This window comes from Myotis yumanensis, unplaced genomic scaffold (genome assembly GCF_028538775.1).
Source record: "Myotis yumanensis isolate MYYU_CA2020_CCGP unplaced genomic scaffold, mMyoYum1.0.hap1 SCAF_5, whole genome shotgun sequence".
NCBI classification, from domain to species: Eukaryota; Metazoa; Chordata; class Mammalia; order Chiroptera; family Vespertilionidae; genus Myotis; species Myotis yumanensis.
This window is the reverse complement of record NW_027223756.1, coordinates 14,584,353-14,645,571: the sequence shown is the minus strand read 5'-3', so window position 1 is coordinate 14,645,571 and position 61,219 is coordinate 14,584,353. Positions and strand designations below refer to the sequence as shown.

Genomic DNA, 61,219 nt, shown 5'->3' with positions numbered 1-61,219 from the left:
TTGTTTAAATGGAGGAAAGGCCTACCTCAGCTCCAGAGGGGGTTGCGGGGGGGGGGGGGGGGGGGGGGCAGTAAGAGATTAACCAAAGAATGTACTGTATATGCATGTATGCATAACCCATGGACACAGACAATATTTCAGTGAAGGCCTGGGGGGAAGGCAGGAGAAAGGTGGAGGGGGTCAATGGGGGAAATAAGGGAGGGACATCTGTAATACTTTCAACAATAAAGATAAATTTAAAATAAAATAAAATGGTAATAAATCTGGGGAAAAAAGAGGAATAAAATGGCTTCAAAGCCCTATAACCCTGACTGTAACTACTCTGGACTTCTAAAAGCAGAAAAAAGCCACATGTCTTTTTTCGCCTTTGAATTTTATAGCAGCTGCCAATAAATGCTGAAGTTCAAAACAAGTGAAGAAAATTACTGTGGTAATGAAAGGGTTACTGTTATTACATTGCTGCAGATCCAGTTTTGGGAAAGCTCCATATTGCCAGAAGCAGGTAACCAAATCAAAAGAAAAAGAAACCTATAGAAAAAAGAACAGGCAAGGAGCAGTAGAGCAATCACAGTGTAAAGTACTTTCTAGAGGCACCCAAACCCACCCAAATCAGGAAAGGTCAGGAGCAAAATTTAGGGTAAGTGCCTGGTACCAAGTTTGAGGAAATACCCAAATGCCACAGCTTGGTCATAAAAGGAATTAGCTTCGGTTGCTAGAAAGGAGTAGAGGGTTTATGACTGGAATGGCAAGTCATTCAGGATTATAAAGGTTATTTTCCTGTTCACTAAATGTATTTAACATTGAGGATGAAGGCAGCACAAAGTTTGGAAGAGTGCATATTTAGTTACAGCTCTAGCCATTCTAAAAGGCTGGTCTCTGAATTCCTTATAAAACCAATTATTGCTAGTAATCACATAGAAATAGTCCTTTGTTGAATATCTTCAGATAACTGATGGTCAGTTTGTTATGCTTTCCCTTCTAGATCCAGAGAGAAGATCTCATATAATAGGTTTCACAAAACGGGGCGCAAATCCAAAGAACTTGGCTAGTCAACCTTGAAAATATAGAGAAAGGAGAATGTTCATGTACTCATTTATTCACTCATTTTCTTAATAAGTTCCTAATATTTTCTGGGTACTTTGAGGTTTTCTCTATCCAATTCAAAAGTAGTTAATTTTATTGAATAGAAAAGTTTAAGTGATATGTTAAATCTAGCTACCCCCATGGTTTGATTTTGAAAGCCAATTCCAAGAGGAAAACTATATAGTCATGCCAGACTTTTCCAAAGTGGCTGCTCCATTTTACATTCCCATAAGCAGTGTATGAGGGGAGATTTACCCTTAGATTCAGATGGCCCCTTGTTAGATGTGGGACCCTGTATCAAGTGGACGTAATTTATAAACACCTCCATTTGTCATCTGTGAAACAGGAGTAATGGTAATATGTACTTCACAGATTATAATGAAAATTAAAGGAAACGTATGTTAATATTCCTAGTACAAAGTACGACCTCAATACATGTTACTAGTTCCCTTCCTTCTGTCTTTGATATTTGGTTGGCAACATTTATTCTGTAGTAAAGTCAGATAGAGATACAATTATAACTCCCTATTAACAATAAGAGCTGCTACCTGACCTGTGTGGCTCAGTTGTTGAGTATCAATACAAAATAAATTCATCTTTTTCTACCTTCTGTGGAATGAATACTCAAGTCTATAGGAGGAAAAAAACATAGAAACAAATCAGTTTTTATTTGGTTTGGATTTTTCAAATCCCGCCCCCCCGCAAAAGTTTTTATTTCCCCAACTTTTCATTTGGAAGAGTTTAAAATATACAGAAGATTTAAAAGAATATTACAGTCATCACTCATATACTCACCATCTAGACTCAACAATAGTTAAGGTTTTGAATATTTGCTTTATGTATGTGTATGGTTTGTTAAGCTATTTGAGAGTAAGCCACAGACAACACCATGTACCCCTAAATATTTTAGTCTTCCTCTTCTAAAAATAAGAGATTTCTTCAGTCTTGCCAAATAACATTACCACACCTAAGAAAATGAATTATAATTCTCTAAATCTTTTACTGTCCAACCAATGTTCAAATTTTCGCAATTCTCCCTGAATTATCTTTTACTGATAAAATTTTTTTCCAACCAAGATTGAATCAAGTGGTTACATCTTACAAGCCAGCTTTGCTTTTAAGCAACCTGAATGCTTCTGACTGTTTTGAGTCTCTAACATCAGCAGGTAGAAGAAAAAAAAAAAGTATTGTTGTTGTTTTCAAATTTAAGATCAACTGGTGTACCTCCATTCTACCCAGCCATTTTCTTTGTCTTGATTCTGATTAAGCCTGAAATGGGCAGTAACACAAAATTATGTATTGCTTTTTAAGCATGATATTCAATGTGATAGAATGGATATTGATTATCATAGACATGTGTTAAGTTGCCTCCCCAATATCACCTTGAATGTTCTAGCTAAGTAGTCTATTGGTAATTCATCATGGATGGATCAGTGACTTTTTCCTGTTTCTCACAACGATGAGTCCAGGGAAAATCCCATGACCCAGGTCAAGCCTTAACAATCAGAGCAAGGCTCAACACCAGGGCTTTTGGCTGAACTATGAGGGACAGCAAAGTTTCTCTTTCCTGCTAGACCTGAATAAGGAATCCTGTAAATTCGGGGACTATAGGCTGCCATCTTAGATCCAAAAGGGAAGAGCCAACTTAAAAATATGCCAAAACATGTAAAAGAACCCAACATATAAAAAGAACCACAGTGTATGAGCCCTAATCTAAGCCCCATCTGAAGCCAGCATGTCCACCCCCTATTCTGTAATTATATCAGCTAAGAAATTACTTTTTTTTTTAGCATTATTTATTTATCTTACTTACTTATTATTTTTTTTAGAAATTACTTTTTTTGCTTAAACCAGTTTGGATTACGTTTTCTATTATTTGCAATTAAAAGAGTTCCTAGGCATCAATTCTTTTAATTTGATAGTCAGTGTAATATGCTGCTATGAAGATAAGGAAGTAACTAAAAAAATGATGGTAGGTGCATAGAAACAAAATTGTACAACTTAACAAATTGTTATTTTAAAAACCCATTTAACCACTATCTAGAAATAGAAGCTTGCTAACACCCCAGAAGTCCCCCCACACACATACATACACACTCTTCTCACAAATGTCTAACCTAACTTTAATATAGTAACTTCCTTTTCTCTGCGTGACCACCTGAGTCCCTACATATGGTAGTTTAGTTTTGCCTGTTCTTGAACTGTATATAAATGGAATCATATAGTATGCATTTTTTGGTGACTAGCTTAACATTGTGTTTGAGATTCAATTATGTTCTTGTGTAGACCTGCAGTTTCATTCATTTTCATTAAAATTCCAAATTTAATGACCTCATCTGAATATAACATTATTTTTTGTATTCATTCTGCTGTTAATGAACATTTGGGTTAATGAACACCTAAATTTCAGCCTGAGACTACTACAAATTATGCTGCTCTCAGCATTTTGGAACTTGTCTCCTGGTGCTCAAGTGCAAACATTTCTCTTGAAGATAAATGCTGGGCCACAGGGTCTGTTGGTATTCAACTTCCTTAGAGAACTCCAACTGTCTTCCAAGGTGTATGCACCAATGTGCACCCTCAACAGCAATTGGTCAGAGTTTCTATTGCTCTATATTCTAGCCTACCATTAGTATTGCCATCTTTTTCATTGTAGCCATTCTATTGGGGGTTGTTTTGTTTTGTTAACCTTACTTGAGGATATTTTCCCATTGATTTTTAGAGAGAGGGAGAGACACAGAGAGAGAAACATCAATGTGAGAAAAACACATCAATTGGCTGCCTCCCCGATGGGTCCCAACCAGGGCCAGGGATGGAGCCTGCAACAGAGGTATTTGACCTTGACCTGAATCAAACCTGGGACCCTTCAGTCAGCGGGCCAATGCTCTATCCACTGAGCCAAACCAGCTAGGGCTCTAGTGGGGTTTTTAATTTGCAGTTTTGTAATTGCTAAGGAGGCTGAGTACCTTTTCGTGTTTATTGGACTTTTGGACTTCCTCTTTTGTGAATTGTCTAAGTCTCTGCCCCAATTTTCTCCTGGGTTGTTTGTCTTTTGCTTTTTGTTTTCTAATCCTTTGTATATTCTGAATGCAAGTCCCTTGTCCATCGTATATACTGCAAACATCTTCTGTTGCTCTGTAGCTTCCCTTTTCATTCTCTAAATAATAAACATAAATTTAAGTTTAATGTTTTTATATGTAATGATTCTTTTAAGCCTGTTTCTCCTGTGCTTTACAAAGCCATTGTGTCTTGAATCCAGTGTGCATATCTGTGTAGATCTGTTTCTTGAACTCACTATAACATTACACAGGCTTGACTGTCTATCCTGTGCCGATACCAGACTGTTTCAATTACTCTAGCTAAATAAGAAGTCTCCATATGTGGTAGAGCAAGTTCTCCCAATTCTTTGTCTTTGTTTTATTTTCTTCAAAAGGATCTTGGCTCATTGCATTTCCTTATCAATTTTGGAATTAAATTTGGAATTTTAGCTTGTCGAGTTCCTCAAGGTCTTATTGAGATATTTCGTTTTTGACATAGAGGTCTTGCATGTATTTTATTACATTAATTCCTAGATATTTTATGTTTTTATGCTGTTGCTAGTGTTAATTTAAATTTTCTGTTAGTCTTTGAATATGTTAACAGTAAATTCCAAGAGTTCCTGTCCCCAAGAACTTCCAATCCCATAGGATTGGGGATAGACACATAAATGGTTTTGATACAAAGTGGAATGGATTAGTTATGATTAAGGTGGGCCAAGTTTGCCGTAGAAATACAAATGGGAGGAATTAACCCATTCTATGGGGTCATAAGATGGACGGAAGGCAGAAGCATTCTAAGTGTTGAAACATTGATAGGAGTCAGCTAGGTGAGTCCAGGATGAGGCAAAGAGGGGCAGAACGAGCACACATTTTATATACACATTTCAGGGGAAGTTGATGTGGGACATTTTCTGCCTCAGTGTCAAGTGAGGTACCAAAACAGTAAATTCAGATGCCAGCATGAAGGTGACACAGACTCTCCCATGGGCATAATTGACGAAAGGAATGTGAACACACTAGTTCTAAGACTCCTGGAGCCCTGTGGGCAGATGAGGTCACCAAATGGTGCAAAACGGGAGCAGAGAAAGGATTTGGGAAAGGTTTCTTTCGAGGGAGGTGTTGCTGTCAGTATTGCTGAGCAAAGAAGTCATCATGGGAGGTGCTGACCCCTTCTGCTCTAGTCTGGTGGCTGTGAGACCTTCCAAGAGATAGGATGGGTCAATCCATTCTGCTGCCCTGCACCATGCTGAGCTATGGAAAACTCCCTGGGGCCTTCTGACACCCAATGTGTGCTACCATATATATACTAGAGGCCCGGTGCACAAAAATTTGTGCACTCAGGGGGGAGAGGGGGTCCCTCAGCCCATCCTGTGCCCTCTCGCAGTCTGGGACCCCTCAGGAGATAATGACCTGCTGGCTTAGGCCTGCTCCCGGGTGGCAGAGGGCAGGCCCAATCCCTAGGTGCAGCCCCTGGTCGGGCTCAGAGCAAGGCCGATTGGGGAGTTGGGGCGCTGCCCCGTCATGCACAGAGCAGGGAGGATCGGGAGATTGCAATGCCATCCCTAGTCACACTCAGGGTACGGCCGATTGGGGGGTTGGGGCACCGCCCCGTCACACTCAAGGCAGGGTCGATAGGGAAGTTGCGGCGCCACCCCCTGTCATGCACAGAGCAAGGGCCAATCAGGGGGTTGGGGCGTTGCCCCCTGTCATGCACAGAGCAGGGCCCATCCGGGGGGTTGGGGCTCCGTACCCTGTCACACACAGAGCAGGGCCGATCAGGGGGTTGAGAAGCTCCCCCCTGTCACTCACAGAGTAGGGCCAATAGGGGAGTTGGGGCACCACCCCTGTCACACACAGAGCAGGGCTGATCAGGGGGTTAAGGAGCTCCCCCCTGTCACTCACAGAGTAGGGCTGATAGGGGAGTTGGGGTGCCGCCACTGTCACACTCAGGGCAGGGCCGATGGGGAGGTTATGGCTCTACCCCGTCAAACACAGAGCAGGGCCCCTGGGGGAGGGGGGGTTGGGGCGCCGCCCTTTATCACCCACAGAGCAGGGCCGATCAGGGGGTTGGGGCGCCTCACCCCGTCACACACAGAGCCGCAGTGCGATCAGGGGGTTGGGGAGCTCCCCCCTATCAGGCACAGAGCAGGGCTGATCAGGGGGTTGGGGCACCTTCCCCTGTCATGAACAGAGCAGGGCGGATAGGGAGGTTGTGGCCCCGCCCCGGTCACACACAGAGCCGCAGGGCGATCAGGGGGTTTGGGTGCTGCCCCCTGTCACGCTGATCCCGGTGTCGGGAGGCATATTACCCTTTTACTATATAGAATAGAGGCCTGGTGCATGGGTGGGGGCCGGCTGGTTTGCCCTGAAGGGTGTCCTGGATCAGGGTGGGGGTCCCCACTGGGGGGCCTGGCCAGTCTGGGTGAGGGACTGAGGGCCGTTTTCAGGCTGGCGGGTGACTGAAGCTCCCAACCGCTCCTTATTTTCTTTTTCTTTTTTTATTCTGGGCCAGCTTTAGCTCTGAGGCTTCGGCTGCTGAAAGCAGGTTTCTGGCCTTTGTTTACCTTCTGTATTTGATACAATGTTGCGGTCCGGCTGGCTGAAGCCCAGCTGACTAAAACTGGTTTCTGGGGTTTTGTTTAGCTTCTATATTTGCAACATAGTTGCTTAGAGTTGCAGCTGAGAGGCCGGCAAGTCAGGCAGGGAACGTTGGAGTCTGCAGTCACTGGAGCAAGCAAGCCTCCCTGTTTGCTTCAGTGCATGGCTGCCGGCTGCCATCTTGGCTGGCAGTTAATTTGCATATCGCCCTGATTAGCCAATGGGAAGGGTAGCGGATGTATGGCTAATTACCATGTTTCTCTTTTATTAGATAGGATAGGGTGTCCTCCCCAAAAAGTATACCATGCATTATTGATAGCTCAATTCTTTTCAGATTTAACACTTTGGAATTAATAATTATTAATTATTAATAATTTATACATTTTTGGGGACAACATACATTTGGTCTTTGTTCCTGATTTCCAGTACAGAGCTTTTAAAACCCTAGGATTTTCCTGATAGGATTAACAAGCCCCTTTTCACCTTACTTGAATTTATGCTGATAAGCCAATAGATAGCTTCAGGATGGGGTCAGTCATCATAGTGTATTACTTTGTAACCTCTTTGAAAGCAACTTAACTATATTGTGAACGTCTTTCTCTTCCTACTATACAAACATCATATTTTTAAAGCTACATGACATTCCACTATTTGGATATACCATAATTTATGAATTTTATCTCCCACTGTAAAACACTTAATGTTGTTTCTCTTATCTATATATATAAAAGCCTAAGCAACTGTTACAGGGGAACGACTGGAGCAACTAAAACAACCGCTTGCTATGATGCACACTGAGCAGGCAGGCAGGTGAGCGGTTAGGGGCAAGCAGGCAGGCAGGCAGATTGCAAGAGGGATATCTGACTGCCAGATGTCCAACTGCAGGGATCGGGCCTAAACTGCCAGTCAGACACCCCCTGAGGAGTCCTGGATTGCGAGAGGGTGCAGGCCGGGCTGAGGGATCCCCTCCCCATGCACCAATTTTGTGCACCGGGTCTCTAGTATAATTATAAACGCCAGTGTTGTCAACATCCCTATATGAACTCTTTTGTTCACTTGTACAATTATTTCTGTAGGATTAATGACTAGGTGTGAAAAAAAATTCTGGTTAAAGAGTACATATATTTGTTTTCTAGGGCTGCTAAAACAAAGTGGCTGGCTTATGCAACAGAAACTTACTGTCTTACAGTTCTGGAGGCCAGAAACCCAAGGTCAAGCTGTTGGCAGGTCGACTTCTTCTGGGGGCTCTGAGGGAGAATCTGGTCAGTTCCTCTCTCCTAGCTTCTGGTAGTTTGCTGGCAATCTTTAGCATTCCTTGGTGTCTGCTGTGTCACTCCTATGTCTTAATCTTCACATGGCTTTCTCCTGTGTTCCTATGCCCAAATTGCCCCTTTTTATAAGGACACTGGTCATAATGGATTAGGGGTCCACCCTACTCCAGTATGACCTCAGTTATAATGACTCTATTTCCAAATAAGGTGACATTCTGACATACTAGGCATTAGGACTCCCGCATGTGAATTTGGGGGGACACAATTCAACCTACAACATATCTGTAAGACTTTTAACATATGCTGCCAAATTTTTAGAGTGCATCTTTTAGAGTTGTAAATGAGGTGGCATCTGACAGGATTCAGGATGACTAATTGGGGAAGGGATCAGAGAGGAAAGGAGAACTGGGTGATTTCTAAGGATTGGCCATGAGCAACTGAGTGAAATACAGGAGAATTATACTGGGAGAGGGAGTGTGGTCGGTGATGAAGTTAGGTTTTAGACAGACTGAGTCTGAGGCATTAAAGAACAGGCAAGTGGAAATGTCTAGTCAGGAACTATATATATTGGTCTGGAGTTTAGGAAAGACACAAATTTGTGAATCATCACTACTTAAGTGGAAGTTGAAAGTCATGGGGATACATAAAATCACCCACTAAAATAGCCAAGTAATACAAGATAAAAAGAGGACGAAGGGCAGCATTCGAGAAACCTCAATATTAAGAGGATGTTTGGGGAGAAATGCTTCAAGGATGAGGACATAAAGTGATATTTGAAGGATGTGTGACTTCAAAGAAGATAAGAAAGCATTCCAAGCTGAGCATAGGGTCTGAACAAAGGGCTAGAGACTGTGAATGCCTATGGCATAGCCTGAAAATATCTGATATGGCTGGAGATAACAGTAGGAGTGGACAGGAAGTGGTGGAAATGAAAAGAGGAAGGTGAATTAGGGCCAGACCTGGGAGATGTCTTGTACCTGTTGTTGGCCTAGTAGCACTCAGATCCACACCCTGTCCTCTCCTGCTTACCTTGGTATCACAGGGTGCTGAGCCCTGTACCCGCATTGCAATCAGGTTTCAGGTTCAGTCTCCAGTTGAGGTGCTGGTGGAGGCAACCGATTGATGTTTCTCTCTGACATGGATGTTTCCCTCTCTCTCTCTTCTCCCCTCTCTCTCTACTCCCTTCCTCTCTCTCTAAAATCAATAAAAACATATTTTAAAAATTAAATTAAATTAATGTTCATCCAAAGAACTGAGATATAGATGGAGAAGAAGAAAATGATTAGCTTACTGATAAAATGTGACTGCCATTAAGGAATAGAATGTATAAATGAGTACTGAATTAACTAAAATGTTAAGGAAAGAAATCAGTAATATCGAAACCTGTCAGGAAGAGAACACCATTAATTATCAGTATAAAACACTTCAGGAGAGGCTGTGTGACCTACAGGGAGGTCTTCTTCCCTGAGAACTGTCCCTAGGAGACAGGGGCAGGCTTAGGCAAAACCTGATGCCCTTGGAAGAGTTGGATGATCCAGAGAGAGACATATGACCTAAGTTAGACAAATTAAGATTTGATTCCAGAATTTTGGGATTTGGAGCTAAGTGACACAGAGACTGGGAGTCAAAGTCATATTAATGGCAGTACTCTAGGGATAAAATTTGTGAATTTATTGTTAAAGGCTTTGGTTTCTGGTTCAAGAACATTCAACTAGTACTCTATGTCAGGTACTGTGCCCTCCAATAATGCCTCTTCCTTTCCACCTTTTTTGGCTCAAGCCAGCCTCATTAAGTTTCTGTTATTTAAAACCAGAAATAATATTTCAACACAAATCACTTGAGGTAATATTTACTCAGCATGAAAGAAAAAATGTACCACTTTAATGTTATCAATGAAATTCTAAATACTAAATGAAAATTATGAGTTTATTTCAGTATGACTAATGAGGCTCTGGAAATTCTAGGTAAGAAGTAATCATAGCTATCAATAAAAAGAAAACACAATCAATTCTTCTATTTGGCTTTATGAACAACATTAGAGGCCCAGAACATGAAATTTGTGCACGGAGGGGGGGGAGGTCCCTCAGCCTGGCCTGCGCCCTCTCACAATCCGGAACCCCTCGGTGGGTGTCCGACTGCTGGTTTAGGCTTGATCCCTGCAGTCAGACATCTGGCAGTCAGACATCCCTCTTGCAATCCAGGACCACTAGCCCCTAACCACTTGCCTGCCAGCCAGCCTGCCTGCTCGCCCTTAACTGCTCGCCTGCCTGCCCTTAACTGCTCGCCTGCCTGCCTGCTCAGTGCGTGTCATAGCGACTGGTCGTTCAGGTCGTTCCAGTCATTCAGCGTTAACAGTCACTTAGGCTTTTATATGTATAGATACTATATGGTCCTTATACTTCCCATTTTGCAAGTGGAAGATTGATGGAAACTATGTCATCATCTAGCACAGGCCCATAGAATGTTGTTGAAGAACTACTGAATTAAACCCTAGACTCTGAAATACAGAATTAAAAAAATCTTTAGTTATTCAATAAATTCATTTTGATTAACAAGGATTGAACTCAGGGGAAATTGATTACCTTAAGGTCAAGAAGACAATTTTCAGCAAGGCTGCTTCCAGAACCCTGACTAATGCTCTATGGACATAAACACATTGCTAAAGAAATGTTTCCTGATGATGTGATGTATAATACATAAAACAATGCTAGCCTATTCCTTACAGATAACCTCTTAGTGATCAAAGCTTGCTTTGTCATGTTGTATTTGTTTAGATTATAACAGTCTAGACATTTCATTAATATTTACGGAAGCATGGGAGATATTAATTTATCCACTTATGAGTCACTGTGGATATAAAAAAACAAATAAATGAAAATTGCCCTCATAATGTGAAATACTGCAACATAATTACAATTTGATGTTCTTGTTTAAGATTTTAAATTGAGTGTTGATTAGGCAGCAATATATTATACTAAAATTTCATCTCAGAAATAGTTCTTTAGTCTAGAATTTGTGGGTAGGGACATTTGTAATTATTTCTCCCATGACTTGAGAAGATATTATCTCCTAAGCACATGACTTTGGATATAAACAAGCAGTACAGGTTTTACCGTTAACACTGTGCATGGGAGACTGCTGCCGGGCCATCTATGGGGGTCTGTTTTAGTTCTATATTACAGGAAATTTCCCCCACTTTTCTTGATATTTCCCCATAAAATGATGGCAAAATTAAATGAATATGGATCTTCTGCCACCTGTAATTTATATTAAGTTTGAAATTTTCACTCCACTTACTACATAAAAAGGTAAAATCAATTTTCTATAATACATATTATTTTTATTATTGGGAGAAATAAACTTTACTATTAGAATAAGTAGTCATTTTTTCCTCTTGCCGGTAATTTTTAGATCCTATGTTTAAATTAAGCTTGCTACTTTCAGGCTTAAAATTAAGTTCCAAAGATCTAGTGTGCAACTTTGTGCCTATACTTAACAATACGGTATTGTACACTTAAAATATTTTTTAACAGATCTCATGTCAAGTGTTCTAATCCAATAAAAATTAATCCTATGTCATATTCATGTTTTGTTTTCAAAATAAAAAAAAATTAAATCACTTTAATCTTAATTGTAAAAATAATACAGACTTCCAATTCTGGGAGAACATGGAATAGTTGCACTTCTCCCCATTTCTTGTGTTAAATATAGCTAAATACCCTGCATAGTATTATAAAACCAATATAAGATGATTCTGAAAGGGGGAGAGAAGGCAGATTGGTTAGTTACTCGGGATTTCTTTTTGCTTCGTATTTCTCAGAGTGGGTACTGGAGATGTAGGCAACCAGAAACATCAGCGGGTAGAGACAGAGAAAGCAGCCCCCCCTTACCTCCCCAAAGCCTGTTCTCTCTAGACAAAGGATCAGGAAAGGTGTAGCCTAGCAAGGGAGAAAACACTCAGTTAATAGCCACATGTGTAGAAGACTTAACATGGGAGTCCTGGGCCTGCTGTCCATACAAAGTCCTGCTTGCAAGGCTGGCATTTGGGAACCTCTCCGATAAACAGTGCCCTACACTGATATATTACACTAGTGGCCTGGTGCATGGATTTGTCCACATTGAAATGAAATTAATTAGAAACATTTTAATATTGCTATTCAACCTTTCTCTATGTGTCAACCAACTTCATGATTGACAATGACAGATCGAAATACACGTGTGTGATTGGCAACAGTGAGAGCTTTATAGGTATTGCACATGCGTGAATCAACTTAGCCTTTTATATACATACTAGAGGCCCAGTGCACAAAAATTTGTGCACTCGGGGGGGAGAGGGGGTCCCCCAGCCCGGCCTGTGCCCTCTCACAGTCTGGGACCCCTTGGGAGATAATGACCTGCTGGCTTAGGCCTGCTCCCGGGTGGCAGAGGGCAGGCCCAATCCCTGGGTGCAGCCCCTGGTCAGGATCAGAGCAGGGCCGATTGGGGAGTTGGGGCGCAGCCCCGTCATGCACAGAGCAGGGAGGATAGGGAGGTTGCAATGCCACCCTCAGTCACGCTCAGGATAGACTGATTGGGGGATTGGGGCACCGCCCCCTGTTACACTAAAGGCAGGGTCAATGGGGAGGTTGCGACGCCACCCCGTCACGCACAGAGCAGGGCCAATCAGGGGGTTGGGGCGCTGCCCCTGTCACTCACAGAGCAGGGCCAATCAGGGGGTTGGGGTGCCGCCCCCTGTCACTAACAGAGCAGGGTCCATCAGGGGGGTTGGGGCGCTGCCCCCTGTCACTCACAGAGCAGGGCCCATCAGGGGGTTGAGGAGCTCCCCGCTGTCACTCACAGAGTAGGGCCGATAGGGGAGCTGGGACACCGCCCCCTGTCACACACAGACCAGGGCGGATCAAGGGGTTGGGACGCTGCACCCTGTCACACTCAGGGCAGGGCCAATGGGGAGGTTATGGCTCTACCCTGTCACACACAGAGCAAGGCCCATGGAGGGGGATTGGGGTGCCACCCTCTATTACCCACAGAACAGGGCCGATCAGGGGGTTGGGGTGCCACCACTGTCACACTCAGGGCAGGGCCGATGGAGAGGTTATGGCTCTACCCTGTCACACACAGAGCAGGACCCGTGGGGGCGGGGTGTTGGGGCGCCTCACCCTGTCACACACAGAGCAGGGCCAATCAGGGAGTTGGTGTGCTGCACCCTGTCACACACAGAGCCGCAGGGCAATCAGGGGATTGGGGAGCTCCCCCCCTATCAGGCACAGAGCAGGGCTGATCAGGAGGTTTGGGCGCTGCCCCCTGTCACGCTGATCCCGGTGCTGGGAGCCTTGCTGCTCTGCTGATCCCGGTGCCGGGAGGCATATTACCCTTTTACTATATAGGATAGAGGCCTGGTGCACGGGTAGGGGCCGGCTGGTTTGCCCTGAAGGGTGTCCTAGATCAGGGTGGGGGTCCCCACTGGGGTGCCTGGCCAGGCTGGCTGAGGGGCTGAGGGCTGTTTTCCCGCTGGCAGGTGACTAAAAGCTCCCAACTGCTCCTTGTTTTCTTTTTTTTTTTTTTAATTCTGGGCCAGCTTTAGCTCTGAGGCCTCACTGCTGAAAACATGGATACAATGTTGCGGTCCGGGGCTGACTGAAAGCCAGTTTTGTTTAGCTTCTTATTTGCAACATAGTAATAGTTGCTTAGAGTTGCAGTTGAGAGTCCGGCAAGTGAGGCGGGGAACGTTGGAGTCTGCAGTCCCTGGAGGAAGCAAGCCTCCCTGCTCCCTTCAGTGCATGGCTGCCGGCCGCCATCTTGGCTGACAGTTAATTTGCATAAGGATACGCTGATTAGCCAATGGGAAGGGTAGCGGTAGTACGCCAATTACCATGTTTCTCTTTTATTAGTGTAGATAGAATAAATTTGCTTAATTAGACCTGCTTTCTGATGTAGCTAAACTTTTTCCAGCCCAGTGAAGCACCCCAACTTCTCTTTCAGGTAATTGTCAGCAACACAGCCGTAAATATCAACACGAAGCAGATTATTATTGTAGATCACGCAGGGAGAATAAAGGGTAAAATATTTAACTGCAGCAGTGTTTGACTATATTCTGCACAGTGAGAAAATGTGAAGTCATTTTCGATGTCCACCATTTCTTACTTCTTTTCAGTTGGGTCAAGTTTCTAAGCTTTCTAAATTTCCATTTTCCAGCTAATGAAAATAGGATTCCACCGAGTCTCCCATCTACCTATTCCAGGACTTTTGTGAGGATCAAATGAGATGAGGCACAGGAAAATGCTTCACCGACATTTGGTTAAAGTGTAAAATGTTTGCACCTGGCTATAAAGCAAGTCGTGTTCCTGGGCTGAAGAAACTCCAAGGAGGCTAGTTGCTAGGGGAGGAAGCTAGGCGTTGCTACATGATGTCATTACCTGGCACCCATAGCGACCATTTCTGGGCTGGGCTGTGGGCCAAATTTTGTGCATGGCTGGCTGCGATTTGGTGGGGTGTCACTCCAGGGTGGTGGTGGGACCTGTGTCCATTTGGGGGAAGCCGAGTGTTGCTTTGTGGGCACCAGGTCCTTGGTGCTATTTCTCTGTAAATGGCCAATGCGCGTCACAGCAGCTCCTGCGTTGAGTGTCTGCCCCCTGGTGGTCAGTGTGCATCATAGTGACTAGTCGGATGGTAAGACACTTAGCATATTAGCCTTTAATATATAGATTTTCCTAAATGATGAGTGTTTTAGTGTGCCTACACTGTTCATGCAAAGGATATGGTTTATGCTGCATACCTGTTTTCCTTCTGGGAGTCTAGAACTGGTGGTAGGCAGTGGGTACCTATCTGACTAGCCCTCCACAAAACAGCAACAAAACCCTTGGGCAGTAAGTCTCCAATGAGCTTCCCTGGAAGATGACACTTCATACCTGTTGTCACAATTCACTGATGGAAAAATTAAGTGTATCCTGGGTGATTCCCCTGGGAGAGAACTCTTAGAATCATGTGCCTGGTTTCCTCTGGACTTCACGCCATGAAGCTTTTCCATTTGGAGATTTTGCTTTGTAACCTTTTGCTGTAAATCTCATTTGTGAATACAACTACATTCTGAGTCCTTTGAGTCCTCCTAGTAAACCTTTGAACATGGGAGTGTTATGACCAACACATTGCCATATACAGAAGTCATAGTCCCACCCTCACCTATGTCAGCCCAGTGGGAAGCCAGAACTTTCACCATCTCCCAGTGGTAATGAGCTGCCTTTGCCACTTCTCATAATGTCAATTGGAGGCCAAGTGGGGAGCAGTGAAGAGGCACCCCTCTACCTCCCAACCAAGGTGGTATCAGTGGAGGCCTGGTGAACCTGACCTCCTGCCCCTGCACAGTACTGGTGTCCTTTCCTGCCCACATGGGGTGTCAAAGGAGGCCTAATGGGAAGCCTGGACTTCTATCCCAACCAGGTGATTACAAGGTGACATCTCCCTTCCCTAACCAATAGTGTCAGAGAAGGTCTGCTGAAACAGATTTATTTATTTTTATTTGATTTTATTTTTTTTTATTTATTTTTAATATATTTTATTGATTTTTTACAGAGAGGAAGGTAGAGAGATAGAGAGTTAGAAACATCGATGAGAGAGAAACATCGACCAGCTGCCTCCTGCACATCTCCCACTGGGGATGTGCCCGCAACCCAGGTACATGCCCTTGACCGGAATCGAACCTGGGACCCTTCAGTCCGCAGGCCGACGCTCTATCCACTGAGCCAAACCGGTTTCGGCTGATTTTATTTTTAAAAATTATTTTTAAAAATCTTTATTATTGAAACTCTTACATATGTCACCTTTTTGCCCCCATTGACCCCCTCCAGCCCGCCCCAGGCCTCCACCACCTACTGTGTCCACGGGTTATGCATATATGCATACAAGGTCTTTGGTTGATTACCTCCCACCCACCCACCCTCCCTCCGAGATTCTGCACTCTTGAAATAGAAGATTTAAATAAGATTTGAGCCTCATAATGTAATAATGCCCCAAATAGTCAGGATACAATAGAAAAGTACTCACCATATGACAACTAGGAAAATCTCAACTGAAATTCGGAAAGTCAACTAACGGATGCCAACACCAAGATAAGACGTGGAATTATCTGACAAGGATTTTCTGTAAGCCAGAGATTTTCAACCTTTTTCATCTTATGACACACATAAACTAATTACTAAAATTCTGTGGTACACCAATAAGTGTATTTTTTGCAGATCTGACACACAAAAAAAGGTATAGTTTTGATTCATTCACACGGAATGGCAATTGTTGTGTTGGCTATTGGCATTTTAAAAATGTTTTTATTGATTTGAGAGAGAGAGGAAGGGAGAGGAATTGAGAGATAGAAACATCAATGAGAAAGAAACATTGATCGGCTGCCTCCTACATGTTCCCTACTGGGAATTAAGCCCACAACCCTGGCATGTGCCCTAACTGGGAATCAAACCTGCAACCTCCTGGTTCATGGATCAATTCTCAACCACTGAGCCACACTGGCTGGGCATGTTGTCGTTTTTTAAATTTGACAATCTAAGGGAAAAGAGGTCGGTGCCCCTGACTGAATAGTGAGGTACTGAATTTTTAAAAAATGCTTGTGGCACACCAGTGTTGAGAATCACTGATGTAAGCTTTGTGAGAAAAAAGACCATGTCTGGTATATTCACCATTATAGTCTCAGAGCCTAGCATGATGTTGGCTGAAGCAGGTACTTAATAATTGCTGAATGGATGAATGGAATGTCAGGTAATGAGAGCATGTAATAATACATGTTATACATATAGTATGTACATATCAGTAAATGATTATAATTTGTGTGTGACTGGATGCACAGAAAAATTTTGAAATACATACCAAAATGCTCATAGTACTATAGGATGCACTCAGTATTTGTGAAATGAATGAATGAAATCAGTGAGAAACTGTCACTAAACAAATTTTCTGAAATAGTTATAGACTGTATCAAGTTTAGACATTTGTTTGAAATGTAAAAGGGAAGTATAGCAAGATACCATATCTATCATTGATGAGAATGAACCAGTAGAAGGAAAAGAGGTTAAAAATACAAAAAGAGAGAGGGATGCTGGATTTATAGAAAGCTTCCTGAAAAGGAGCCAGAGCACGAACATGCGGCTTGACTTCAGGTAGAAGGAAACGGCCACACTGCAACAGAAGCAAAAGAAGTAAGGACAAGTGTAGATACAACTGTAGATTTAGAGGTCTGAAGTTGAGGTAATTCCTCTTCGAGACCTATTTTCTTAGCAAAAACATAAGATAATATTATCTGCCAAGAGCAAGAATGTAAATTGGAAGATCTGAAATTTGAAGAGTTGAGGTTTTTAAAGTAGTCATTCTGGAAAGGAAGTTGAATAGAAAAGGTAGTAAACTTGCCAGGCTGAATAAAGGGCCTGTACAATCTGTCCTGTGAGACAGATTCTGTCCATTTTCAGCTCACTGATTGCAATCAGGGAAAAGGCAAGGTAATAGATATTAGAACAGAGGAACAAAGTGCTCCAGTGAAGTTAAAAAAAAAAAAAAGAGGATTGTTTTTCAACTGAAGGAGAGGAAGACAATGGCCCGAAAAAAGGAAAGGAAGAAAACAGGTCAGGGAAGATGGAGATAAAAGCAGGGTGGTGGTGGATTTATGGCTGGGGTACAGGAATGTCCTTTTGTCTTACAGTTCAAACATGGTCACAGTGAGAGTAGTTTATCAACTGTTTTTTAAAAAAGTATTTTTGTTGATTTCAGAGAGGAAGGGAGAGGGAGAGATAGAAACATCAATGATGAGAATCATTGATCGGCTGCCTCCTGTACACCACCTATTAGGGATTGATCCCACAACTTCGGCATGTGCCCTTGACCAGAATCAAACCCAGGACCCTTCAGTCCCAAGGCCAATGCTCTAACTGCTGAGCCAAACCAGCTAGGGCTATCATCTGATTTTGTGACACTGGTTCCATATTTCTTTTAGTCTCTTAGACCTGACAATCTATCAAAACCCTATGAAGGAATTCCCAGGCATCTTTAGTTGCTTCAGAGAAGTATGAAGGCACAAGGATATCATCCTCCGTGCATTAGAAGAGAGGCTTTAATGAGCAACAGGAGGCAGAAGCTTAATTTTTCTCCTTTTATTGGTCGTTGTGAGTTACTGTAAGCCCTTTCTTAGTCACCTTTGTGTTCTTCCCTAGTTACCAAGAGTCCAGTTCCTATATTCAAGAGATATCTTGCAATCTACTCCAAGTGTTTTGTTAACATTACTTTTGAATTCATGAATGTTCAGCTAAATAGATGTGGACTTGGGAGGAACTGAGATCTGGGCAAAAGATAACTTAAAAATCATCTGTTAAACGGACCATTTGTCCAAAATACTCAGCTGCCATTATTTTCCGAGAAATGCTACTTACTGTTTAACACTTGATAATTATTAAATTATCTACACTCTAGTAATACCAAACTTATCAGACCTTTTGTACAATGGCTATTCCATTATTGAAAAGAATCTCTTTATGAATCGTGTTGCTTAGAATTAGTGAAACTTCAAAGTTTTAGTTGAACTTGATGATTAACAAAAACAAACCTCTTTAATCACAACAGCAAAAAATATAAAGTGGCTAAGCAGCTGGTTAGCACGTGAACAAGGCAAGGAACAGATTGGGTTGAAAGAAAATTATAATTCATTCTAGGGTCCAGTCCCTTGTCTTTTGATCATTTCTTTGGCTGGATTGCTAATGCATGATTTTTGTACAAATTCTTTTAATTTGGGGTTTTCCTTTCCTCTTTTTTTTTTTTTTGGAAAGATGGTATATATTTTCTGAAAATATGCTTTGTTTTTTAAAAGGAGCAGATATTCATGCATTATTAGTGCAATAAAAATTACCAAAAGAGAGCGGGAAAGAGAATATAAAACAGTGTATATCTTAACTAAACCATTGTTAAGAAACAAAACTTGTCTCTTTGCTTCCCTTCCATAACATCGCTGTTAAGTAGAAGGCAAAATATAGGTAATTCTAGGACTGATGCATATTTGGAGGCCAATATTACTTTCGCGTTTTCCCTTCCTTTTCAAAACTAGGTTTTGTTTGGTACTATATGCAACAACCTAGCAGGGTCCCCCCCCGCGCGCCCCCCCCCCCCCCCCCCCCCCATTTACTGGCTAACAGCAGGTAATGCACGTTGGGAGTTCGCTGTATGGACCAGATGGGGACCGCTCTGAATTTCCATTAAAATCTGGATCTCTTTCGTCAGGGTTTGTCATTGGCTTTCCTCGTTTTCAGAGGGAATGGAGGTGGGAATGGGCGGATGGTGATACAATTTGACATAATGTTATAGAAATCTCCAGGGCAGCTCTTCTATTGGGATTTGCTTCCCTGGTTCTGAGTCACTTAGGCCTGCCCCTTCCTTTTCCTAACAATCTTGTCTCCCCCCGCCCCCCCCCCCCCCCCCCCGTCCTGGGCTGCGTAAAATGGGGAGCTTTCTAAGCTGAAATTACTTATGTTGCTGGCTCCTGGTGCCAGGGAAGGATCGCAAGTCTTCAGTCCTCAAAGGTCACCTTTCAGGCCTCATTTCGGAACATGGGCTCTAGTCCCGAGTGCCAGCACACCCGGGAAAGCCGCGCGCCGCCCCCGGCCCACTCAGACTCGGCGAAACCATCCCCGAGACCTCACACCCGCCCGAAAACACCCTCCTAGCTGGGACCCTACTAACTGGCGCATGCGCAGCACAGGCGAAGGCCGTCAGCCATCCAGAGGTCCTAGAATCTGCACAGCGGTCAGTCTCGGAAAGGCCTGGCTCCACCGTCACCAGGAGGAAATCCCGGCAGCAGCCTACCCAGCATTACTACTCGCAGAAAAACAAGGGAAACCGCGGTCCCGTCTCCAGCGCGTTTCCGGTTTAAAGCTAACTTCCGGTGCGTCAGCCGGTTCCTGTCTCTGCCTTTCACTTCCGGTGCCTTCTGTGGCGCTGCGGCAGGTTCCTGCGTCCGCCGCCGACGGCCCCACCGCTCTCCAGGTGAGGGACTCGGGCACCCCGGCGTGCTCCCCGCCGAGATGCCGCGGGGCTGGGCCACCGCAGCTTTGCCGTCCTGGGGACCCCAATGCCGCCGGCCGCGGCGGGCTGGGGGCTGCTGGTGGGCGCCGCGGGCCGTGCTTGCCCTGGTCTGGCGCCCAGGCCTCCGGCCCTGGGCCGCGCGGGTCGCCGGGGCCGCCGCCTTCCCTTCCGGCCTCCTCGCCCTGAGTTAGGGCTTCCCGCGCCCCAGTGTGGACTTTGCGTCCCCAAACGTCATTCCTTCCTCTTCTGGGGTTTGAGCATCCCTCCCCGTCACTGTCCCTATAGACACCCCGGCCCTCTTGGACTTAGGGGTCTCCGCCTGCTTTTCTAGGCGATTCCATACCTGCCCCTTCCCACAGCGCTCGGCACTGCGCTGCCTCTCGGTTGCTGCTGTGGTGCTGCCCTGGCTAGGAGTTTACAGTAGTACTTTCTGTGCCTTTTACTAGGCTTGTTACCATCCCCCAAGTCCCCAAGATGCTAACTGTTGCTGCTGTCACTTTCAAATTCACGCCCTTGCAGAATACTTTTAGTCGGGTGGTCTTAGGCAAGTTGTTTTACTCCTTTGGGTTTTCTAGTCTGTCTAGGAATATTAAAACTACTTCAATTGGATTCATTTGACTTTTTATTGAGGATCATAACATTTATGAGAGCAAGTTCTCGCTAAAATGAAGTCCATTGCTGTAAAGTAACACACTTTTTTTAAAAAAATATATATTTTATTGATTTTTTACAGAGAGGAAGGGAGAGGGATAGAGAGTTAGAAACATCAATGAGAGAGAAACATCGATCAGCTGCCTCCTGCACACCTCCCACTGGGGATGTGCCCGCAACCCAGGTACATGCCCTTGACCGAAATCGAACCTGGGACCCTTGAGTCCGCAGGCCGACGCTCTATCCACTGAGCCAAACCGGTTTCGGCAAAGTAACACACTTTATTTAAATTCTTTAGTAGAGCAGGTTGTAAACATAAGAGTAAATGAATCGAATTTGTGGTATTCTCGTTTACCAGACGTGTTGAAGACACCTGACACCTTAGGTTTTCAAACTGTTTTTGCATATTAAGATTTTGCCTCCTTTCTTGCAGTTGGTTGTAATACATGCAGAGTACATTCACAGGTTTCAAGGAATACATGATAGCTTTTGGAAATAGCAATACTTTGATAGTAGAAAACCCAGCTGTCTGACCCGTGTGGGGAGAACAAGCTCATGAAAACTGGTAGGCAGCTGTATGGGGAAGGAGACCCACATGCTGTCATTGCGCATGGCAGTTGCTACCTCATCCTTGTGTGCTTGTATATGCACTGCTGGGTTTTGTGTTTGTTGATCTTGGATGTCTGTAGGTTCAGTTCAAGAGAGACAGTTGGTGGTGTAGGGAAAAAACATGAAATTTAGTCAGAAGACCCGTTGTTACCAGCTATGTACCCATGAGCAGATTACTTAACCTCTGTGAACTCCCGTTTCCTTTCTTGTAAAAGTGGGACAGTTCTTATCAAACAATCTTGTTAAATGAGATAGTCTCCATAAAAACGTCCAATGTATTAAATATGAAACAAATAATGGCCGTTTACTATTTATTTAGCACAGTGCCTGAAACACTTGAGTTACACTTTTTAAAAAAAATTGCCCAGCCAATACTTACATAATGCTTACTTTGTGCAGGTACTGTATGACATAAATATGAACTAACTAAATCTTCATAAAAATCCTGAGGTGTAGGTAGTATTATCATCTCTATTTTGCAGACGAGGAAGCCTAGGCACTACGATTCAAGTAACCTCTCGTAGTCAGATAGTTAATGAGTGGAAGAGCGGGGACCTGAACCCAGATAATCCGGCTCTAGAGTTTGTGCTCTTAACCACTCTCTCTGCTACCTCTCAAATGTTAAATGAGCAATGGTCCATCATGGAGAAACTTGCCTGTAGCATAAACCTGATCAAGCAGAGGGAGAGATAGGTAGCTCATTATTACAACTTTCCAGGTGAACAGAGAGAATCGGATAGAATATGAGGAAGTAGTAACTCTAAGCCCAAAATTGGGAGGTTGGGGGAATTTTAACTTTGAGTCCTGGTAACCTTTGGCATTCTGGTAAGAAAGTCCTTCTCTACCATCAAGTTGTAAAATAGAACCCAAACTGCACAACTTATAAAACTTAAAGCCTAGCCTGTGTGGTTCTCAGTGGTTGAGTGTCAACCTATGAACCAGGAGGTCTAGTTTTAATTCCCTGTCAGGGCACATTCTGGGTTGTGGGCTCAATTCCCAGTGCGGGCGTGCAGGAGGCAGCCAATCAATGATTCTTTCTCATCATTGATGTTTCTCTCTCTCTCCCTCTCTGAAGTCAAAATATATTTTAAAACAACAAAGAAAACGTAAAGTTACAAGTTTGGATACATCTTTGATATATTTACCTTAACTTGTGTATTTGTATATGCCTTTCTTCTAGGTGTATTTTTCTGAACAAAAGTTGCCTCAACATATGTTTTAAGGATGGCTCTCCCTATCATAGTAAAATGGGGTGGGCAGGAATATTCAGTGACCACACTTTCAGAAGATGATACTGTGCTGGATCTCAAACAGTTTCTCAAGACCCTTACAGGAGTGCTACCAGAACGACAGAAATTACTTGGACTTAAAGTTAAAGGTAATTCTCTCCTCAAGTCAGATTTTTTGCATTGATATGGATTTTTATATTAGTTATTATCTATTCTCTTTAATAAGTCCCCTTGGAAGATTTATTTGATAGGGCTATTCCTAAAATTTTTATATGATATAAGAAAGAATATTAAATGTTACTTGAAAATACCACCAGGATTAAGATCAATGGACACAGATACCAGGGGGTGAGGGCATGAGTGGGGAGGATGGGGGGGAGAATGAGGGGATAAGGATACATATGTAATACCTTAATCAATAAAGAAAAAAATATATATAAATAAAAAGAATTACTTTTGATTCCTTTGATAGTTGGTGTTTGCATATTAAATATTTGTCACAGAAGTCCCCGGTAAAACTAAGTTTTGACATTTGCCCTTTAGCATAACCTTTTCATTATAGCTTGGGCCTTGTACTCTCTCCCAATTATCTTTTCTGATTTGAAAGTAATGATGATTTAAAATGATAATTAGCAATTAAATGCATTGTTCATATCCAGTCTAAAAGGGATGTTCATGTTGTCTGTGTTTGTCATATCATTGAAAGGTGTGTTTTGAGTAGCATTAAATCTATAGTGATCTTAGGTGTGCAATTTTCAAGACTTTCTGGAAAACAGTTATCTTCATTTTTAACAATAAAACCACGAATTTATTTGGTTTAGTGAGTTGAGTAAGGATGTTCCTTAAGACAGAGTTGGGGAAAAATCAAACCTTGTATTAGTTGGTACTTCTTAGAGTATTAGAAATTCTGAATTCAGCAGTAATAGTTTGTTAATTTAAGGGAAAAAAATACTGCTGTGGGATTTGTACTGAACCTTTTATCATTAGAGTTTTGTATAATAGGATAGTGAAACCAGCACCTGAACTTTAGTGAGAAAACAGTCATTTGCTTGTATTGTAGGCAAACCTGCAGAAAATGATGTTAAGCTTGGAGCTCTCAAACTGAAACCAAATACTAAAATCATGATGATGGGAACTCGTGAGGAGAGCTTGGTAAATGTTTACTTTTGTTACCATTTGTCCCTGTGAAGATAATATGATTTATATTACACTTCTGTATCACAGTTTAAATTGTAAAATTGTCAGTTTAGTAGTAAATGAAAAATAAAAGCTGCACGGTGAATGTGGTATTAACTCTGCAGAAAAATACTGGGGAACTTGTTAGTATATGGATAGCTGTAAGTATAGTAGTGCAAGTGGTCATATTTAACATGGCAGATCAGCCCAGTGAATGTCTATAACAAATTATAAAATGTGAAAAATTTCCCACGGTGTGTGCTTGAAAAGCTCTTGAACTCAATTTCTCATTTGCGTTTTATACTATGCATGTATTTATGTGTTAAAGATAACATGGTAAAAGAAAACATTTTCATCTTAATAGGAAGATGTCTTAGGTCCACCTCCTGACAATGATGATGTTGTCAATGACTTTGATATTGAAGATGAAGTAGTTGAAGTAGAAAATAGGTAAGTGCTTTTCACTGTCAAAGAAAATTGGTTGTAATATAAGAAAAAAATGAATGTTTCATCTGATTTTATTTTTCCATTAGGGAAGAAAACCTACTGAAAATTTCTCGTAGAGTGAAAGAGTACAAAGTGGAAATTTTGAATCCACCCAGGGAAGGGAAAAAGCTTTTGGTACTAGACGTTGATTATACGTTATTTGGTAAGTCGGCTAAAATTGTGTTTCATCTTCTGTTATCCACAACGTTTTTTCCTTGCAATATGAAATATTTGAAAGCTTCTCTTATTACAAAAGAAAATCATTCATTGTAGAAAACACATATAAGAATTAAAAATAAGTCATCTATAATCCTGAGACCCAAAGATGACCACTTTTATATTTTTGTGTATCTTCAAGGAGTGTTTATGTATATTTTAATTACTTTTGCTTAATGATATATTGAATATTTTCTCATTTAATATTTATTGTGAATTAAATATATATATTTTTTGTTACATAGAATTCTAGTTTTTGGGTGCATCATAATGTGACCAAGTCATTCCCTACTGATTAACATTTAAATTTTTATGAGGATTTAAAAAAAAGCATTTTTGATATTAACCCTGGTTTTTTGTTTAGTTATGTTTAGGGCCGATTCTTGAGTTTAAAATTTAAATTATGTTCAGGGCTGATTCTTTAAAATTAGAAAGATGTTCATTTCATCCTCTAATATTGTCAAGAAATGACTAGTTAAATCCTGATATTAGAACAAATTTACTTAACCACTATCCTAAACTTTAAGTACATGATGTAAGTTAATGTATACTTATTTTAAAATTTGATTATAAGTTAATTGGACCTATTGTTTGGTGAAATGTGAGTATATCTGGAAGGTGAATGACTCAAAGTAAGAATAAGTAGCCCTAGTTTGTTTTTCATATTCTAAAGTAACATCTACACTTGAGAGACTAGATGAAAAAAAAAATTCTATACTTTACTATATAAGCCTGAGTTCTGGCTGTTGCTCTTCTTCACAAATTGAATAGAATTGACAAATTAAAATTGGATCGCAAAGATATTGTATTGTGTGCTTTGGAGGCATTTCTTTGTCAGCCAATGTATGTCAGTCTGAAGTAGCTTGCGTTTGAGTGTTCATATTACACTAGAGACCCAGTGCATGAATCTGGGTCACTTGGCCTGGCCTGCGGGAATTGGGCTGAAACCGGCTCTCCGACATCCCCTGAGGGGCCCCAGATTGCGAGAGGGTGGTTCTCGGGTGATGCACCCCAGAATCAGGCTCCTGCCTCTCTGGTTCCGGGTGCGTCACCCAAGAACCGCAGCTGCCAAGTCACTGCAGCTTGGCAGCTCCTGTGTTGAGCATCTGCCCCGCGTTGGTTAGTGCGTGTCATAGCTACCGGTTGGAGCGTCTGCCCCATGGTGGTCATTATGCATCATAGCTACCAGTCTGATGGTCACTTAGGCTTTTATATATATAGATTTCCTAAGTTTAATTGATATTATGTACTTATCCACATAATAAACTAATAATCATCTATGACTGATTTTCTTTTAGACCATAGGTCTTGTGCAGAGACTGGGGTAGAATTAATGCGGCCATATCTTCATGAATTCCTAACATCTGCATATGAGGATTATGACATTGTTATTTGGTGTAAGCTATATATATATATATATGTTTTGTTTGTTTGTTTGTCTTTGTTTAGCTTTCCATGGAAATAAGGTTGTTCCTTATATTCTGCTTTATAAAGTGTCACTTAAAATGACCTATGTTTAAATATGATACATTTTTCATTTGATTTAGCAAATTTTTAATAATCATGTTTAACTTTCTTGCATCACATAGTTGCCAAGTACTACTGAAATAGTTAAATATAGGAAGAGAGTGGATTTTGGTGTTAGATACAAATGGCCTTATTTTCATAAGATTCCCCCCACCCCCTTGATTAGGAACTTTTCTTTCTGATCTTTAATGTAGAATCTTTGATGCTTCAGGATATTGTTGCTTTCTTTCTTCATCACTCTAGTTTCAAAATACTTGGAGAAATATATGTATTTTAAAAATCATAGTGATGTGGTTCTTCAGAAATAAAGAAAGGCAATGTGAACTTACTTAAGGAAAATGAATGAATGGACTAAAGCGGTATAACAAATTGTGGTCTATGGACCATTCCAGGAGCTTACAGGTTTGTGATAAGATAAAGGTAATGAGTTTGCTTTAAAAAGTAAATTTAGTACATTACTGAGCACACTGTTTAGTTGAATTGACAATTTTTTTGTGGCGAGACACTCTTGATAAGGGAAGCAGTGTACTGATTTACATCTCACCTTCCCACAAACATGTAAAGTTGCCTCTGGCAATATCATAAGCACAGAGGACCTATCCTGATTGTGAATTAAATAAAATCTAATCAATTAAAGATACTACATTTAATTGTACTAGGGTTTTGATGAGAGGCCACATAATTGTATTTTAGTCTGTAAATTTCCTTTGTACTTCTCCTTGTAATCTGCAACTCTCCATTGTTTAGTGGTAATACATGTTCACAGCCATTAAAATTAAATATTGAAATACATAATTTTCTGGCTTATAAGACAGAAGAAAGCTAAATAGAGTAGGGTTTGAATTCTGGCTCTGTCTTTACTATGTGATACTGGGTAGGTCAGTTCATCTGTCTGAGCCTTAGTTTTCTCATCTGAGAAATGAAGGTAAATAAGCTTATATTACAGAGTAGTTGTAAAAATAAAAATATTGGTATATTACCTAATAATATGGCACTTAGTATATAAAGGTTACCTAGTAATTAGAAACCCTTTTCATTAGCTGTGAGTCTTTGTTTCTCATCTAAAAATTAGAAACCTGAAATGTATACTGAATTAAAAATTATTTTTTCTCTCTCATGATTGTTGTCATTGTAGATACACCAGTTTAGTTCAGCTGGCCAGTTGTGCATGGAAGGTGATTCTTTTGGTTGTGTGTGTGTGCTAAAGATACTTGTTTTGAGAATACCTCTCTGTACCTCTATTGCCCTAAAACAATACACATACACATACTTAAATAATTGAACTTCTTTTTCCCTTTATAAACATTTTGCTTGGTAATACCTATTTGGTTTAGTCCAGTATCTTGAGACCAGGAGGGTACATAAAGGTGAGGGCTTATATTTTAATATCATTGATCTCAAAACTGGTTGGTGTTGGACAATAAGCAGATATGTAACATAGATTGGTTTATGAATGTAGTTGTCTCAGTCTGTTAAAAGTTGTTAGACTCAGTGAGCATTGAGTTTGGTGAGCCTGGTAAAATTCATTGAACCTGGCTAATCTCTGATGTTAACTTTTAAAAAATATATATTTGTTATTGATTTCAGAGAGGAAAGGAAAGGGAGAGAGAGATAGAAACATCAATGATGAGAGAGAATCATTGATCGGCTGCCTGTTGCACTCCCCCCACTGGGGATTGAGCCCACAACCCGGGCGTGAGCCCTGACTGGGAATTGAACCGTGACCTGGTTCATAGGTCAACACTCAACTACTGAGCCACTGAGGCCAGGCTGATGTTAACTTTTGACACATAATATTAATCTGCTTATATTGATGTATATACTTGTGCATTGCCTGGGTAGAAAAAAATGGGCATCTAGACACCCTAAACTTAAGTTTGGAACTGATAGAGAATAGTATTGAGCTATTTTTAAAGAGAATTTAAGTCTTGACTTACACATTTCCTAGGTTCACAGTTCTTTTGAGCATTGGTTACCTGTGTCTTTTAGATCAGGGGTGGGTAACCTTTTTCTGCCAAGGGCCAGTTGGACATTTATAACATCATTCATGAGCCAAACAAAATTATCAACTTAAAAATTAGCCTGCTATATTTGGGTTAAACATTTAATTAACTCACCCTAATGCCTTGGCAGGGCCAGACCAAATGATTTCGTAGGCCTTATATGGCCGTGGGCTGGACATTCCCCACCCTTGTTATGTAAAAGTAGTTGTTTAAATTTTATTCTGTCTTAAAGACACACACTAAGTTTATTTTTATGAATACCTAAAGGGAAATTACCACAATATGTAATTGATTGAACTTTTAGTCTTGCTTAGAAAACTATTTATACAGAAGAAAGGTTTTTAAAAATGAAATTCATGCTATTCATGTGTCTTGTATTATTCCTCATGTTTTAGCTGCAACAAATATGAAGTGGATTGAAGCTAAAATGAAAGTAAGTATCAAAAAACAACCCATTTAAGAATGTCTTGAAACTATATTTGTCTTTTTTAAAGTTTCTAATTGAATTAATTTCATTCTCACTGGAGGACATTTAGTGGATAAACAGTACAGGAGTTAGAAGTGTGTTTAGTCTGATGGTGGATTGTATTAAATACCTATGTCTTTTTCAAGAAAAAGTACAGCAGAGCTCCCCTTTCTCTTCCCTCCCAATTTACTATAATGCTCTCTTTTCCTCTTTTTGTTCTTGTGTGTGATACTTAAAGGAGTGATGCACTTTTAAAATAATGAATTGGGAAGTAATCTGTCTCTAGTTTCTTTCTTTTGGACTGTTATTTATTGACTTAGTTAAGTGAAACTAAAATTCTTGTCAGTTGTTAACCAAGAGGTGGTGGTCAGGAGGGTAGAAAGTTGGCATTATGGGAAGTTGTAGCTGGAATATTCAGAAAACCTTGAATTTCCACATTATTATATTTTAACCACATGAGTATTGTGTATTTCTAGGAGCTGGGAGTGAGCACAAATGCAAATTATAAGATTACCTTCATGTTGGACAGTGCCGCTATGATAACAGTGCATACGCCAAGGAGAGGATTAATAGATGTAAGAAATCATTTTACTTTTATTTAAAGACTTGCTTCTTTTCGAATGTACTTTTATATTTATATTGCTGGAATAAACTACCTAAAGAGTTTAGATACATCTGAGTGGATAGTAAAGTATCAGTTGAGTTTAGACTTAGGAAGATGAATTTAAGGTTAATAGTTTTGAATTTTATTTTTCATATTTGAATTTTAATGATAAAATTCAGGGTTTTGATGCAGGAAAGGTCATGGATAATTGTCCCATGATGATGGCAGCATAGTGTTGGTAAAGACAGAGTGTGAGAAAAAATAGTGACATCAAGGGAGGCACTAGAAACAAACCAAAACAGACTTGCCGTGCCCTATGTGAAACTATTAAATTGGGGTAATGTCTGTGAAGCCCCAGAGAAGAGCAACAAGAGCCATTAGAGAAAAGTCCATGTTTGGGAACCAAGTGGTGGGTTGACATAACTACAAAATGACAACACTAAGAGGATGTAGGATTCCTAACCCTGGTTGTCTTAAAGCTCTTGTCATATTTCTTAAGACTTCTTTAGCCAAGAAAACCAAGAATCTGGCTTATTGTGACAGCTCATGTATATTTGTCTTCAAATATTTGAGGGGTTTATACAAACAAATTGAAGCAAGTAAAGTTTTAATAAAATTAAGGAAAAATATATGTATATATATTATTAATCCTCACCTGAGGATATTTTTCCATTGATTTTGAGAGAGAGAGAGAGGAAGAGAGAGAGAGAGAAACATCGATGTGAGAGAGACACATCAGTTGGTTGTCTCCCACACCATATGAACCCTGATAGGGCCAGGGATCAAAGCTGCAACCCAGGTATGTGTCCTTGACCAGGAATTGAATCGTGACCATTTGGTCTGTAGGCCAGCACTCTAACCACTGAGAAAAACTGGCAGGGCAAAATTAAAATATTTTAATAATATTCTTTGCTGTAGCTAGGGCACAAAGAAGAAAATAGGCTTCTTACATTAAATGATAGAAGAAGAAAAAGAAAACTTAACTTTTTTTAAAATTCTCACCTGAGGATATGTTTATTGATTTGAGAGAGAGTGAGAAAGAAACATTGATGTGAGAGAAACATTGATCTGTTGCCTCTAGTATATGCTCAACCGGGGATCAAACCTGCAACCTAGTTATGTGCCCTGATCTGGAATTGAATCCACAACCTTTTGGTGTACAGGACAACGCTCCAACCAACTAAGCCACTGGCCAGGGCAAAACTTAACATTTTAAAATTTCAACCATCGTCACCATTTACTTACTACTATTTAATGTCAGAATTACTGTTATGATATAATCTCATCTATATGTATAAAAGCCTAAGCGACCAAACGATGGAACAACTGGTCAGCCAGTTGCTATAACGTGCACTGACCACGAGGGGGGCAGACACTCAATGCAGGAGCTGCTCCACGGTGGTCAGTGCGCTGCCACAGCCAACCTTCGGTCCCTCCCCCCTGCCGGCTGGCCCAGATTGGCCCCGATTGGGACTGGGCAAGACAGCCCTGATTGTCTCCGATTGCTGGCCAAGCCAAGGGACCCCACCTGTGCACGAATTCGTGTATTGGGCCTCTGATATTATTATAAATGAGACCCTTGCCTTCATCAAAATGTATTTTTGCCACTAAAAATTAATTTACTTAAAAAATATTTTTCTAAATGTGTAAAATACATTCCATGATTCAAAATATAATGTACATAAGAGAAGTCTTTCTCCCACTTGGGCCCTGCCTCTCTTTAACGCTCTTTACCATGGGAAATCACTTATTTCTTGTGTGGTCTTACAGACCTAATGCAAGTACCAACAGACATGAATGTATAAGGAATTAATCTTTTTGAAGGCTCATTTTAATAATTCAGAAATAAAATTAAGAACTTACAAATTATTGTGCTTTTGAAGTTAAGCAATCAAATGCCCTAGAAATTATGCACCTGTGCCACTGAATTAAAGACAAGTCAGTTTTTTTTCTGTAATATTTAAATTCTGTATGAAAATATTTAAATTCTGTATTAAAAGATTCAGGTACAGCCCTAACCGGTTTGGCTCAGTGGATAGAGCGTCGGCCTGCGGATTGAAGGGTCCCCGGTTCCATTCCGGTCAAGGGCATGTACCTTGATTGTGGGCACATCCCTGGTGGAGGAGGTGCAGGAGGCAGCTGATCGATGTTTCTAACTCTCTATCCCTCTTCCTTCCTCTCTGTAAAAATATCAATAAAAAAATTAAAAAAAAAATATATATATATAAATAAAAAGATCCAGATGCATTGTCCATCACTAAGGTTTTCTAGTTCTGAGGGGTAGTATTAGCCCAGGAAGTCATGTGACTGCTTAGCAGCCATCTAAACCATTACTTTAGACTTTTTTAAAATTAAACTATTATTCTTCCTTTGACCCCAAATCTTCATGTTGAAATTATGGGAAGTCTTATAATGGGGTTTAGTTCAGTTCAGTTTGAACAGATCTTTCAGAAGTTAACATTTCAAGATACAGCGTGCTTTCAGGTGTGTTGTATCTCAGTTCTGGTCTGGTCACACAGCCAGCTGTGCCTGCTTACAGAGGAACACCCCGGGTAGTTGTGCGGGGTATTTTGCGTTGTTGCTGCTTTTTAAGTAAGGGTGAACTATTGGAAAATTTGAGTTAAATCTAAACTTTTATTCTAAGGTAAAGCCTCTTGGCGTTATATGGGGGAAGTTTTCAGAGTTTTACAGCAAAAAGAACACCATTATGTTTGATGACATCGGAAGAAATTTTCTAATGAACCCACAGAATGGACTAAAGGTAAGACAGTTTTACTTGCTATGCTCACATAACCTGGAATATGTGTTAGCACTTTAATACTGTTGAATTTCATACATTTTTGGAAATACTCTCTATCATTATGGTCATGCAAGAAAAGCTTAATTATTTAGAAAATTTTATATAACATTGAACATTGTCTCCTTGGTTAGCCAACTCATTCAGGTGTTTTATTTTTAATTAAATTTGGGGGACAACATGAGCTTATTGACCATTGACTTTTAGCATCAAAAGTGAAAGCATCAACCCTGTCCAGTTTGGCTCAGTGGATAGAGCATCAGCCTGGGGACCAAAAGGTCCCAGGTTCGATTCCAGTCAAGGGCATGTACCTTTGTTGCAGGCTCCTCCCCGTCCTGGGCCCTGGTTGGGGTTCGTGCAGGAGTTGACCAATTGGTGTGTTCTCTCACATTGATGTTTCTCTCTGTCTTTCCCTCTCTCTTCCACTCTCCTTAAAAAAAATCAATGGAAAAGTATCCTTGTGTGAGAATTTAAAAAAAAAAAAAAAGTGAAAGCATCAGACATTTTATTAATAACGGATGCAAATCTTGGAATTTCTTATATTCTAGTTATCTGGAAAGCTGACAGTAAGGGTCTTTTTCAAAATATATTTTTATTGATTTCGGAGAGGAAGGGAGAAGGAGAGAAAGTTAGAAACACCACCCACAACCCTGGTATGTGCCCTGACCTGGAATTGAACTGTGACCTCCTGGTTCATAGGTCAATGCTCAATCTCTGAGCCATGCTTAATGTTGTTGTTGTTTTTTAATTAGAAATGAAACAGGTTGTAAAAATGTATGCTCTCGTAGCTATATAAAAGTTTAATAGAAAAATGTTGAAATGAAAGTCATCAATGTTAAAATTTATCTCCCTTGTTACATAAAACTTATATTTGGGTTAACTTTTTATGAATGAAGTGATATGAATGAAATTATTCAGTTAGTAAGAAGGGGAAAAGTCTAAGCCGGGGGTGGGCAAACTTTTTGACTCGAGGGCCACAATGGGTTCTTAAACTGGACCGGAGGGCCAGAACAAAAGCATGGATGGAGTGTTTGTGTGAACTAATATAAATTCAAAGTAAACTTCATTACATAAAAGGGTACGGTCTTTTTTTTTTTAGTTTTATTCATTTCAAACGGGCCGGATCCGGCCTGTGGGCCGTAGTTTGCCCACGGCTGGTCTAAGCAGTTATGCAAAGAAGAGATGCCATATAGGATTTAAGTGCTATAAGAAAGTGTTTCAGGTTCAGACTGAAAAGATAACAAGGTAAAATTAGGTAGAAGAGCTCTTAACTTGTACTGTAAACATTATACCATGACTATCGGTTTGTTAAACTGAGGTAATATAAAAGTAATTTTTAATATTGACATCCTTGGTGATATTTTAATGTCATTAACTCTAAATGATAGATGAGTGTAAATTTGTACCAGTTTCCATAGTGCAGTGTGAAATATTGGGTAATGTTTGTTTTCTAATAGATAAGGCCTTTTATGAAAGCTCACCTAAATCGAGATAAAGACAAAGAACTTTTAAAATTAACTCAGTACCTCAAGGAAATAGCAAAATTAGATGACTTTTTGGACCTAAATCACAAATATTGGGAAAGGTAAGTGCTAATTGTTTATTAATTTTCTCTTTCCATTAATGAATGAAAAAATTGGCGACTCTGGTTTTACACATAACTCTTAATTTTTATTTTAAAATGCGTGAATCTAAGAATATATTCTAATCCTATGACATCTCCCCTGAGAGTATTTTTCCCTTTTGTCTTAACCTCTAATTAGTCGATAAACCCACGTCTTAAGATCTCTAGTACTTCTAATAGAGAGGAATTGAGAGTCTGGTACATGTTTTTGATGCTATCTGTAAATTATTTTGTGACATGAGGTAGGTCACTATTATGAATCACCTGGGCATGTAATCTCTGTTCTGATATTGTAAAATAATGTCTGCATAAAATAAAATACACTAAAAATTTATCTACAAATTATCTCTCTGTGTAGCAGAAATGTTAGCGAACTTTATTCCACTAGAAAAACAAATTGTAGATGACTTAACTAAGTGGTAGGTATAAATGCCACAATGCCAGGAAGTGAGCAAGTTCTGCATCATCAAAACTTGTCTAGGTGTTATGATTTTAAGAACTCTTTGCTCATTCCCCATTACCATTGAGTATGGTAACTCGTAAATGTGATAGAGATATGAAACTTTTAATTTAGTGGTAGATTCCTATAAAATAATATGAAGGAAAGTTTGTTTGATTAGTAAATTAATGTATTTGCATCTTTACCTTCTTGATCACAGTCCTTTAGCATCTTTGGCCCACTATCTTTGTGCAAGAAAAATAAGATTTTTAAATGGAGTTTGAGGTTTTTTGGGGGAGAAATTATAATATTACTTATAGGCAAGGCAGTATAGAGTGATTGAGGGCCTTATTTTTAATCTGAGCTCTGCCACTTTCTGGCTGTGTGAACTTGGGTGAATTGCTTAACCTCTTTGTTTCTGTAAAATAGGAATAAGTTCTAATAGAAAACTTTTCATAGAGCTGTTGTGAGGACCAAATGAACATAGAGTATGTGTTTAGAATAGTGCTTGGCACATAGTCCAAAACTGTTAAGTGATTATTAACAGTTACTACTCATCTTTAAAAGTTTTGGTACTAAAACAACTATTATCCTTTGGGGAGAGAGTTAGATTGTTATTGTGAGTTTAGCATGGTACAGCTTAGACGTCTTTTATTTCTTGCAGATATCTCTCAAAGAAGCAAGGACAGTAGTTCCAAGTTATGCTGGCAGTTATTGAAGATACTTGAGATCCACGAACTCTTGCTTTTATGCTAGAAATCATTATAGTAGTGCTGGACACTGAAGCAAATACCAGACTGCTTATACTTGGTCTTCCAGTTTTTTGTAAATTTAATTTTATATTTTTTGAAGATCACAGCAATATGCTAAAAATATTCTTTTTTCCCTATGTGAATATATTGTTACTCGTGAAAAAATATTTTCTCCAGGATTGAGTACTGAGGTGTACCCCTCACTCCCCACTCACACAAAAAAAGTGGACAGAAATGTATACTCAACAATATCATTTTGAGATTTTGGAAACAATCTATGTTTTACGTTCCTGCCTTATTTGTGTTGTTGTTGGACTAAATCTAAGACCAATTCCATCTTGAAACTACTGCTTTTCCTTTTAAAACAAACAAAATACATACATATATATGTATATATATGTATTTTCAGTAAGGAACCTAGTTTGGTATGATTAAAAGCACCAATTTTTTAAAAATTCTTTTGTCATAGACACAATTTCTCTTCTTATCCACTATTGATATCTCTAAATTGTGAGCTGTCTGGTTGTATGTGTGTCAGTGTTTGAGTAAAACTGGAAAATGTCAGCTGCAATACCAATATGTCATAGTATGAAAAATAGAAAACATAAGATTGAAAAATAAAACTAAGAAACAAGAATGTTTCTTTTTGGTGGCTAAGTAGAAACATTTCTGCCTAAAACCATTGTCATAAAAGCAGAGGCAATACATTTTAAAATGGGACATATCACTGATTCAGCCCTAAAAAGCATGAACAAAAGTGTTTGTTCTGTTCTAGCTATATCTTGTCTAAGTGCAACACTGTTTCAGTGAAAATATCTAGCCATAAGCTTTAAAAAAAATTGAAATGCTTAAGCCTGCAGATATGTAATGTGACCACTGTTTTGTGTTGACAGTATTGGTTTATACAGTTCTTGTATTTGAAAGGAATTTGATCCTTTCAAATGAACCTGGTGTATATTGTTCTTACGGGACTATTTCAGTGGTGTAAATAATAAATACCTTTTCTTAAAACACTGGTGTGTGCTCTGTTATCCCAAATACTTTTTAATCACAAAACAAACATTAGGTCCAGGCAAGGCTCTCTTAAAAAAAATTAAATGTGTGTGATTTTAAAAGGGTGTATTTCACTTCATGCATTCAGAATTGGTTTTTAACACCAATTCTTAGATATGTTAAATTACTTAATTCTAATAAGCACCATGTTTTCAAAAGATAAGCTATTTTCTTTTTGTGTGCTCAAATAAACTTTACACAAATTATTATTTTTGCTAAATCCAGTCCTCTTTCTCTTCTAGAGGCATTCAGTTGCATCACCATCATAAAGATAGAACAAGATGTAGCCACAGGGTCAAACAGAGAAATACGTATTTCACATGCATGCTCATCCCACCAGGTTTCCCTCAACCCTTAATACTGCTTTAGGTTAAGTGTGTTCTGCTGCCAAGGTTGGGGTGGGAGGGTGAGGATTTGGATCTGAGCAGACCCAGAGTGTGATTAGGAACTCCAGTGATGGACATATTAGAGGTCCTTAGGCACCTCAAGTCCTGAATGGGTCAGCAATTCTCCGTCCCAAAGGGCAAAGGCAGGTACCACTGGACCCTGGGAATCTGTCTCTAACGTGTGGACCACAGCAACCCAGCTCACATCCACCAACCTCAGTTTCTAGGCCTCATACTCCAGCAGCAGCCCCGCCTTCTCTGGATGCCCAATGCCCTCAATAGAGGCTTTCTTGTTGGCCAACGCAGTGTGTCACTTGCACTGGGCATAGGTGAACACCCAAGAACAGTCATCAACACTGATGCAGCCATCGGAGAAATGTCCACACCTGCCACTCCGACCCGGAATTGCTGGGAGCGCTTCACTGTTACCTCCCAATAGTGTCTGCCACTGGTGATTGCTGTGTCCACCAGCACCACTATCCACTCCCAGAAACGCTCCACATTCAGGGAGCGTTTGGTGGGCTCCAATCCATATTTGACACCTGTATCTTCTCTGAAGAGTGCCCGGCTGCTGTGGGCAGTTTTCTCTTCCAGTTTGAAACTGACGCCTCTGTGGGCTTCAGCAGCAGCCTCCAATCCGTTGGCTCCCCAGCGGCACAGGCACTGAGAACATGCGAAGGGCAGCGCCATCTTGTGTCCCATCTTTTCTCTTTTTAAAGCTTTTAAAAAATAAATTTTTATTGATTTCAGAGAGAAAGGGAGAAATAGAAACATCAATGATGAGAGGGAATAATTGATCAGCCACCTCCTGAATGCCCCCAACTGGGGATTGGGCCCGCAACCTGGGCATGTGCCCTGACCGGAAATTGAACCATGACCTCCTGGTTCATAGGTTGATGCTCAACCCCTGAGCCACACCCACCGAGCAAACTATTTTCTTTATGACAGGTGATTATAAGGATATATGGTGCAGAAGACTTTGAGAACCCTTAATTAAAATTATTCAATCAAGATGTGTTTCTTTTTAAAAAAAATTTAAATGTATGGGTTTTAGAGAGAGAAACATGGATTTGTTGTTCTACTTATTGATGCATTCACTGGTCGATTTCTTGTATGTACTCTGATGTGGGATTGAATCCACAACCTTGGCTTTATTGGAATGATGCTTTAACCAACTGAGCTACCTGGCCAGGACCTAAAATGTGTTTCTTAATTCTGAGGCTAAGTTTAAATATTTAAGGATGGAATAGAATGTTCATTTCATTGGTACATTTCTCACTATAAAAGGCAGCTTATTTTAAAGTAGGCATGTAAAAGACAATCTTTGTAAGAGAAGTGAACATTTAAAACTATTCAAATAGCTCAAAAAGAGTAGATATATTTTTAAGCAGACATTTTCTAAATCAATATAAACTAAAATACAAAACTTACCAAGCCCCAGGAAGCAAAGTAGAATTTTTTTTTCTTTTTAAATGTTTTTATTGATTTGATAGAGAGGGATAGGAACATGGATGGGCTGCGTCCTGCACGACCCCCCACTGGGGATCAAGCCTGCAACCCAGGCATGTGCCCTGACAGGGAATCGAACTAATGATTTCTTCGTGCATTGGTTGAGTCTCCACCACTGAGTCACACCAGCTGGGCACAAAGTAGGATTTTTAAAAACACTTTTTCCATTAGGTGGTGCCCAAACCAAACATTGCAAGCCAGTGTGCTAAATGAAACAATTCTGAGAGAACATTGTCATTGTCAGCCGATTGAGATCACATGTGCTTGTTATTAATACATTCATAGAGGATGGAAGTTTGGCTTGTCCTCGCACCTCATGATTTATTGGAGGCATACTGGTCTTATATATAGCTTCCTATGTGTGGTACACACAACAGAGCCAAGAGATGACTTAATTTAGATGCACATTCTGGCGAAATAGCAAGTTATTTTTATGATACAGTAGTTGCCCTTACCCATGGTTTCACTTGCTCTGGTTTCAGTTACCCACTCTCAATTGTGGTCTAGAAATATTACATGGAAAACTCCAGAGGTAGTAAGTTTTAAATTGCGTGGCATTCGGAGTTATGGTGAAATCTCGCGATATCACCCCTCGGTCCCGTGTCTTCGCGCTGTAGCCGTGCCGCTCATTAGAGGCTTAGTCGCCATTTTGGTTGTCAGATCCACGGTCAAGGTATCGCTGTGCTTGTGTTCACGTAACCCTGATTTTTAGTTTATCGTTGCCTCAAAGCTCAAATATAGTGATGTTGGCAACTTAGGTACGCCAGAGAGCAGCCGTAAAGTACTTTCTTTAAGTGAAAAGGTAAAGTTCTCGACTAAAGGAAAGAAAAAAATCCCGTAACCTGAGGTTGCTGATCTACGGTAAGAACGACTCTTATATTCGTGAACCTGAAGAAGGAAAACGAAATTGTGCTAGTTCTGCTGTCGTCCCTCAAACGGCAAACAGTAGGACCGCAGTGCTTAATAAGTGCGTGGTTATGGAAAAGGCATTAAATGTGGGGGTGGGAAACATGACATCATCATGGCTCGAGGATCCTGATTATCGTCAGAAGGTCAGTAGTCGCCTAGCGCTTCGTCCCAACCTCCGTCATTCACCTCGTCCCACGTCACTCATCTCGTGCGGTCGGCCTGGAGTCATCGTCCGTGGAGGGTGAGTACTGTATAATTAGGTATTTTGAGAGGAGAGAGAGCAAGCGCGTTCCCTTAAGTTTTATTATAGTATATATTGTTACAATTGTCCTAACTTATTACGAGTTGTTAATCTCTAACTGTGCCTCATTTATAAGGTAAGCTTTATCATCATCATGTATGTTTAGGGAAAAAACACAGGGTATGGATAGAGGGTTTTGTCCTGTTCGTGGTTTCGGGCCTCCACGGGGTGGGGTCTCGGAACGTGTCCCTCGCAGACAGGGAGGGATGAGTGAAGAATTGTTCCACACCTTCAAACAGCTGTACCTCATCAAGTATGTGCAACCCCAAACCTGCAAAACATTGTTTAATCTTTGATGTAGAGGGCAGTTTGATATCTAGTAGCCTGTCCTGTCCTTTATGAAAATCAGTTATTGGGGTAATAATACCTATAGGAGACGTTTCCTTTTTTTTTAAAAAACAACAACAACAAAACTGGAAGGTTTTACTTATAATTAATAAGAGGACAGTATTAAGAGGAAAGCTTTTCTTGATGAAGTCTATATTTTACAAATACTACCTTGGCTTTTTAAAAGTTTTATAAAGCAAGGAAAATGAATGAGGAAATACTTCTTATGGTCCAGGCGGTCGCCAACCTTTCAGGCCTCAGGGGCCTCTAGACTGGAATACCTGTCACCGCCTCCCCCCGCCCCCCCCCAACTCCCCTTCCAAAGTGCATATGTTTGAAATATAGTGGAATATTAACATTATTTTAATCTTCTAACTTTGGAAATTAGCTGTTCCCAGGTAGAAGTGTGCTAATTTTGCCATGCCATGTAAGAAATAAAAAATCATTCCAAAGCAATGAGTTTTTTAAAACATTTTTTTAAAATTGTTAAGATAAACTAAGTTAAATGTTATTTCTTTTTCTGATGGACTTGGCAGAATAAATTGTCTATGTAGGAAGCAGGCAGTCAGCATGAGATTTGTTAGTACCTATTATATATCTCAAGGCACTGTTCTTCATAGATAAACACAATGAGATTTTTTCTACCCTCACAGAGCTTATACTGTATTCAAGGAAGGGAAACAAGAAAGAAAAAAACCTAATAAGGTAATTTTCAAAGAATGAGAAGAACTATGAAAATATGATAGGAAGTGAATGGGGTGACAGGAGTAGTAGGGTGGTGATTCACAATGGCATGAGATAAGTAGGAGGACCTGAATGATAAGAGACATCATTCAGAATATTATGGAGAAGATTATTGGGAGTAGAGCTAGGAGCAAGTGCAAGACCTGAAGGCAGGAACAAGGTAGGCAGATGCAGGGACTAGTGGGAGGTAATTGGTGCCTGGTGGGAGTTGAGCATGGAGAGGATGGTAGAGCCCAGGGGGTAGGTAGGATTTTGCAGGTCACAGTAAGTAACCTAGTGAATTCTAAATGAAATGGGGGCAACCAGTAGGGGAATAACTAATTTTTTAACAGACTTAGTGAGATATAATTTACATACTATATGATTAACCCACTTGCATTTCAATAGTTTTTAGTATATTTACAGAGTTCAGCAACTATCACTATGATCTAATTTTAGAACCTGATTTTTTTTTTTTTTTTTTTTGAAGATCACTCTGGTTCTTTTGTGGAGAATGGATTTAGAGGGGCAAAAGTAGAAAGGACAGGAACAGTTAGGAGGCTATTGATTTTATCGAGGTGAGAGGTTTTCGAAGTGAAATTTTCATTTTTTCATTGCATCATTTCCCAACTACCTGTTGAGCCCCTGTAATGTGCCAGACACTTTGTGAGGTGCCAGGTGTTGATCCCTGCCCTATAGAGCATGCAGCTGTGGGACTGTGCATGACAAACTCAGCCCTCTGCGCCTCACCACTTGGTAAGAGTTTTAATTTGAAGAATAGAAAATTCAACACGTCAAAGTCAACATATAAAGAGTCTTTCTCACCCCACCTTCACCCAAAGTGAACAAGCCCTCTGATTCCAGCTAACCCTCCTGTCCAGTGGCTGGAGGCAGGATGAAGTGTCCAGTGTGAGCATGCATGGATGACAGCATGGGGAAGAGCTCTAGATTTGTGCACTCAGGAAGACACATCAAATGCCTCTTTCTTTTCTCTTCTGGGGGGCGGCGTGTGCTGCAGTGAGAACATCCCCGTCTAGCTATTTCTTATATGGGCAGCTGAAAACACTTATGGAATGAATATTTTGCATTTGTGTTCTCTCAATATATTGCCACTCCTCCCCCAATATTTAATGGGCCTGCAATGTATGCCCTAGGTTTGTGGAAACATCCTGTCAGATGTTTCTTCAACTCCCAGTCTATTGAACTCATTCCTCCAGCATTCTGGGGGCTCATCTCATGCAAACGGATTTAAAGGTGCTGCGTTATAGTTGGATCTTTCAGAACATGCACTGCTATAATGTTTGTGAAATAGTTGAAGCAAAAACAAAAAATAAGCGGAATTTATACTGAGGGCTAAATAATGAAGGGGCACTCAAGAACTTGTGCAGATACTACTAAATTTTAAGAGGAAATATGTTTACAGTCCATATTCTGTAAACATTCTTTTATCTGATTAGTTGTTAGACTTAATGATTTAAAAGATCTGTAATAGCTATGCTTGATTCTTTTTATTTATATTTTTTAATTTTTTTCTTATTAATACAGTATTTATTTGTCTTCCTTCTGTCAAACCCCGAGCCAACCACTTTCCCCAGGCTTCCTAGGGAGGTATAGGAAAAGGAACATACAGGGCAGACAAGACATGGGAAAAAGAACTATGGGAGGAGGAGACAGTTCCTTCACATGGCGAAGAGGATGAGAAAGGCCACCATCAGGCAAAAGAGCCGCATGGCCTCTGAGAGGGCAAAGCCCAGAATGGCTAGGAGAAGAGCTGTTGCTTCAGAGAAGGATTCCTGGCATAACCTATGATGAGGCTCCCAAGCACAGTCCCAATTCCAGCCCCAGAGCCTGCCACTCCTACTGTGGCAGCCCCAGCCCCAATGAACTTGGCTGCGGTGTCAGTGTCCCTTGAAATGGCACTGGTTTGGAAGCTGCGGCTAGAAATAAGCGAGGTCAGGGAACGTGGGGCTGCCAAGCTGCTGAGGCTCTCATCTGTCAGTGTCTTTGGTCCTTTCAGCATTGACCGGCTCAGCTGAGAGGTGCTCCTGACCAAGGAGAGGGTGGAGACAAAGTTGGTGCAGGCATACATTTTCAGGGGATGAGGGGAACTGCTCCCAGTGCAGAGAAGACAGAGAGGGGCCAATTCTTTTTATTTTTAAAGGCTATTTCTATTAGTTAGGAAAGACAAATAACTTTTAAGAACCACAATCTCACCGCCTAGAGGTTAACATTCTGATGTACTTCCTGTCAGGCATTTGTGCATGTCCATGTGTACTGATGAAATATATGTACAAGAGTGGCTAGATCTCAGTGGCTCTTTGTGCTTGAATTGGCCCATATGGTTATTTTTAGATATAGTTGAAAGCTTCTGGAAGCAGAGACCAAATTTCTATTTTGTATTCCAGGTCCAAAGTAAACTTCTGAACTTGGTATAGATCTGACAGATGTGAATTTAATGAATTTATAAACAAGCCATAAAACATGCACTGATTTAATGTCTTTATTTTTAACACTTGCTTCATTAAACGCTTCCAACTGTAATGAGATTCATGACAGCGGAGTCTGAAGCATATATTTGACTGCACCACTTGGGAGTAGCAGGGCAGGGTGTGGCCTTTATGGACATGGACTTGGGAGTTGGCAGACCTGGGCTAGATATTCAGTTCCACAACTGTGGCTGTAAGGTTAGAAATTTAACCCCTATGTTGGTGTTCTATTCCTGCATAACAGATTCCCACAAATTTAATGGCTTAAAGCAATACATGTTTATTATCACATGGTTTCTATGGTAAGAGTCTGAACATGGCTTAGTTGGAGCCTCTGGTGAGGGTCTCCCAAGGCTGTTGGTCAGACTGGGTTTCATCTGGAAGCTTGATTGGGGAAGAATTTGCTTCTAAACTCATTTAGGTTGTTGGCAGAATTCCTTTCCTTAAGGCTGTATGATTGTATGAAGACCTCCTACTTTTTGGTGGCTGTCAGCTGTCCTCGGATTTTTAGAAGCTTTTCACAATTCCATTCACTGAGCTGCTCTAGTATGGATGCTTACCTCCTCAAACGGGCAGGCGAGTCTCCTACTCCACGTAGCTAAAGCAGACTGTCTTATATAACAGGAAGCAAACGTGGAAGTGACATCCCATCACATTTGCCTTATTCCATTAGAAGCAAGTGACAGGTCCTTCCCACAGTCAGGGGAGGGGATTACACAAAGGTGAGCACCAGGAGGTAGAATTACTGAGATTTCTTTTATGATCTCTCTGCCCCAATTCCTGAGCCTAATCTGTAAAGCTGGTATAACAATGAAATAATATATATCAAATGTTTGCATGGTGCCTTCATAAATGTCAGTGACGATGATGGTGATGCTCATTGGTGATAACCAATGGATATCCTGATAAATGCTTATAATTCTAAATTGTGGAGACCCTTGTAAGAACTCATTGGAATATAAAGAAGTTTAAGTTTTGAACTTGAGTCTCTCAAAGGATAGTATCAAGTCAGTTATCTATGTGATATGGAAGAAAGGCAATGTCATTGATTTTCTAAGGCAGGACATAATTCATGAGTAATAGCTAACTACTTTGAAATGAATTGCAAGAGATTTTCTTTGATTGTTTTGCTTAGGCACATTCTTCCACATTACAGAGATACTTTAATGTACTCAGCTCTTTCCCTATTGGTGGACATTTAATTTTTACCAATAATAACAATTAGCAACAATAAGCTTCCTTCTATCGATATTAAGTGTACTTGTATGTTTCTGTAGGAAAAAGTTATTCAGCCATTTATTGAGGTCATAGGTATCAGACATTGTGTTAAGTGCCGAGTGAACAAGACAGATATGGTCTATTTCTTTATGGAGCTTACAGCTAAAGATTAAGCAAATTCAAGATTAAAGGCATTAAACAAATAATGCCTTTATTTGTGAGGGGTGCATTATAGGAGGGCCTAATATAGTAAGGAAGAGGGTGAGGTGAAGTCAGATCCAAGGACAGGAAGATAGCAGAGTTTTGGGGTAGGCCTCTCTCAAAAAGGATTAAAATGTTATAATTGAGGGAAAGTCATTCCCTCCAAAGCTTACAGAGATGTTGCCTGTCCCTCACAGGGCATGAGAGAATGGACTTTAGTTTTAGAAATACGATTGATTGGAAAATATTTTCATTTTCTGAACTTTTTGATCAGGGCCAGTCTCTCCTTTTCCAACCCCCAAACTGTCTTTCCCACCTCCACTGACAGCAACTGCATGAAAGTGTCTTTTTATTTTTAAATACATTTTCAAAATATTTAGAGAAGCCAAAAGAAAGGTATTTAGCGAAAAACACCCTAAGATATACCCATTGCTAGTACCTTGGTATATATTAGTGCTGCCCAACAGAAAGATAAGGTGAAGCATAAATGTGAGCCACACATGTAATTTAAAAATTTCTAGTGCCCACATTAAAAAAGGTTAAAAGAAATGGGAAAATTAATTTTAATAGTTCTTTAACTTAATATATGCAAAATACCATTTCAACATATAACTGACATATATTTTAATGGGACATTTTACATTCTTTCATACTGTCTTTGAAACCCAGTTTGTATTAGCACCTCTCACCACATTTCAAGTGCTCAGTAGCCACATGTGCTAGTTCTTATAGTATTGAACAGTGCAAAGGTGTGTGTGTGTGTGTGTGTGTGTGTGTGTATGTGTATGTATGTATTATTAACCTTTATTCAAAATTTGGTTCTTAAAAAATATTTTTTTTAATTTTAGAGACAGAAGAAGGGAGGGGAAGAGAGAGAAACATTGATATGAGAGTGGAACATCAATCAGCTGCCTTGCCTCCTGCACACTCCTTATTGGGGATCGAGTTGCAACCTGGGCATGTGCCCTGACTGGGAATCAAACCTTTTGGTGCACAGGACGATACCCAAACAACTGAGCCACACTGACCAGGGCTCAAAATTTGTTTCTAATGTACCAAAGGAGGGAGTAGCCACATTTTCTATGTGGATGAGACAGAAAGTAAAAGGAAAGGTTGAGGCTTAAAAACTGTCAGCTGCCACTCATCAAAAAAAGAGTCTCAGTCTCTTAATCTCATATATGTATGTGTGTGTGTGTGTGTGTTCTTCCAGGTAAGGAAAGATATTCAGAACTACACATAAATAATATTGTAACATATTAAAAAAATAGTATTGTAATAATTATATATGATGTCAGATGGGTACTAGATTTATCGAGGTGATCACTTCCGAAGGTATATAAATGTCTAGTCACTCTGTTGTACACCTGAAACTAATATAATATTATATGTTGATTGTAATAGAAAAAACTAAAAAAAATTTAAGTGGGGTGGGGAGGTAAACTGGCAGGCACTGAAAGCCTAAGAGTTAGCAAGAGAAGGCTATGTGTATATAGTAAAGAGGGCCAGTTTGGGGACAGACATACAGCAGCTCCTCCCCCTAGCACATGTGACCCAATTATGGCCCCTAAAATAGAAGTTGGCACTTGCTGTTCCTTTTCCTGGAATGTTCTCCCTCATGTCTTTCAGCTGTCTGCCCACTCTTACCTCATCTTCCTCACGTGAGGTCTTCCCTGCGCATGCCATCTGAATGAGAGGCTCCCCTCCCCGAGAATCTCTCTTCCCTTCCTCTGCCTCATGTTTCTTCAGAGCAGCCCCCACTGACAGCATTTGTCATTTTGTGTGTAGTTGATGTCACCCCATGAAACTGGGTGCTCAATAGGGCAGAGCTTCAGGTTTGTTTTGTTCACTGCTTTGGCCCCAGCACTTAGAGAAGAGGCAGGTGCACAGTAGGTTCTCAGGAAGTGGTTGTTGAATGAATGCCTTATGGATGAAGAGAAGGAAAGGGAGGAGGAGGGTAGCTGGGAAAGAGGAGCGAGAAGGCCCCACCATTAGTGGGAATAAGTGTTTGCATAAAAGACAAAGTGGGAATAAGTGTTTGCATAAAAGACAAAGTCATACTTTTCTTTCTTAAGAAAGCAATTTGGTTTTCAAGTGCCTGGAGTAACATTAGGCTAAGGACTTCTGGAATGCTTGGGATTTGTTGTAATGAATAGATGGAAATTATATCCAATTAGCATTAATTTTTATGTGTAAGCGAGTACAGCCAAATTGTATAAAAGCAGTTCTCTTGAATAATTTAAATGTTCTCTCTACCCCGCAAAGCGTTTAGCATACTCTTCCCTCAAAGATTCTATTAATGGGAACTAAAATCAAAAGGTTTAAATGCAAAATAAAGGTGGTTTTTTTTTTCGTTATGCAGGCACATAAGTGAATACCTCAGAACTGGACAGACCCAAGTATCAGATACCAAGGACTTAACTTAAAATTTAGGGATTTTTAAAAGAAGAATATAGAAATAAGGGAAAGGCTTCTTTATGGTAGAATTCAAATTAATGAGCATAGAAAGAATGATGAAAATAAAAAAAACCACCATTATGCAAAATGTTTCAGGCAAGTATCATCAATATTTGTGATAAAACATGTATAAGAGTATGATGATGAAGAGGATATGAACATAGTCTTAAAGTATCTCTCCAACAAGATATAATAGTTCTTTTTTAAAAACAAAATTCATATTTTATTTACACTGAAATAAACTTTATATAACTAGAGGCCCAGTGCATGAAATTCATGCACTGGGGGTTCCCTCAGCCCGGCCTATGCCCTCTCACAGTCCAGGAGCCCCCATGGGGAGCGGGCCTAAGCTGTCAGTCGTACATCCTTAGCGCTGCCACGGAGGCAGGAGGGGCTCCCGCCACTGTCACTGCACTGTGCTTGCCAGCCATGAGCCCAGCTCCTGGCTGAGTGGTTCTCCCCTTGTGGGAGTGCACTGACCACCAGGGGGCAGCTTCTGTGTTGAGCGTCTGCCCCCAGGTGGTCAGTGCGCATCATAGCAACCGGTTCCGCTGTTCAGTCGATTTGCATATTACCCTTTTATTCTATAGGATTGGCTTTCTTCACCAAAAATAATGGCAATATTTTCTGTATTATTCCTAGATAACCACAAAACGTATTTTTGTAGGTTTTCCAAGTTTTGCTTATAAATCAAGATGAGGCAGTAGATATAGTCATGGAAAAAGACAGAATAAACAGACAAACCAGTTGTCATTATCTGTTGTCTCTGACCCTGTCTTGAACCATGAAGGAGAAGTGTTTGACATATACCTGCTAAAAAGCTTCTGAAGATATAGGTTCAAAAATAAAGGAATACAAAGAGCAACATCCAGATGTGGAACAACAATGATAGGTTCTTCCATTCAATCTTTAACTGCAACTTGTTCCTTTAAGATCTTTGAATAAAGACAAAATTGACACTGAAATCCTTGTTTGGCAAACTCACATGTTTCTTTCACTGTCTGGTAATTCCCTTAACTGCCCATTACAGATTTTTCACAGCATACTCAATACTCCTGCTAGTCAAATGTTAGTCATGAGCTTCATGGTAAGATTTTATAATATGTATTCCTTCCTCCCACACCTCCTCAAAATTTATTTCTACAAAGAACTGATAACTCAGTCCATGACAACTGGATCCAGTAATAATAAATGTTATGTCTAAAATGACTTTTCTAAAACAATTGCAAAGTGCCATTAGCAGAGATCACACAGAAATGTGACATGGCACTTTCAATGCTGTTTTCTAGAAGAACAGTTAGTTCTCCAAAGCATGAAAGTTCAATTGGGCGCCATTTAAACAGGCAGATTATCAATGGCTAATCTACTCAGCATATTCAGTGGTTCAGTGGTTTACATATACCTTATAAGTTTTCTATAAGATGTTTTCAAATTTCTCACAGATTTTTTTCAATATCAAATAGAAAACCTATTTTAAAAGTCTCCCATGTATTTTTGATGGTTTCTGAATTATCTGTAGAAGTTCTAACTTAGTTGTATAGAGTTTGATATATGTGTCCACCATTGAATCCAAATCATGTTTTATATCAACATTTCTGTTAAGCAAAGCTAAGTTACTTGACCTTTGGCCTGTCAAAGTATTCCTCAGGTATGCTTTGAGATGATTCACCCATTTTCATAATGTTCCTTCTCAACCTTCATCATAGGAGGAATACATAGGACTTTCAGCAATGCATAAACATTGGCAAAAAACTTGATGTCTGGCAGGTTGGGGGCTTCATAAATGGTGGGTGGAAGCGCTCTGTCTTACCCTCTGTGTTTTTCCACTTGATTCTCCAACAATGAAGCTCAGCTGATAGTGTACCAGGATAAGGTGGGTTGCTTCTGTAAATGTCAGCATGGTGCTCCTCTGATATATTGAATTTGAGCTGTACCATGACAGAGGGTACCAGAGATCAGCATTGAAGAGCTCTGAGATGCTGTTCTGAGAACCTGTCTTTAAGTTCCTGAATGATGTGCTTCTTTAGAGTAACCCTCAGAGGTCAGCTGAGATTCCAGGTTCCTTTGCTGAGCTCTGCAAAATTTCCCCAGGGAGCTTCATCTGAATATCAAGTTTGGTTGCCAAATTAGTGGCTTCCTCAAACTAAAATTCATGATAAACTTCAATGTTTTGCATCACTTCATTTAGTGAATGCAGCACTGCAGTCAAGGTACTGGCTGCAAAGAAGACATCAGAAGTCTGCCCCTGGAGATTTTCCCCAAAGGCTCTTATAAAAGATAGAACATTTTTAAGAATGACAATGATAACAATGTCATCAAAATCAGTTACTGCACTATAGAGTACAAATTCTCAGCCTGCTATACAGTTATTCCATCTTATAGTTGTGTCACTATTTATATCATCTAAACATAAAACAAGTGCTTGTAGGAGGCCCACTAAAATTTCAAAAGCACCATGCCTGCCTGTCCACCAAGAATGGCAAATTTCCTTCAGTTCTTGACCCCTTTCTTCATTGTTTTGAAAGAGGACAGAAATTACATTGTAAAGCTCTAAAAGCAGTTTGTGGTGATTGATGGAAAAAAGAACCAACTTCCTGAATTGTTCCTAATTCAACAGATACTCCCATGATAGACACCAGTTTTGCCAACCACATATTTAAGGCACAGGAAGGGGCGAGTGTGTAGACAGCTTGGGGATATTTCTCTAAAAATCAAGAAGCAACAACTCTCATGTTAGAAGAAAATCCACTGGACACAATGTAAACCTGGCCACAATAATACTCCATGTATAATCCTCTCTTCTCAGTCATCATGGTTTGAAATTTCATAGTTAAAATTTCGGCATCAGCATCTTAAGGCAGGAAGTCCACAAATTCCTCTCTCAGGTTATGAGATTCGTCAGCAAACCTCACCATAGTGGGCAGGTGCTCTGTCCTTGTAATAAAAATAAGTGAGTCTCTCACTTGCCTGAGGGTTTCCTCCCGAATGCAGCTGTCACAGATCTCTAGCATCTATTTCTGTCATGTTTTTTAACAGAACAGTGCGTTGACTGCTGTTGTCTCAAAGCACTTTCTCAGAATCTCAGTGCTTGAAATTTATCAGGAGTAAAGAAACCTCGGATTTCATCAGCTTCATGTCCATCCAGACATGTTTTGTTTTCCCCATAAGAATCAAAATTTCAAATAAAGATCTTAAGTATTCTTTTTTCCTTCTCTTCAAGAATTAAAGGTAAAATGTCCTCATCCTCTTCTTCACCACCTTCTTCTGCATTGGGGTTCTGAGCATTGCTGTTGTTAATCTCTGTATGTTTTTAGTTGCTGCCCAGAAGTTTTGTCAGTTTTTTTCCATTTCAGTATCCTGATTTCATTCAGTTCTTTTATTCGTTTTCTGTGTCTACTATGTAGATTGTACAAGTGACTGGTAAGATCAAATATCGTTGGTATTGCATTGTCTCCAAGAACTGTCCTATAAGGATTAGTTGTACAGATCATAGAGGTCTCAAAGTGTTTGGCACATAATCGATAATGTTTATGTACTTGATTAGGTGTTTTATTTTCTAAGTCTGCTCTCCTACAATTTTTCACCCACTTGTGGGATCTCTCTGGCTGAATTCTGGGGGAATCTGAAGCAGGCCAAGTCCCATTTGGTGCTCATGGAGTTGGGGGCAGTGCAGAAGTTCAGATTGGTCCTCTCCCATGGGCTGCCCAGTGTTCTCCCTGCCTCCATTAGAGCGAGAAAGGGGAAGGGAGCCAGGTCGGCCAGCCGCCTCAGCAGGGTTGGTGTGTCAAGATAGATCAGTTCCAAAGGGAAAAATAGTAGCTTTACGGTGGGGAAACATGTGGATACCGCCTGAACTAAGTGATCCAAGTTAATACCATCAGTCTTGGGACACAGAATCTACAAACCTCCCGATATGATTCACTGAGGAGGGCACAATATCACTTGTGTGGGACTTTTGCTAAAAATGCAGAACCCGAATTTAATCATGAGGAAACATCAGACAAACCCAAATTGAAGGACATTTCACAAAAGAACTGATTGCTGCTCTTCAAAAAATGTCAAGATAAAAACAAAATGTCAAGATAATGAATGATTAAGGAAGACCAAGGACCTGTCTTAGATTGGAGGGATGTTTCCTGGGACATGAAACCAAAAGCAATATTGGATCCTGAATTGGCCAAAAACCAAAAACACACACACAAAAGCATTGGTGGAACCATTGGCAAAATTTGAATAAGGTCTATGGATTAGTTAATGTTATTGTACCAATGTTAATTTCCTGGTTCAGATAATTGCACTATGATGATGGATGATTTTTACATTAGGAAGCTGGGTAATAGTTAAAAGGGAACTTTGTGTACTACTTAGGAACTTTGTGTTGGCTATAGGAAACTAACACATTAGTTAACATTTATTGAGAATTTACAACATGTAAGGCCCTATGTTGAGCTCTCCACATGCATTATCTCATTTCATCTTCACTTCAATCTTTTGCAATAGGTACTGTTAGTGCTTCCAATTTATAGCTGAGAGAATTGATGCACAGAATGGGTAAGTAACTTGCCCTAGGTCACACAGCTAGTAAATGGAAGAGTGAGTTATTTCCTCTGCAGTCTGTCACTGGCATATTTCTGTACATCTCACTATACATCTTTTCCTGGCTTCCAATACCATATGTTTCTTATGGGATGTGAAATGGCTACCTTCGATTAATTTCTCTCTATACCTCATATATAAATTCCAGGGATGAAAAATAGTCAAGTACAATGTGACTATCACATCCTGTTTCCTTACCACCCATGACTTCACAACCCACCCCAGCCTGGTGATATCAAATGTCTGTTTATTTAGAAGCACCAAATGTCTTAATCCTCTCAAGATAGGAGTGCTAGTCATCCAAGGAGAGATTCCATTTTGAAAGTGAGCAAGTAATTTAAGTGAAAATTTGGGATTAAACTTGGGCATCTGAATCATGGGAGACTTCATTCTGGGGCAGTGGAGCTGCGTAAGAAAAGGAGGGAACAAATGTTTTCTCCATTTTATAGCAAATAATCTGAGAGATAATTACCCCCTGGGCTTCATTTCCTTGCCTTCTTGAGTCATTCCTTCATTCAATTAACCTTTATTGAGCACCTCTGGGCTTCTTGGTGCCAGGCTCAGCCAGTTTGACTTGAACAAGAAGACAGTCCGTCCCAGTTTTTAGTCTCGCATTCAGGGTTTGTCCCCAGACAAAAAGGTGGAGGGAATCCCAATTCTTAACCTCTCTTCTCATAGGCATTGTTCTGAGTGAAGGTAATTTTCTTGTATATACTAGTCATCACCAGCTCCTTATCTCCAGCCCAAATTTCACTCATGGGTTCTAGAGCCATACATCCAATCTCCATTGGCTGTTTCATATGTATGTCCACAGATACAAAGTGGAACTCGTTAACTTTATTTTTCTCTCATCTTTGTTTTTCTCCATTTAAGCTTGCTCCTCCTCTCTTAGTGAATGGTACCACCAGTGATCAAGTTGATCAAGTCAGAACCCTCTAAGTTCCATGTAAGTAGGGACCATGTCCATTTTTGCTGAGGTAATATCCTGTGTCTAGCTCAGTCCTTGGACCATGTACTATGAAAGGTGCTAATAAAGATGTGTTGAATGAATGAATGAATGAAAATGAATAGGCTTCATCCTTGATTCTTCTCTCTCTTACCACTCATGTTCATTCAGTAAGTCGTGTGTCAATTTTCCAGTCCAAACTGTCATAATCTTTCATCTGTACCATTACTGTGCCCTTTACCTGATCAACTTGCCACTTCTCAGTCAGTTCTCCATATAGCAGCTTGAGTGATCTGGTAAAAACAGAAATCTGACCTCATTACTTCTCTCCTTAAAACCCTTCCATGGCTTCCAGTTGCCATGATAATGAAGCCCAAAGCTTGACATTTGAGGACCCACCTGATTTAGTTCCTACTTATCTCTCCGTCCTTATTTTCTTTCTCTTTTCCTTCTCCTTCCCCCACACTGCTTCAGCTGAAAGGAGCTTTTTACTGCTTCCAAACATGTCTTTCTCTCTTCCAGATTTGTGCTAATGTTATTGCCCTTACCTGGTAATTCCTCCTAATTCTTAAAGTCACAGCATGGATATAGTTTCATTTGGGATCCTGTTTTGGTTTCTATTGCTGCTGTAACAAATTACCATATATTTAGCTGTTTACAGCCATGTCCATTTATGATCTTGCAGCACTGAAGGTCAGAGGTCCAGGTGGGCTTGGCTGGATTCTCTGCTTAGTATCTCTTGGGGGCAGGGCTGCATTCCTTTCTGGAGGCTCTGGGGATTAATCTGCTTCCAGATTCATTCAGGTTATTGGCAGAATTCAGTTCCTCATGTTTATAGGATTGAGGTCCTCATTTCCTTGATATATGACTCCTCCAATATGCAAGTCAGCAATGGCATGTCAAATCCTTCTCATGCTTCAAAATCTCTGACTTCTTCTCCACTGCCTTTCTTGGACTTTTAAGGGCTTATGTGATTACACGCATTCTACCAGCATAAGCCAGGATTATCTCATATTCACCGGTTCTTAGTATTAGGGCATGGGCATCTTTGGGGGCCATTATTTTGCCTACCATAGGTGCCCACCTTCAAATCTAGGTTCTTTGTCACTCCCTTGTGCTTCTGTGGCAGGCACTGTTAGTGGCCTAACCAACAACAATGATTTCCCACTGCTGTCAGAACCTCCCTCAGACTTTAGAGGATGAAAATACTAGATTCTTGCATTCCCAGCCTCCCTTACAGGTAGAGCTGGAGGACTCTGGGAAAGGTTGTCTTCCCTGGTTAAAAAAATTTTACCGAACTGCTTTTCTAATCCCCACACATAGTGATATAAGGGCATGATATTGGGAGCTACAGTAGCAACCTTGAAGGGAATCCTATATAATAAATAGCTAATATGCTAATTAGACTGAACAGCAGAATGACCGTCTGGATGACCTTACGAACAACTGTCAGACGACCTTTTAGATGAAGCCAGGGCTGTGAGGGGCCCAGGCAGCCGTGGCTGTGAGTGCTGAGCCCCTTGCACAAATTTTATGCATCGGGCATCTAGTCCTATATAATAAAAGCCTAATATGCAAATTGTCCCCTCAACCAGGAGTTCTACTGGTAGTTCGACTGCTTGCTATGACATGCACTGACCACCAGAGGGTGGCGCAGAACATGGCCAGCTTCAGCGACTTGGTGCTGGCAGCAGGTGGCAGTGGAGGCACTGCCAGCCCCAGTGGGCCCCCGAAGAGAGCGGGACTGCGGCCGGATGGTGGAGCATGTGAGTGGGCGGTGCCAGGCCAAGGCTGATTCGAGCAGGGGCTCGATCGCCCTGCCAATTGCCCCACAGACCGTGACCAGTGGCTGGCAGGCCCTGGTCGCTGATCAGGGCTGAGCCCTGGGCTGGGACGGGGAACTGGGGATGGGTGGTAGTAACCAATCTCCTGTGGCGCCTGGGTGGGGGGCTGTGATCTCTAGCAGGCTACCTGGGGGCAGGAGTGAGAGGGACGGAGGTGTGGTGAGAATGCGGGGTGTCTGCTGAGCTTGCTCCCACTCTCCCTGCTACCCTTCCCCAGGATGCCAGGGTTTGTGCACTCAGTTGCTGGGCGCCCGTAAGAAGCCTGCCTCTCAACTTCGGCCTCTTCCCGGTAAGTTGGGCTGCAGCCACCGGGACCGTAGCGGCCAGTCATGCTCCTTGTGGATTCACACAGGAGCTGGTCTGCGAGGCCGGCCAGGAGAGAGAGCGCTACTCTCCCAGCTTCCGTGCATTGCTGCTGGGTGGCCCAGAGGCCCATGCTGTGCCCTGGCCTGTGGTGTCTGGCTGCGCGTACCTCCTCTCCGCATGAAGACTCAGGTACCATTACTCAGGCGGAGGGGGGGTGCACGGGGGCCTAAGGGCCCAGGTGCTGCCCAGAACCCAGAGGTCAGCTGGGACCTGCCCTTCCATGCCAGACGCTCCCACTTCCATTGCCGGCCAGGCCTAGGGACTGCACCTGTGCACAAATTTCATGCACCAGCCCTCTAGTATGTATATAATGAAAAACCACACACTGAGGCTGGTAGAAAAGAAAGCTGAGAAGTGTCTGAGTTCTTGATGACATCATTCTTGATTACCTCCTGCCACACTTTACCTCCAGACCTCTGGTTAGGTTCTTTATTGTACCTTATTGTTCAACCACTTTTTAGTAGGGTCTTCCTTACTTGCAGCCTGAAGCATCCTATTTGATAACTCTGTAGAGCTCTTTTCCTCACCTGTGCTAATACTTACCACATTGTACTATTATTGTCTGTGGCCTTGTCTTCAGCCCTCTTGAAGTGTAAGACTTTGACTTGCAGACAACCTGCCTACCTTATTCATGTACTCTCTCTTGCATTTATGTGCCTGGCACAGTAAACAATTATTTGCTGAATGAGTGAATAAATGTGTGAATGAATGAATGAAAGTTCTCCTCTCCTTCAATTTCCTCTACTCCAAGCACCTACTACTCTCACTATGACCAGGGCTTCCCTGTATGGCTGGGCAGGTTGTGTCCTGCACAAAGGAACCTGGTCAAGGGAGCAAGTGGGAACAGATATCTAGCCTGCTCTTCACTCAGTAAGAGTATCCTGGGGGGGAGCTGTGTCTATCCAGAGAAAGGAACACCTTTTTTTTTTTTTTTTTTCTTATTGGCATTAAGGTTCTCTGGGAATAGTAGCAGCACTATGACCGTCCAAATTCTGACTCTAATGTCTGATAGGGGACATTCCCTTGCCCTTTCTTTTCTACCCTCACATGGAATGGAGCTAGGTCCTCTTTAGATTCTGAATACAGTATGACTGGGCAACTGTTTGTGAAAGCTCCTAGGTTATCATGAGCTGCCCCTCTCTGGTGACAGGCTGATCATGTTAATCCCAGTCTTTTATGAATTATGGTACTGTATCAAGAATGGCCATAGTGGGAGTCAGGATTCAGTTCCAGGTTTAACTGTGAGCCCTGGCATTAGCCCAGCTCTGGATGCTTGGGCTAGGCAACAGACTTCTCTGACCTTCCATTTCCTTGTCTATAAAACTAGAGGTTCTTAAATTGTGCTCTGCAGAATTTAGGGGTGTTGAGGTGGCCCCAGGGCTCTCAGAGGTGACTAGGGTAGCGGGACTGAGTGGTGGGAGGCTTCAGCCAGAGCAACTCTACTTTTGTCTGTTTTACATATAGGATTTTATAAAAATTAATTTTTAATTATGCAGGAAATACACTAATATATTCTTCTTGTAAGAAATTAGAAATTTGGCCTCTATCCTCCCCAGTCCCTGTGTATGTTTGGAATTCCTTTAAGATTTCCATTTGGGCTCTAGCCAATTTGCTCAGTGGTTAGAGCGTTGGCCCGTAGACTGAAGCGTCATGGGTTCAATTCTGGTCAAGGGCACATACCTCGGTTGCAGGTTTTATCCCTGGCCCTGGTCAGGGCACGTGTGGGAGGCAACCAATTGATGTGTCTCTCTCAAATCAATGTTTCTCTCTCTGGCTCTCCACTTCCTTCCCCACCCCCCCCTCAAATAAATAAATAAATAAATAAGTGGAAAAAAATATCCCAGGTGAGGAGAAATAAACAAAAAAAGATTTCCATTTGAACAAAGGGATCCTGGCACAAACAAGTTGGGGACCACTGGTCTGGTTAGCCTGTAAGGACCCCCAAAGCACAAAAAAGAGATTTCAGAGAAAGGGGACAGCAATGGCTGGAGAATGTCCTATAGGGTTAAGCAGAAACCCATGCCATGGTTTGCTGAAATAGAGCATTGCCCTGGGTGTGGAGATTTGGGGTACTGTCACTGCTGTGTGTTTACAGTGTAGCTAGGAGAGGGATGGCGGGTAGGAGAACACAGATTTCTGAGTTATAACTGGAAGGCTTTGTATATGTCCCCAAACAGCCTCATCTTCAAGGGGAGGGAGGATGAAGTGGGATTGCCTCTCCTTTTTGGTTTGACTTGAGAAAAAACAGCAACTGCAATTAGCATTTGCAGTGCACTTGCTAGGTGCTGGGTACTGTACTGTGAGCCTCTTTAAACCCTCCCATTCCTAGGAGGTGATGGCACTGTTTGCCTGCTTGTTTTAGAAGTGAGGAAACTGAGGCATAAAAAAATTAAGGAATTTCCTTAAGGGCCTGTAGCTGGTAAGTGGGGAGGAGGGTTTTTGAGCCAGGTCTCCTTGCTGCAGGCCTGGTATATCCCTGTGTTCTGGACTCCTCACAGGCATTGCTTGCTGCCATTTGAGCTCCAGTCCACCTATATAGATGGTAGGTGTGGGAAGGAGGAAGCTGACTGAACACTGTGGTTTGTCTAAAATTTGTCCCCCAACTTTCCCTCTCCTCCGAACCCCAGGGCTACTGGCAGAATGCTCAGTTTTCTGGAACCCTCATGCTCAGGTTAGCAATGGTCCTTTTGCAAACAGGCAGGGAAGATGCCAGGTGGGCTGCGAGAAGGACAGGAGAAAGACTGTGCTCCTCTGAAAGGAGACGAAGGTGAGGGAGCAGAGCAGCTGCATTGCCCTGCAGCCCATCACACACTGGCATCCACGAGGAGGGTTGGGAGACTGCAGCGGTGGCAGGCTGCCAGGACACCCCGTGCCTTCCTCCCTCCCTCCGGAACCCAGGCCTGTGTGAAGGTAAATGCAAATCAGCTCCTCCGAGCATGCTTTCTGCAGAGGGAGGGTCGTCACTCTGTGAGCCTGATTCCCTCCCCTCCTGTCTGCCAGAATGCTGATTTTATTTTTGCATTTTATGAGCTTGAGAGGGGGAATTCATTTCCTTGGTATAATATGACCCTCTGGAGAAAGTCTTGTCTAAATACATTTCGCTCACAAATTCTGCCCTGTACTGTACTGAAATGAAATAGAGATGATTAAAGTCTGATTTATAGGTAAGGTGAATTGGTAGGTTTATGATAAATTATTGCACCCAGGAAGGTGAATGGGAATAAAAGGACTCTCTCTTTCTAGAGCTGCAAACCTTTGTGAAAAGAAATATTCAGGTTGTATGTACCCTTATCGCAGCCAGGCTATATTTCAGTATATTCACTCCATTGTGTACCTTCTCTCTCTCACCAGACTGTACATCCCCTGAGGCAGGAACTGGGTTCATTGCATCTTGATATTCCCCACATGGGGATGTTTTTGCAATTTTATTTATAAGAAAGGGATTCTACACTAAGGAGACTTTTAAATCTCAATGTACTAAGCCATCCTTTTCCTCCCCATCTCAACCCAGTCATTAGAGATATTAAGACCTCCTAACAATGACCCCTCCAACCTCCAAACCCTAAAAGAACAGGGTCCAGATTATGCTTCTTTCTGGTTATAAGTCATGTAATAAGAATATTAACAACTAGAGGCCTGTTGCACGAAAAGATTCGTGCAATAGGCCTTCCCTTCCCCTGGCTGCCGGCACCGGTTTTCCTCCGGCACCCAGGACCCAGGACCCAGGACTTCGTTCCGGCCGGAGCCACCTTCAGTCTTCGCTGCTCTGGCCAGAGCCGCCTTCAAGCCTTTGCTGCTCTGGCCGGAGCCGCCTTCAGTCTTTGCTTTGCGCATACGTTGGCAGATTAACCGCCATCTTTGTTGGCGGTTAATTTGCATATCTCACCGATTAGCCAATGGGAGGTGTATCGAAGGTATGGTCAATTACCATGTTTGTCTGTTATTAGATAGGATAAGCTTTGATTGAGCGCTTAGTATGGATCAGGTATTTGTATATTTTTAAGCACTTTCTAAGTGTTATTCCATTTAATCCTCACACGTACCCTATGAGATAGGTACTGCTATCATACCATCTTACAGATGGGAAAACTGAGGCTTGAGGTGCTTAAGTAACTCACTCAAGATCACAGAACTAACATTTGAAACAGCTACTATTTATTGGGTGCTTGCTTGTAGGCCAGGCACTGTACCAATCACATTAAACCAACGATTTCATTTCATAATGTCCATAATCCTCAAAAAGTGGCCTCCATTGTTTAGAATTTCAAGCATTTAGTTTGAAGACTGAAATCCATATGAGGGCAAGGGCTTGTTCCCCCCTCTATCCAGAAGGATGAGGATGGAGCTAGGGATAGAGCAGTAAATTAAAAAAAAAAAAGTTTGTTGAGGGAATGAAGGCACAGCAGAGGTTACTTTCCCATAGAAGCTGCCTGCCTAGACCCCTTCCCACCAGGTGAGTCCTGCTGATGCTCAGGCTGCCCTTGGAGCAGGCTTCCTGGCCCTGGTTCTTCTCTGCTAGGGCATCAGGCTATCTCCAGGACCCCACCTGGCATCACGGGGGATGCAGGGCTTTCCCAGAGTCCTGATGCTGATTCCTTCCTGGGATGGGCTCCTTTTTCTGACTTGGTCAGCAGCCTCTCATAGATGGGGATCTGGTTGTGTAGGATAATGTCTTTATTTAATTTTTGGCTTATTCGTTCTCTATCTTAAAAACAATCATGGGGAGAGTTATTGTTTAATGGGTTCAGAGTTTGGGAAGAAAAGTTCTGGAGAGGGATGGTGGTGATAGTTGCACAATAATGTGAATACAGCTAATGCCACTGAATATGACACCTCAATCTGGTTAAAATGGCAAATTTTGTTATGTGTATTACCACAATTAAGAAAACCCTGCAAATATGGACTTGCCTTTCTAACGTAGCAAGAAGTTTGGGGTAGGTAGTTACAGGGGTTGGTGTAGCTCCTTGATGATGTCACTAGAGTCCCTGAGTCTTTCTGTCTTTACAGTCTTAGCGTGGTGGTTTTCATCCTGGTCACCAGATAGCCTCTGAGTCTTAAATGTTATCTGCTCAAGAGAGAAAGAGGAGGGAAAGGGCCATGCTAGCCATGGCTCTGTCTTTTGTCTAGAAAGCCCCCATTACATCTCAATGGGCAGAACTGGGTCTTGTGGCCTTGCTGGGCAGCAAGGGTGCTGGAAAAGTGATCACTTAGCTTCCGAACCTTAGAGCTGAGGAGGGCCCTCGCCTCAGGGGAGAAGGACGTTGGGAGTGAGAACTGATTGGACCATCAGTAGGCTGTGTCCAGGGCCCTGCCGAAGGTCACATGGTCACATAGCAGGGCTGACCAGGCCCACGGCCCAGTCTCCTGGTTTCTAGTCCTGAGCTCTTTTGCTAGGACATTTGATATATTTTGTAGATTCCCAATAAAAAGGACCATCCTGGAGAATATCTTTCAAAGAAACAATAAAAATACTAAGAGGTTATGTCAGGAAAGCACTGGGCATGTTGGGAGCCAGAACATCTGAGCTCTGCCCCAGGCTGGCTGGGAGTTTTGGGAAAAGTCCCCAGGTCACTGTGCTCATGAAATGTGATTCATTATTGTTTTTCTTGGTTAAAGTGTTGTTCATTAAATCCCCAATAATCCCTTTATATCTCTAGGTGAAAGACCCAGTAGGAGACAGACAATGATTAACCAATCACGTGCTATCAAGTGTGAGCTTACACAACATGATGTGTTTCAAATGTTGGATTAGGATGACAGAAACTTCCTACTATTCCTCTAGGCCAGGAGCAGAGTATAATAATGGTTTCAGGGGACACTTAAAATAAGGAATGTGAACAGACATCTCTGTTATAGTTACCTTGCCATTGCAAGGAAGCCCGGATGTGCACACCTGGCTTTTGAAGACGCAGAGAATGGATTCCATTCTTTCTAATTCAGCACTTACTTTTTCCATGGGAGGCACCAAAGGGGAATGAGCAGGCCCTGTCCATTGAGCCCAAAGTGGGCACCTTCTCTTCTCTGTGGAGCCTTCTTGAGTGACTCTAGGTCACACTGATCCTTCTCCTTTCTTCTCACCTCAGGACACCACATATACAAAACATTTTTAGCATTTACTGGTATTCAAGTTAACTTTTCATCCCTGTCTTATAAGCTGTGCCAGGGGTGGGCACTGTTTGGGGAGGTAGCCTGAGGTTTTTGAAACTCCTCAACCCCAGGGGCGAGCACATGTCTAGACACATGGCAAACCTTCTGTAAACAGGAGCTGGACCTATGGGGTGGAATGCTCATAGCTTTACCAGGTTGGAGTTTTATTTCCTGATGCTTGGGAAATGAGGAGAGTTGATTCCAGGACAGGAGATGGAAGAAGCCAGAGCATCCAGCCCCTAAAGAGGGCATGGCACAGTTCAGTGTCCTTGCAGAGTCCCTCACGGTCAGATGACAGGGACAGTCCCTGAGCTCAGCAAGACACTGACTGGGAATCCTATAAAGGGAAAGGACAACTCTGCAAAACTGGAAGTGAAGCTGCTGGAAGGAGGGGCCATTCTCCAATGGTAGGGGGAAAGAATTGCAGCCCTGGTAAATGTTGGAACAGGATACCCAAGGCAGCTGAGCAAGCCCAAAATAATATTGTAAAGAAAAGTTACATTTTTATTCACAGTTGGAATATAAAAATAAATAAGTAAACAGAAAACAAATGGACTCACTTTACAGAAAGCACATTCATTACTTAAAAGTAGCACCTTAATGGTTCGGCACTCTGTTCACATCCGTGTGTCAGGGTCACTCATGTCGACCATTGAGCGGTTCTTGATCGTTTCTTTGCATCTGTCTGCTTTTCTTGTATGGCTACTGAGGAGCAACTGGCAATTCTGACACTTTTATGGCCTTATCTATAACCACACTTATTCTTCTTCTTCAATCATAAGATCTTTTTACTTTTCAGACACTTGTGATGTCTGTGTCACTCTCCTATACCTTACAGATAAATGGGTGGGGATTGCCACAGAGGCAAAATGAAGCTCAGTTTCTTTTCTTTTTTTTTTTTTTTTTTTTTGAATTTTAGCCCTTTCTAAATTCAGGCATCCAAAGATTTAACTTGCTTAGGTGGCTGTGAATTGTAACTCTTCCTGGACATGAGAACTAACATCTTCCCAGGACCTTCTCAAGTGGCTTCTCGCCTCCAAGTCTCCATTTAATTATCCATCCATCACAATTATATTATGGTTCTGGCATCAGAACTCTGCATTCTTACTGGCTGCCATAACACGGAG

At 41.3% G+C, this 61,219-nt stretch overlaps 1 protein-coding gene and 3 pseudogenes across 2 annotated transcripts; 1 reads left to right on the top strand and 3 right to left on the bottom strand.

The window, feature by feature from the left end:
* The first annotated feature begins 19,935 nt into the window (after positions 1–19,935).
* On the top strand, positions 19,936–35,637 carry UBLCP1 (ubiquitin like domain containing CTD phosphatase 1). Of its 2 annotated transcripts, XM_070414499.1 has the most exons (11): positions 19,936–20,008; positions 22,488–22,685; positions 23,597–23,688; positions 24,077–24,162; positions 24,246–24,361; positions 25,713–25,811; positions 28,340–28,377; positions 28,887–28,985; positions 31,659–31,775; positions 33,269–33,396; positions 34,539–35,637. In XM_070414499.1, exons 2-11 carry the CDS (start codon positions 22,532–22,534, stop codon positions 34,564–34,566), a joined length of 957 nt encoding a protein of 318 aa, XP_070270600.1. In that variant the 5' UTR covers positions 19,936–20,008; positions 22,488–22,531; the 3' UTR covers positions 34,567–35,637. The 2 variants fall into 2 exon arrangements, with proteins under 2 accessions (XP_070270600.1, XP_070270601.1); XM_070414500.1 differs by lacking the exons at positions 19,936–20,008; positions 23,597–23,688 and having other exon boundaries at positions 22,501–22,685.
* Positions 35,638–36,144: 507 nt separating this feature from the next.
* Positions 36,145–36,755, bottom strand: LOC139011596 (SPRY domain-containing protein 4-like; annotated as a pseudogene).
* A 4,758-nt stretch (positions 36,756–41,513) lies between these two features.
* LOC139011595 (ATP synthase F(0) complex subunit C2, mitochondrial pseudogene) lies at positions 41,514–41,923 on the bottom strand (annotated as a pseudogene).
* A 5,706-nt stretch (positions 41,924–47,629) lies between these two features.
* On the bottom strand, positions 47,630–49,919 carry LOC139010088 (52 kDa repressor of the inhibitor of the protein kinase pseudogene; annotated as a pseudogene).
* Between the last annotated feature and the right edge of the window lie 11,300 nt (positions 49,920–61,219).

Coding starts and splice junctions, on each gene's coding strand:
- UBLCP1 (XM_070414499.1), top strand. CDS start 22,532: ATGGCTCTCCCTATCATAGTAAAATGGGGTGGGCAGGAATATTCAGTG. Junction 23,689..24,076: donor GAACTCGTGAGGAGAGCTTG/GTAAATGTTTAC, acceptor TCATCTTAATAG/GAAGATGTCTTAGGTCCACC. Junction 31,776..33,268: donor ACCCACAGAATGGACTAAAG/GTAAGACAGTTT, acceptor GTTTTCTAATAG/ATAAGGCCTTTTATGAAAGC.